General features: G+C 43.4%; 1 protein-coding gene and 1 non-coding gene across 3 annotated transcripts; both read left to right on the forward strand.

Moving 5' to 3' along the window:
- Positions 1-655: 655 nt before the first annotated feature.
- LOC119407308 (zinc finger protein 341) lies at positions 656-59,630 on the forward strand. Of its 2 annotated transcripts, none has more exons than XM_037674230.2 (12): positions 656-811; positions 4,331-4,411; positions 13,242-13,462; positions 20,080-20,295; positions 26,451-26,588; positions 28,238-28,447; positions 35,266-35,430; positions 40,641-40,751; positions 40,874-40,990; positions 43,985-44,226; positions 52,919-53,135; positions 58,770-59,630. In XM_037674230.2, the coding sequence occupies exons 1-12, from the start codon at positions 781-783 to the stop codon at positions 59,541-59,543; spliced, it is 2,523 nt and encodes an 840-aa protein (XP_037530158.1). In that variant the 5' UTR covers positions 656-780; the 3' UTR covers positions 59,544-59,630. The 2 variants fall into 2 exon arrangements, with proteins under 2 accessions (XP_037530158.1, XP_037530150.1); XM_037674222.2 differs by lacking the exon at positions 656-811 and adding an exon at positions 995-1,121.
- On the forward strand, positions 10,299-10,370 carry Trnat-ugu (transfer RNA threonine (anticodon UGU)). The gene has a single exon. It is a non-coding gene; the product is annotated as a tRNA-Thr (tRNA).
- Positions 59,631-72,089: the final 12,459 nt, after the last annotated feature.

Here is a 72,089-nt window from a genome sequence, read left to right on the forward strand (position 1 = left end):
AGCAGTGTCGCTTAATTGCCTGTGTTTCTGTTTTCCTTTCTCCTGCCAAAACCATTTGGAACATGCAGAAATAACGTATAATGCTCGCGGCCCATGCGTACATAACGGGCATTTTTCAGGAGAAGCCATATGTCTCGATGAAAAGTGTGTTTACTTGAATAAGGCGTTCAACCGCGTCCTCCTCAAATAGCTGTCTTTAATCAAGAATTCGGCCTCATCACAAGCTGAAATGAGCTGCTTTGTATTCTCTATTCCTTTCAGCTGCACATTGCCATTAACGCAAAGACTTTGCACTCTCTCGATTTATTTATTTCGTCATCACAGGCATGTTTACAGGCATAAATAAGACTTAGACGCAGCCGTGGGGAGAGAAGTTCAGGTTCAAATCTTCCCCAAAATTTTTGCCCTTGGGTAGAAACACACAGGTATTTTACTTTATTAGGATTAAGTGACCGAAATTACACTGATAAAAACGAAAGCCTACATTGCAATCAACGCGCCTTACGCCTCTACGTTGAAACAGCGCAGAAGTTTAGCGTGCTTTGACAGCCCTTGATGAAAGCACCACCATCCGTACTGCAGCGCCCCATGCGTCAGTCAGCTGTTGACACTCATTGTATGCAATGCCACCTGGGAGCCTTTAGTTGACACACTAACCTGTAGTTCTCTTTACTGAAAGTAAACGAAACGGTATCTGCCCTACGCAAGTTATTTTGTGTGTGGAATGTTATCTGCTAACTCTTTTTCAGGGATTGATTTTCAGGATTGTACCATAAGTCAATGGCACAATTACTGATTGATGCGCTAACAGGTAACACCACTATTTGGCTGGATTTTCTTTTGTGCAACTTGCGCTAAACTGTGGAAGGACGGTAGGCATGGTATTCTATATCGATATGCTCGCACAGTGTTTAGCAGTACTCGATTTGGATTGGAGTTTATTGGATTTAGACCATCGACTAATGACATTGATGGGGTACTGTGCTTCATTATTCACCGAGTGATAATGTGTGTTCTTTCGTACAAGCCCATGGCCCGCACGTTCGTTGTGTGCAGTAACCATCGCTGGTGTCGTTTATGTCCCACCCGCTTTTGTGGTCTCGATTTTCATTACGCTTTTAGTAAGTTACAGCATGCATTGTTGTTTTTATACTGACTGCCCGTATACTTGGGCTCAAGTGTTTGTTCTGTGCGGCATTTTGTTGTCCGGATACACCGACATCCGAAGATTGTGTTTACGTTAAATTCTATCATGAGTTCTTTTCTTCGTAAACATACACTGTAGATGTCATTTGTGCTTATTCATTCAATGCCATTTTGTGATATTTTGTAATATATTTGACATGTATCCTGGTGTGCTTTTTTTTGTCCGGTACCATAGATGGGAAGGCGCACTCGCATGTTTATCGTCAACGCTTCGAAAGTGATATATCGACGCAGTAGGAGATATTTCTCCCAGGCACGCATTACACATCAAGTCAACAGAAACTTAGTATTAGCTCTTCCTCGGACTGGTTGCCCTGTGCTTAATATATAAAACGACATTTACCTTCAGCACGCTTGCAGAGGCATTCGCCTCTTTAACTTATGTGGAAAAAGGTCTTGGACACAGTTTTTTTTCAATGCCCAGCATGTTTAAACATGCCAATCACAGTTGCTTTGTCGAAGTCGATATCAATACGTGTGCAAACTTGTGGATCTCAATTCATAGCTTTCTGTCCCTGCTTTTTGATCCATGCGATATAACAGAAAGAAAAAAAAAATGTTGTAAATCCACTACTTTGTCATCTTAAAAGTAATATCTAATGAGATTTTTAAATTAATGCTGTTAGACAGGGCAATCATTCTGGTCATATATTCATTTGGTCACTTTCTGGTGGGGTACTTGCCGTGTGGTTTACATTCAGTGGATCAAAATTGATAGATTGCTTGGAACACAACTGCTTAGTTCATTCAGAGTGCTCGTAGGCATTGTCACTGGGAGCGTGATCATGATCAGAGAGAGTCTTGATCACACGGCTTCTTCAGTACCTCTGGTAGCAGCCAAACACTCGTGTGGGGCAGGCTTTTTCCAGCTTCACTGTAGAGGGTGTGCCACATCACTGCAGACAGAGTTGCAGTGGGGCAAGAACCTGCCAAATGTACAATAAGTGCCTATCAACCTGTGGCGTTGTCTGTGTACGAAAAATCCCGATGGATGCAAAGATTAAAAGTGGGGGTTTGAGCACGAATTGAACCCAGGCATTCTTCGTAGCAGTCAGGCATTCTACCACAAAGCCACGCCAGTGCATGAAACTGGTTTGGAAAAAGAACCTATACATGCTTCATGGAGGGCGAGGAGCGACATTAACAAATGTAATATCTATTCATGTGGCACCCACGAATTGTGCAACAAGTGGGTGGTTTGAAGCTGCTCACCCATTACAAAAGGCTCAGCCATAATTATCGTCATCAGCCGCATCATCAACAAAGTCTGCAGCTATGTATGCGCACTGCACGTATTGCCTTACAGGTGTGCAGTCGTACTTCACTGCTTTTCAAAAAGTGAAGTATGGTGTAGTGGTTACTTCGCAACTGTACCTGCAGTAGGCACCCTAGGAAAGTTTACAGTGGCCGATCTCATGTGCACCGGTGTTCCTTCCCTCACAACATGATGAGGGGTCCATGAAGAAGCAAAGTAGGTTAAGCAAATGAGAAAGCTATGTGAACAGGGCCCAATAATACTATCGCATTCTACTCTTAGAGGTGAAGCTTAAGTGTCCTCACAGGTTTTATTCTGAAGCTGTTTATGCAGACCCTGTGCCGTTGGCATTGTTTGTGTGGTCACACTTTTTTTAGAAAAGGTCATGTGACCTGGGTGAAGAGGAAGGGTCTGATGAAAGGGGGAGAGAGAAAGGGGGGGTCACGGGATGAAGTTTACATAAGGTGGGCGATTGAAACAGTGATCTGAAAGGGGGGTCACATAATGAAGCTTACGTGAGGCGGGCGATTCAAGCAGTGGATTGAGAGAGGAGCTGTTGATTCTGACATGGCAAAAGGTAGACTGGTGTGGTGACTGGAAATGACTAGCAGAAAGAGAGAAGAGTCCAGGGTAACCCACGCCAACCAGAGCCATACACTGGAACTAAAGACCTGACTTAGCTTAAATAAACAATAAAGAAACTGTTAAGTAAGTGGGCAAAATGGAAGAAGAGATTTGAAGGGACTGAATGAAAGGGGAAATTGCTTTGCTGTCTGATGGCTTTCACAGCGTGAAACTGGCTAGACTTTTTTTACTATGTTTACCTTTATCTGGCAACTAAAACTGGTTCTCTGTGCAGTCTTAACTGTTTTTGTGGGCCAATCCTAAAAATATTGCATTGTAACACAGTGGTAGAAACTGCAAAGTGGTACTGCCTGCACAGTGGCACTATGTGGATATATTTCACTATATATCACTATGTGGAGGTGCCAGTGGTTTCATGCGCTACCAGTGGTACTGTGGTGGCAGTAGTGTGGAACCATGCAGTACTGCATGGTGGCAAAGGTGGTGTTCTTGAATTCTTTTCGTTGGGGCATTTACCATTCTAAGATGGCAGCGTATAGATGCTGCACTGGGTACCAAACTTGTCCTTGAGGAAAGGGCACTTGGAAGTACCGGTTGGCTCATGTGTATGAGTAAGGTATGGTGTAGGGAGCCTACATGCAAGATGGCACTTGCATTTAGGCTCACTGGCACCGTGGTGTGGGGAACACCTCCATGACACATAGTGCACCATAGTGCCACAACTAACAACCCTGAAATTATGCTAAATGCATTCTTAAATAGCAACTGGGGTTGGTTCTCCACATGTCTTTTTTTATGTAGCCCAAACTTACAACAGAACGCATTTTGTTAAATGCCTTTGAAATCGGTTGTGGTCAAAGTGTGAAATTAGAATAACTGTATGCGCTGAATATTGTACACCTGTGAGCAAAAGTATACGGACGAAGGGAGCGCGTTCCGCAGTTGCAGTCTGCGACATGTAGTGGCGAGCCGTCTTCTGTCAAGAGCATTGCTCTGGCAAATTCGCGGTCAGAGTAATGCTCTCGACAGCAGATGGCCCACCATTAGGCGGCGCATGCTGTAATTCTGTCATGCACTCCCGTCGACCGTATACTTTTGCTCACGGGTGTACATAATCTTTATACACGGAGAATATGGTCCTTGATATTGCAACAAAATAAGGCTAGCATTGGTGTTAGGTATTTAGTTGATGACACATGGGAAAAGGAGCTTACATTTTGCAAGCATTTCCCCCTACCCTGTTGAGGGAGTATCATTCTGTAGTTATAATACTGCTCCCTGCAGGAAATGTCCTGGATGCCCAAACAGTGTTAGCTGTACAACAACTTCTTGAGACTAGCCAACCAGGAGCTCAAAATGAAAGGGGTAGGTACAGAAAGCTTTTTCTTCCCTTGCAAGTGCTATTCCTGAAATGTTGTATAAGGTGGATGCAAGTGACTTGGCAAGAATCGTTAGCAGATTGTGAAGTTTGCAAAGGTGTGTCACTTAAAAAGTCTTTCATTTATACGTTGTTTTGTACTGTCACTTGTTGCCGCAAATTGCACTATAGGGATTTGAACTTGACTGTCTTGGTGTCACTGGTTGGAAAGAAGGCATATTGGTCTAGATCACATTTTATAATAGAAGCTTCACCATGTGCTACCAGCACAGTAGTAGAAATTTGTACAAAGGTAATACAAATTTGTACAAGTGCGAATTTGCATCACCTCACGTGTTGTCTGCCGCTACCAACAAAGAAATAAATGTGATGCCACAGTAAATGTTGCCTGCAGTACTCGCTTCGGGAAACAAATTCCAGCTCTTGTGCAGTGGTGATAGTAAGCAGATTCTGCAAAGCAATTAATTCTGCAAGAGGAGGTGGTAGCAAATGGCAGCAGGGAATGTGTGGGTTCTTGCTTACTAAAGTGAAGGATGATGAATAGCGCGAGAGCATAAAAAGAGACCAGGACAGAAAGAGTGTCCTGGTCTCTTATGCTCTTGCACTATTCATGATCCTTCATTATGATGTCCCAGGGTGATCAAAAGAAATGCGAACAGTGTGCGACAACTTTGTGCTCTGCTGTTCGCATTTGTTTTCATCGCACTCTTACCTTGGTGGTAATAAAAACATGCTCGAGTCAGTGCTGGGCAGTATCGAAGATACATGTATCTTAGATACTATCTTAGATACTCTTTGGGTATCTTGTATCTGTATCGCGATACATCTCACAAGACGGGTATCTGTATCTGTATTTCCAATACTTTCAATAATGTATCGTGTATCTTAAGATACGAGATACTGCTATAGAAACACCACCTTGAGAAGTTATAAACGTTGGCTGAACTCAGCTTCTTAAGCTGATAGTGCTGCCACTAAGCCAGCTCAATAAAACTAAAGACATTGACATACTTTTTACCTTACCACCAGTGTCCTTCAGCGAGGGCAGGTGATGAGGTCTGCGCGTTCTTATAGGTGGAGCGTAGTCACGTGGTGCCGCTCGCGCCATCTCGACAAAAACAAGCGTGTGAACGTCTACGCGCAGCCGACCTTCATTTTCCCTAATATCGAAGAACCCAGCCTTCAAAGACACGTACACAAGAAGAGAAGTTTTGATGACCGCACACGCTGGGATAGCAACAGTTTAATGAAATAACAGCTACTCGAAAGGAAAGCCAAGACACACACACCCACACACATGATAATGTAGAGGTGAGAACAGTGGGCATAAGACAAACAAAGCACAACCAAAACGCCCATGCGCCTGAAAAAAACCATGGAGATCAAAACACAGCGCATGGTACCTTTTAATTACGTTTCTCTAAAAACGTCACCTCTTTTCGTGATAACGATAAGGAAGGTACACGTACACACCAACCATGTCCATGCTTTTGCATTTGGTATGCTTCAATTATTTCTCTTTCACACTTCGTGGCTCCCTATACCAATATTCTCAGTATCATTAAAAATAGGTGAACAACCGCACGCTCTGCAATGAGCAGGCAAGTTCGCGCCTCCTCCTGAAGCGTCTTGGTTTTCCTTTCGAGTAGCTGTTATTTCATTAAACTGTTGCTAGTCCCAGTGTGTGTGGTCGTCAAAACTTCTCTTCTTGTGTGCGCGTCTTTCAAGGCTGGGTTCGTCAATTTTCCAAGCTATGTACCAACAAGCCCAACACCAGACTCTTCCTTAATCTTCCTTTTCACTTTTGTCTCTACCATGACACTTGCTCTTAGCCGCTGTACTGTCTGCATACTCCGGTGGGTGCGGCGTCTATCGCGCAAATTATGATGCCGTTATAGTGTCGTTATCAAGGTTTATCTTGCGTGGTGCTTCGTTACGTCTGAAGAATGCAAGAATGGGGTTGTCTTGCGTCTTGCGGCTTTTTGAGGCCATTGAGTTATATGCAAATTAGATTCTAATAATTCTCACACCATCGGTGCCGGTGATAGATGCTACAGAACTAGCATTTACGTAACAGAACATACCTTGGCGTACTGTATCTTCGTTCTTCCTGCTAATTATTCAAGAATATTTTAAGTCATGATTTGATTGTTAGCAAAAGTGCTTTTCTTTGCTGTCCCCTGTTCGCATCCCACACATTACGTAGGCATCTGTATAGTGCTTCCGGTCTGTTTACTGCAATATGTTATTGTAACCTGCTGTTAAAATATGGTCTGGGCTTTATTCGTATTTTTTAACTGTCTGCGTCATCCGTACTCTTTACATATCTACATACCATTTGAGTTTCCTGTTATGTCAAGGCGATGTTAAGGACAAAGGTAAAATGATCTGGTTGTGCCAGGAGTATACAGTAACTAAAATTCTGGTTTCTATTGTCTGGCCTTAACATCTAAGTTTACGATACATAATTCTCAATCGTCACAGCGTTTAGGAGGTGCCTGTATCGTTTATATAGAGTGTTTTAGGTAACTAGAACCAAATATTTACAAAAAGGTGGTTAAACTCAACTGAATGAAACAAAGGACAGGGTTTTCCGTCATGTGCGCTTAATTGATTAATTAACTCAGATCAAGTATACATTTTTAATATTCACTGCAGGGCCAAGTGTGTTTCGTTACATTGTAGTAGGCATTTAAAAACCGCCGATCCAGTTTTTTGAGGCAACGTACACGTGCTGCGTGATCTCTGCCGGCGTTTAAAGAAAGCCCGTGAAATATGACCACATGACTGCTCTCGTGCGCTGCCGTCCTGCAGCGCTCTCAAACGTGCTTCGAGCGAAACAACCGGCACACAGACTGTGACGAAATAAGCGGCCGCAACTCTAGGTATCTGCTACACAGTGCGTCAGTATTTTTGACGGCCGCACTCGGCAAGGAAACGTCATCGTCCTTGAGAAGCGGTAGGTTCTGATCCGCATGCCCGTTATTTCGCTTAAAACGCATCTAGCGAATGCTTCACGCCAGCCGATAAGTAGAATATTACAAGTCATTGAAGCTTTGTGTCCTCAATGTATACAAGATACCTCACAAAAAAGCACCACTACCAGCGTTGTTATTGCTGTAAACCTGTCGGGTGATCCGGTATTACGAAACCGGCAGTATGTTTACGGACATTGTAGAAGTGCACAGCAGTATTTGGGATCGTGCGAAGGCTTCTTATTTACGTTTTTTAAGTGGATGGCAACGCGCTAGCTGGTCGGCAAGCAGAGCAGCGACTCCCATCAGTTATAAAAGTGATAAGCAAAAACCACTAATAGCACAGTGTATAAAGAGCTGTCATGTCAGTCAAAGCAATCCCATTAAGTTGTTTCAGAATTAAACTGATATACTTTGAGTAATGAAAAAATCCGTAAACAGCGGATGGGTGCTCGATCCGACATTTCGACCAGTAGGCTTGTCTTCATCAAGGCTGGAACTCGTCAAACCACCCACCCACTGTTTACAGATTTTTTCACCGCAAGCTTTCATCTTCCCCTTCCTGCCATTTTTTGGATACTTTGAGGAAGAAATACCGAACTTTTCGGATACCAACATATATTTCATTAAAATTAAACAAGGTTTGTCGCAGGTGAGTAAATTTTGGAGCGAACGTTTTTGTAAATAGGTGTTTGCTGCTTCATTATATAGATCTACAATAACAAATTTACAAATGTATCGAAGTATCTTAAGATACAATTGGGAAGTATCATATCGGATACAATAATTTTGGAAGTATCTTGTATCTGTATTTCAAATACTTCTTGCCCGAGTATCTTGTATCGTATCGCGATACAATTTCAAAGTATCTTTGCCCAGCCCTGGCTCGAGTTACCCTTCATTGTATCATGAATGATTCTAGTGGCTTTTTATTACCAGCCAAATTACTAATGAGAACTAACAGACAATAATGCCCAGGAAAGTATATGGGATGTTATTTGTAATAATTGGGATATAAATATGAAGAAAGTAAAATGGACGAAAAGATAATTTGCTGCCGGCAGGGACCGAGCCTGCGACCTTCGAATAACGCGTCCGATGCTCTACCACTGAGCTATGGCGGCGATCATCCCCCTGTCCACTCTATAGGGTATATATGTGTATTTAAACCTAGGAGTGTTAGCCAGCACCGATCACAGCCATGGCAGCAAGTGTGGAACGCTTTTTTTCTGCCTCTTGGCGTCACGTAGCACGTGATTATCTTTTTACGAGCTGGCAGCTGACCAATAATCCCTCGCATACTACCTGAAGGCATCAAGTCTGCCAGAAGGAGACCCTCGCTATGAATGAAGGAAAGAAGATTACTTTTAAGGGCTCGTTTTTCTTTGTTAGACACAATATTAATGAGAACAGACAATAATGCCCAGGAAAGTATCATCATCAGCCTGTCTACGCCCACTGCAGGGCAAAGGCCTCTCCCATGTTCCGCCAATCAACCCGGTCTTGTGCTTTCTGCTGCCACGTAATACCTGCAAACTTCTTAATCTCATCTACCCACCTGATTTTCTGTCTCCCCCTCACGCGTTTGCCATCTCTTGGAATCAAGGGATTCCAAGAGATGAGACATCAGCAGTCATGCAGGCACTGCGGAATCAAGGCATCGACGAAGCCTATATAAACATAATGGAAGAAATCTACAGCTGATCCACAGCCACTATAGTCCGCCATAAAGAAAGCGACAGAATCCCAATAAAGAAGGGCGTACGGCAGGGAGACACGATCTCTCCAATGTTATTCACCGCGTGTTTACAGGAGGTTTTCAGGGCCCTAGATTGGGAAGAGCTAGGGATAAGAGTTAATGGAGAGTATCTCAGTAACCTACGATTCGCTGATGACATTGCATTGATGAGTAACGCGGGAGACGAATTGCAGCTCATGATTACTGAACTGGATACGGAAAGTAGAAGAGTAGGTCTGAAAATTAATATGCATAAAACTAAAGTAATGTGGAACAATCTTGGTAGAGAACAGCGCTTTGCGATAGGTGGCGAGACACTGGAAGTTGTAAAGGAGTACGTCTACTTAGGACAGGTAGTAACCGCGGAGCCGAACCATGAGAGTGAAATAACTAGAAGAATAAGGATGGGTTGGGGCTCATTCGGCAAGCATTATCAAATCATGAATGGTAATCTACCACTATCCCTCAAGAGGAAGGTATATAACAGCTGCATCTTACCAGTACTTACCTACGGAGCAGAAACCTGGAGACTTACAAAGAGGGTTCAACTTAAATTGAGGACGACGCAGCGAGCGATGGAAAGGAAAATGATAGGTGTAACCTTAAGAGACAGGAAGAGAGCAGAGTGGGTCAGGGAACAAACGGGGGTTAATGACATCATAGTTGAAATCAAGAAGAAGAAATGGATATGGGCCGGGCACGTAGCACGTCGGCAGGATAACCGGTGGTCAGGAAAGTATAGGGGATGTTATTTGTAACAATTGGGTTATAAATTTGTAGAAAGTAAAGAGGACGAAAAGATAACTTGCCGCTGCCAGGGACCGAACCTGCAACCTTCGAATAACGCGTCCGATGCTCTACCACTGAGCTACGGTGGCGGTCGTCCCTCCGTGCACTTTATAGGGTACATATGTGTATTTAAACCTAGGAGTGTTAGCCAGCGCCGATCGCAGTCATGGCGGCAAGGGTGGAACACTGTTTTTCTGGCTTTTCGCGTCACAAAGGACGTGATCTTCTTACGAGCTGGCAGCTGACCAATACATGACACCAAAAGGCAAAAAAAGTGTTCCACACTTGCCGCCATGGCTGTGATCGGTGCTGGCTAACACTCCTAGGTTTAAATACACATATATACCCTATAAAGTGGACGGGGGGATGACCGCCGCCGTAGCTCAGTGGTAGAGCATCGGACATGTTATTCGAATGTCGCAGGTTCGGTCCCTGCCGGCGGCAAGTTATCATTTGGTCCACTTTACTTTCTTCACATTTATATCCCAATTATTACAAATACCATCCCCTATACTTTCCTGGGCATTATTGTCCATTAGTTCTCATTAATATTGTGTCTAACAAAGAAAAATGAGCCCTTAAAAGTAATCTTCTTTCCTTCAGCCAAATTACAAGTGCTTGAAAAGAAGTGCGAACTGTCGAGTGCATAGGGGCCATACTGGTTGTATTTCTTTTTTATCACAATAGTACGAGTAGGCCAAATTAGCTGCTATAGTGCCTGCTAAAGCATGCAATGCGTTTACAGCAGCGCCAACAATGCTAAGCTACAGATGCTGCCCACCAGATAGTTGAAGATGCTTGTTATGATATGGCCGTTGACAATAGAATTACGCTCCCTATACGAGTTGCTAATACTATAGGATCCTTAAAAGGGTCCTGATCCGCCCCTCAGGCTTGGTAAAAAAAAACACATTCTGCAAACAGCAAACACTGCTGTGAACAGCTCGGCCGAATTTTCTGATCCTGCATGGCATGTACAGTCTACAAGCGGATCGCAAAGTTGCCACATTCTCGAGCGCCCTCTATACAGAGGCCTGTCCTCACCCTCTTTGAAGCTGCCGGCAGCGGCTCTATTTCATCATTTAACAGATTGCTGCTATTGGCCAGTAGCTGACGTAAATCAAGAGCAACGCCTGTATCAGATGCACTTCTTACCGCAGGGTGCTCTTTAGTGTGCTAAAATTACGCAGTAGCAACACTGGCATGCACTGGGATTAAGCAAACATGTTTCATGACAAGTGCTGACGTCGCTTCATGCCCCCTTTTTTTATCTCCCCTGTGTAGCTTCCAGCACGCTGGGACAAATCCCTATAACTCCGCTCATACTTGACAAATTCGAAAATTTTTTGCGGAAATTGATTCGTGAGGCAATAAACTCATACTGAGGTCATTCTATGATTACCTGGAAAAGTGTTTCAGGACCCCTTTAAAGAGAGCCTATGCAACAGGTAGTCAGTTAAGCAACAGAGTGGATACCAAGGGATGGGAAACACAGCCGAGGTTGGCAGAGAGTTAGATGGGGTGATGAAATTTAGAAGTTCACAGGCATAAAATGGAATTGGCTTGCACAAGATGGGGTAAATTGGAGATCGTTGAGGGAGGCTTTCATCCTGCAGTGGACAGAAAATAGGCTGATGATGATGATGCAGCTACTCTAGTCGATAAGTCATACTGGCGTGTTCATCAGTGGTTGCACTTATGCCTCCATTGCTTAACTGTATACTTACTGTAAAGGCACAAGACCAGAAGTTATTTTGGTAAGATAGTTGGTAAGATTCTAGTCACTTCATGTGAATATTACAAATGTAATATTCAGCTTGTATTTGCACACCTCTACCTATTTGATAACGTTTGCTTTATTCAAGAATTCTTGACTTGGCTGTTCATGCTCGCATAATGTTAGAATGCCCATTGTGCATAGAGTTGCAAGTTATCATTCTTGAAGTTTCCATTACTAAGGTTCTTGTAGAGACATTTATGGTTGTGTTCATATAACGTCATGCACTGTCTGAAGGGCTTTCTCTTATTTTTATTTATTTATTTATTTGTCAAATACTGTCAGCCTTTCCCAAGCCATTACAGGGAGTGGGTCGAAAGGTACACATAGAAGTACAATGCACAATAAATCAAAGAAGACATTAATAACGACAACCAAAACAACAAACAATGCATAAACCTCGTAATCAGGAGAAGAAAAAGAATGTACAAAAAATACCGCTATGCTATAGTGTACAAAAATATTCTTCTACCCTTTCCACAAAGCTGTCTACGCTATTCATGCCAATAATTTTCTGGGGCGACACGTTCCATATTTCAATGGAAGCCGGAAAGAATGAAAATTTGAATATGTCGCAGCGTGTGGCATATTGCCTGATGTGCTTATCATAGCACATTCTGCGGGAGTGACGATGCGGTGTTTTCAAGTGCTCATGTTTATCTATGTTTAGCCGATCATTATAGAGCAAGAAAAGAAATTTCACCGCTGCCACCCGCCGCCGGCAGGCTAGTGTAGGAATTCCTGCGGCATTTCGAAGAGCAGTGACACTATCATAACGGGAATACTTTGAAAAAATAAAGCGTAGTGCCTTGTTTTGGATTCTTTCCAATCTATCTGTGAGGTATACCTGGTGGGGGTTCCAAACTATACTGCCATATTCAAGGATGGGGCACACTAGAGTTTTATAGGCAGCTAGCTTAACGGATGCAGGAGCCGCAGCCAATTGCCTTCGCACAAACCCGAGTGTTTTAAATGCTTTCGTGTATGTGTTTTCAATATGAACGTTCCATTTTAGATTACTTGTGACAGTTACACCCAAATATTTTATAAAGTCTGTTCGTGTTATATCAGAGCCCGCCATTTTATAATTGAATGTAACAGGTGATTTCTTATGGCTAATAGTCATACACTTTGTTTTGCTGACGTTTATTTCCATACCCCAGGTCACGCACCATTGAGCAATTTTATCTAGAGAAGCATCTAGAAGCTTCTGATCGTCAGTACCGCGCACACACGTGTACACAACCAAATCATCGGCAAATAAACGCACTTTCACGCCTTCTTCAACACAACTAACAACGTCATTGATATAAAAAACAATAGCGGTCCTAATACTGACCCTTGAGGTACCCTCCGAGTACACCTCAAGTAAATCAGAGTTAGTATTATTAACAGTGACATACTGTGTGCGATTGCACAGATAGGCAGTAATCCAGTCTATTTTTCCAGTCTTCTTTTTTGTTACGTCTTCATTGCATGAAACTTGAGCATGTGACAAGAAGCAAAAGTAAGAATGTCCCTTGCTTAATTGTCTACAGTGGAAGTGGTTCCGGCTGCTGATGAAAGTGAAGAAGAAGGGGAAGAAGACACATTCCAGTGTGGCAAGTGCAAAAGGAAGTTCACCTTGCTCACCGCCTACTTTGCACACAAGAGGGAGCAATGCACAGGCAAGCTACCAACCAGCCTGTGGCACAGGCCCGCTCATAGCACCTCAACCACCATGGGCTCCGTTGACCGGTTGGCAGCTGCTTCTCAGACGGTGAGCGCTTCCAGCATTCAACTAATGTTGATGCATGCATCTATCTAGTATCTGAACCTTGCAATTTGGATGTTCACAAATTTCAAGCCCAGATGTGTGTGGTATTCTTATATACAGTGGACTCTCAGTAAACAGAAATCCCTTAAGGTAGGTCACCACCTTCAAAAACGCATTTTTTTTTTAATGATTTTTTTGGATTCGACATTTTCAAGCTCCTTGTCTATTCAAGAATATTTAGAAAAGAGAATTATGAAGTTATCTTGAGCTGTTCGAAAGTTATGACCATCTCTTAGACGCCTTCGAAACCGAAACTGAAGGTTTCCGATTTCACAACACTTGCCATGTCATCATAAATGTTCTTCCTTATACATATTACATAATGCTATGTTGTCTAAGTACATTCTTAAGCTTGTGGGGGATGATGTTTTCAGTTTATTTGAAAATTTCCACTACACGGCTGCGGCACTCTGTTGTTTAAGTTGCGCACGTTTTCGCTCGGCTGTCTGTGCTTTTTCCTACACCACTTCGAGCTCTTGGACTTAGTTCTGGCCTTTCAAGGAGAAAGTTAGAGTACTCCATGAAATGTGGCAAAGTATAGGACGAAAAAGAAGCATCAACGCAAGTTATGGAATCAATATACCAAGCGTGGACCCGCTGTGGCGCATGTAGATGAGAGTCAGCTGGAGATGCAAAACGAGCTAGAAAAAAAATCTATGTTCTTCAGCTCGCTCAAAAGGAGAATGCGCCGCTTCAAAGGAGGTCCAAAGCTATGATCCTGGAGAATTTCAGACATATTGAATGTTTCTTTATTATATGGACATCCGATTCAAATCTTTAAAGCCATTTTTCTCGAAACATGATTTTTTGCATCCTACACATACGTGAACAGTGATAACTTTCTTTCTGATAAACACTTTCACATACAACTTTGCGTACTATTTCTTTATAGGTTGAGCTGTGCATTCAAGCAGAATTATTGAAAACGAGCGGTAACTTTTTGTACTAGGGTCAATTGTGTGCAAAACAAACCTGTCAAATATAAACCATTTCAGTCTTTTTGCGATAACGCGCCTTAGCTTAAAGATGGAGTGATCGTAGAGGTTAGGTGCACAGGATAGTGTCCTCACTACGTAGCTGCCAAGTTAAGTTTAAATCGCACCAACCATATTGTAGTTATTACTGTTGGCGCGACATGCACATTTTGGCACATTTTGCTTTTTATAAATTTTGTTTTTTTACATTTTTAGCAGTTTCATCATTCTAAAACTTGAATTTACCTAAGCCCTACAAGCCAAAACCATAACTTTTGGACTGCAACTGTAAAATTTTTTCTCGAAGGTGGTGACCTACCTTAAATGGAATTGCTGCTTAAATGGAACAACTGCTTCTTGATTGTTTTCGTACCTGAATGTTTCAACCCAGCTGATCTCTCAGTAAACGAAACTCCTGTTAAACGGAACATATCTTCCTGGTCCCTTCAGGTTCTGTTTAACGAGAGTCTACTGTAGACTTTTGCGAGCCTTTGTGTTTATGGTATGCTTGAGCATAGCCGCCTTTAAAATTTCTGTGCCATTGCAATCACTCTGGCAGCGCTGTTCAACCTCCTTGCCCGACATCTTTGCATGAGCCCAGAATACCTAAGGTCAGTGGTACCTGTAAAGTGCCACAGCCCTTTTTTCTTTGCTGCCGGTCAGTCAGTCAATCACCATCATATACCAGTGGAACTTCGATTATATGTCCCCCGGTCCTGCGACGACCCGCGTTTTACGACGAATTGGCTTGGTCCCGGCAAAACCCCCATAGAAATAATGTATTAAAAACCTCAATTGTACGACGCAATTTTACGCCGGCCCCGCCTCGTACGACGCTTCGCTGGACTGTCCGAGAAAAAAAAAGACCTATGATGACGCGGGCTGGCACGCAAACACACTGCGGCCGGGCGAAAAAAGTCGGGAAAGCGAGGAACCGAGTTCGTATCCGCGCTGCCACCACAGGGCCTCTTCAATTTTTCGACACGCGGTCGGCCATAGCTAGCCAGAGCCAACGTTGGCCGGAGCCAGCCGGAGCGCATTCGTTTTGTCGCATTGCACTGCGCACTTCCGTTGTCGCCTTTTTTTTTTTCTCTCTCTCTTCTTTTGGGTGGTTTTGTAGTGACCCTTGTGAGCAGATAACATGGCAGATAATTTCGAGCTCGCTTTCTAGTATGCGATAACTTTCACTAGATTTCGTGTCGTTATACCGGACGTGTTGAACGGCGATTGTTGAGCCAATGTTTGCGACAGCCGCGGGAACCGAACTCGCCGCTGTCTAGCTACCAGAGGGCTGGGGCGTTTTAGCCGCTCGCGATTGGTCGAAGCTTGCAAATCGAATAGGCCTACTGCCGTGCTGCCATTCAGCCATTCCTTCACGTGTTTGCCTCATCGGTTGGTTGTGCTGCGCCGCAGCTGCTGTGTCCACGTGCAAAATTTTCTGTGTTCGGACATTGGTGTGCGAGGAAGCTTTCGAATTCTTGGTTGCGAGTGCTGCGTCTCGCAATGTTGCGGAACCGAAAACCGCTGACGCTCGGAGAAAAGCTTCGCATAATCGAGGAGGCGGAGAAGCGGAACGGAGCAACAAAGGCCAGCATTGCCCGCGACCTGAACATTCCCGAGTCGTCGCTGAAAACGATCCTCGCGAAGAAGGACAGCATCCTACTAAATGCGGCAAAGTTCGGCCTGAACAGGAAGGCCGCGAAAGATGGCAAATATGCTGCCATGGAGAAGGCCCTCGTTGAGTGGTTGCGTCAGGCCCGCAGTTCAGTAATTGCTGTGGATGGCGCAATTTTGAAGGAGAAGGCTGAGACAGTTGCATTGCACTGCGGCATTGACGACTCTAAAGCCTCCAATGGCTGGTTGGATCGCTTTAAAAAACGCAGTGGAGTTGTGTACAGCCGCTGCTGTGGAGAGAGCGCGTCAGTCAGCTCCGACACTGTAGAAAAGTGGACTGCATTGCTGCCGGAATTTATACGGGAATACAAGCCGTCCAACGTGTTCAACGCGGACGAAACTGGATTATTTTATAATATGCAGCCAGAACAGACATTGGCATTCAAAGGAGAGAGCTGTCACGGGGGTAAGCGAAGCAAAGAGCGTGTTACCGTATTGCTTTGCGCTAATGAAGACGGCTCTGAAAAGCTTCCTGCCCTCGTGATCGGCAAGTTTGAAAAGCCGCGATGCTTCAAGAATTTGAAAAGGCTGCCATGCCAGTACACGTTCAACCGGAAAGCCTGGATGACGGCTGCTATGTTTTCTACATATCTGCAGCAGCTGGACTCCAAAATGGGGGCTAAGAACAGAAAGATTCTTCTTCTGCTTGACAATGCGCCATGCCATCCATCAGATATGTCGCATTTGAGAAATGTGAAAGTTGTATTTCTGCCCCCCAATTGCACTAGCCAGCTGCAGCCACTTGACGCTGGCGTCATCAAGTGCATGAAACACAAATATCGGAAGTTTCTGGTGCAGCGTCGGCTGGCGGGCATGGAACGCAAGCAGTTGGATAAGAAGCTTTCTGTGCTTGATGCAATGCACTACATTGCTAGTGCATGGGACGCAGTCACGCCAGAAACTATCGCCAACTCCTTCAGGCACTGCGGCTTTAATAGAAGTGGTGCTTGTTCTACCAGTGAAGCTGCACTGCCTGTTGACGATGAACCAGAGTTCGGCAGCCTGGAGCTGCCTGGATCTTTCGCGGACTATGTTGGTGCCGACGACGACGTTGCAGTGTGCAGTGAAGTGTCGCTGGATGACATTATCGAAACTGTGCGTCCCGACACTGCGGGAACTTCCGACGAGGAAGAGATGGACGACGCTGCAGAGGCTAGCGTGTCCGTTCCGACTTACGCGGACGTGTTGTGCTACGTCGACCACATTCGGCGGTTTGCTTGCGCACGCGATGAGATCGGCAACTTGCTGCCAGATGTTGCAGCTATCGAAAGAAAGCTGATGCGTCGTGGCTGGGCAAACTCTCAGAAGAAAATCACAGATTTTTTTAAAAGGTGAGAAATAAAGGTTCGTTCACACCTCCGATAAAATGCGTGGTTGTCATTTTTTCAATTAATTTAATCTACGTTCCTCGGAGCAGCGTAGGTTTGTGCCGCGGACTTTCTTAGGCATTATGTGCCCGCTGTTGTGGGGCAAAAATGACCGTCACTGCCTATATTCTCGGTTTTTCGATTATACGACGCCCGGATTATACGACGATTTTGCGCGGTCCCCTGAAAGTCGTATAATCGAAGTTCCACTGTAATAGCTTTCCACCACAGATGCTCCAAGCTGCGCCTGAGTGGACACACAGATAAAAGCATTGCTTGCACATGGGGCCTCTGTGCGCCATTGATATAGTCTGGTTATCCATTTTTTGTAGTTTAGGGCACGTGTAGCTTTTGTGTACTTAAAGATCAAATTTCTGGGCACACCGCTTTCGAGTATAGCAACTGCCAGCAGTCTGAGACGGTGCTTTTCTTGTGAAAAACTTTGAAAACTCACCACGTCGAGGTGACATGGATGCCGCATTGTCTGTTTCTACTCTGGTCTTGAACTGCTTTGTGGCGGTGAGCGACAAAACTGGCGTGACTGCTGGCTCCCTGCGTTCTCGGCAGGCATGAAAGTACATGGGAGGCTATGGCTTGGGGATGGAGGGGCTGCATGATTTAAAACTACCAAATAGGTCCAACAGATTTTGGAATAAGGGAAAGCATTAAGAAATTTAACTTGAGGTGCTTTAGTTGCAGAGGGACCTTCTAGAAAAACAGAGGAATTTGTGATTGTGTCCTAAGTTGCTATGAACTTGGAGAATATAGAAGAAAATTTTTGCAATTTACTTGCAAGGACCTGCAACGTATGCTTGTTTGCTTGTGGTAAGCTATTTGTTGGCTGTTTAGTGGTTTAGTATATCTGAATGCCAGAATTAAGCTGTCTGGGATGTTCAGAATACTGTGTGGCATGTGAAAAGAAAAATGGGGTAAACCATTACGAGGTGAAACTGTCTTGTCAGCTTGCTTTCGTTGTAATATTCAGCATCAGTGCTACAAAATTTACTTGAACCTAACGAACCCTCCCTCCTTAATAGTAACCACGCGTGGGAAAAAGAAGTGACACAAAATTTTTCTCTTTTTTTATCTGTTATATAGACTGACTCTGTAAGCACCGTATAATGCCTCATTTCCTTGAACACCCAACAAAACACAAATTACAATATCTCTTTTAAAGTGTGACAAATTTCTCGGCATAGGTGTTGCTTACAAGGGCAACTTTTGTATGTTACGAAAATTGGGAAGAATTGGGTACCCCGCTCACGTTGTATAACTAATGCATGGGTCAGTGCAGTGGTCGTAGCTGCATTATTGTCGCCTTGTTAAAAGCATCAGATTGTGAGATAATAGTGGAGATAAAGTGGGATGGACGAAGGACGCTGTGCATTCTAACAGAAGTGACAGCAGGGTACCAAGCTTACTATACCATAGAGAATGGGGAAAAGCATAGAGTGAAAGGAAGAAATATGGGTAAGGCTGTGTCTGTCAATACTCTGTTTCATACATCAGGTGCAGCGCTATGGAAGCTAGTGAGACTTCTTGCGGCAGATGCGTGCGCACCTAGAAATAGTTCAACAATTTTACCTCCTGTAATGCTTTTTTTTTTTCATCTTTAGACTCAATAGTAAATGAAGATGCTTTGTGCCTTAGAAATAAACAAATCCCGTTATTTATAAGGTTGTCAATAGGTTGTTCTGAATCGCTTAGCGTCTCTTTGTTTTCATATCATGGCCTCCACGATCAGTTGCATTAGTGCACAGTTGGAGCCAGTCGCGGAGGCCACGTATACAATGAAAAAATCGAAGTGCTAGGTGCGCGGACTTGCACATTTTGCTGACCGAACTTCTTGCATAACTTCCGCTGCATTGCAGCTGATGTATGAAACGGAGTATAGCTTTTGGCAAAATAGGGTCGCTGCGTGGCTTATGGCCATCAGACCAGGCTGACCCTGACCAATGCTTGTGTTAGCGGTTTCTAACCGCTACCTTCAATCTTCGTAATGTGCAGGGCAGGTATTTCATACATCCTAGTGCCTTTTCACGCTTCGTCAGTTGTCAGAATGACCATCTGCCCACTTTATCAACTGGATCAGCTAACCGTGAATGATGGATGATAGAACTAGCATAGAATTGAGAAGAAAGCATTGCCTGAAAATAGTGGCCCACAAATGCCTTGTAAATTAAGTTTAATACACATTTTAAAACTGTTACATTATAAGCTAATGTAACGGGAGATTCTTTTGCACATTCAAGAAATTGTCTAGAGAGTCTACAGCTATCTGATAAAGGAAAAAAAAATAGGATACAAAACTTTTCTGTTGATACCGATTAAACCATAATTTTCAGATGCCTCAAGCTTAACTGTATTTACTATGTATTGTGAAATTCTCGCAGCAGGGCCTACCTTTTGTGATGTCCCAGAATTGCTGGCTAAAAAGAAATCTTTGAGTACAAGATAATCTGGAGTCCTTGAATTAAGGGCAGTTTACTTTCTTGCTTGTTGGAACATGTGTAAAAATTTGTTACATAAACTTTATGGATTGCAGTTGACAGCACTGAGGCAGTCCCTTCCACGAAATGCACGTGTCATCTTGAGTGAAGCTGACCTTCTGACACTTTCAAGCTCACTGGAAGGAGCCTCCCAGATTGCCCTTGAAGAGCAAACTGGTAACAGTGGCGAGGACCCCATGGGACAAGATGTGCTGCTGTCATCAGACCTGTCAGAAGATGCCACTTGCTCGGCCGTTGTCACTGTGTCACAGGTGTGTTAGCTTAGTTATTCAACTACCATTTGCACTTGTACTTAAGGTTCAGCATTTTGGATTTCTAGTTCTTGCAAAATTATGTATGTTCTTGCATGTGTTTGTTTGTGTGTGCATATATATACACACACAAAACATAAATTTCGGTGGGTTTGAACTTAGAGCTGTGCGAATAGCAAAATTTTGGGTGCGAAGTGAATTTGAATATTGAAGTGGGAGTGCGAATTGAATCGAATATTTTTCGAACATTTCTGGAATATTTTTCAAATACTTCGAAGCAAAATTGCAGAAAAAAGAGTTAGAGAGGATTCCTAAGCATATTCTTATGAGATAGCAACATGAAAGTGTTTCTTTTCGCTAGGTTGATGAAGCACCGGCGGGGTGGTGTTTCATAGTTGTCTTATCAAGAATGAGGCAATGTAGATGCTGAATTGTATTTATGTACATGATTTGGTGCAATCAAAGTGTTGCCGACAATACTTTACACGTGATAGGCAAAGATGCCATTTCCTCAGCCTCTCCTCCTCTTTCAGCTTCTGTGGAAGCCCAACTGATGTGGCGGACAAGGGTGTGCTCCCTTCAAGTCCGGAGTTCCAAATTTGCCTCGTAGACGTCGATATATAAGAACATCTGAAATTTTGGATGCTAAAAAGCTTCGGCTTCCACTTTTTTGGACTTTCTGCCCAAATTTCAAGTCCAAAACAGCATTAATTGAGCCCCCATCTCTGCCACATCTTTTATCTCCATGTTGGAACCAGCTTTTCTTGAGTTAAAGGGGCCCTCCAACACTATTCAACTCCCCATTTTTTACTTGCGGGTTGCGTAGACTGATGGCTGGGGATAACTTTAGCATATGTCTAAGCACCAATATCAAATGATTTAGTATTTTAATCACGCGTTGAAGTCGCTACATCGCTGCTGACCGCATCAGCGCGTAGTGGCGCTTGCCAGAACTATTGCGGGCGGAAATGACGACGATGAGCGCCAGCCTATGATTGGATAAATGTAACGTTAGAAGTGATTGTGGCATAGCATCAAAGTTGACATTAGTATTGTGTTTCGTTTTTCTTTTCTGTGTTTTTTCAATGAACTCCAAATAGCCGCCGTCGCAACAAAAATATCACTACAACCACAAAGTACGACAGAGGCGCTGGCTGCCATTTCGCCTCTGGTTTCTTTTTGCCTGCGCCGGTCGGATGTCCATATGAAACGCTTGTCCCTCTTCCTTCTTTTTGCGTCTGTACGTTTGTGAGCTGCCTCTTTCCGCATGTGTGGTAGGCTCATGATTGTTGTTGAAACGGTGCAAGTAATCCTCTTCATTGAATTGTTGTCGCTGCACAGTCGGGCTGCTCACCGAACAACCCGCGTAGGGGTGACCGTGTTTAACCCCCTCATGCCGCTCCACAAATTCCCTTCTCAGAATGAGGGGAGGGAATGACATGGCATGTCGTTGTAAGGAACAGCAGACAAAGCCATGCCAGCCACGCTTCGAAGCAGTAGCGCCCGCTCAAGTTCTGACAAGTCAGGTGTCAGGAACCACATTTGTTACTATGGCAACGACGTCAACAATACGTCGGAAAGGAAAAGCAACAATGGTGTGCGAGCTTCCCCTACGTAAGAGCTTTCAGCCCATTTCATTGGAGCGCCATCCGACGTCGCAGCAGTGTGTGAAATGTGGTCACGTGACCCCGCGAAAATCGAGTTGAGGGTAGGCATTTTTTTTCTTGTATTTTGAATTTTCTAAATTGAATAACTTTGTACTGCATGCCGCTATCGCTGCCGTTCTTGCTGCACTAATTCGTCCGTACTTCAGTCTACGCAATCCACGAGTAAAGAATGGGGGGTTGAAGAGTGTTAGAGGGCCCCTTTAATACTAGGGGGTGTGCGAATAGTGAAATTTCATCTTGAATCGAATAGTGCCGAATAGTGGCCGGAAATGTCGAATATCGAATTGAATATAGAGTACAAAGGATTTTATTGAAAATTGAAAGAAAGGACAACAGTAAAGTTGTGCTTCATCGTCATGAGTGCTCCGGGCCCAAAAGTTTTCGGGCGCGCGTTCACAGCAGCGTTTCAACTGTGCGCCGGAACGATGGGAGTTTTCGGTGCGGCAGTGGCAACTACACAGCGTGAACAAATCTTCACATGTCAAGCCAATCAAAGAGGGTTTCGCGGGCCAAAGTAGGGACGTTTTACGGCGCTTGCTGCATACGCGACCAAACTACGCAAGAAGTCCATGCCTTCGTTTAGGAATCGCAGTTGAGAAGGGTTTGACAGTTCTCATGGCTGTTCCTTTTGCTTGCGGAAATGGCATAAATCTCCTTTAAAATAAACATGCGCTCGCTTTGAACCAGCATATCGGTGAAAGTTTTAACGAAAGGCCTACTGTAACGACGTTAGCGTTAGTTTTAGCCACCCCACCATAACCAAGTTGCACCGTTGGCCTTTTTTGCGTTTTAGATATTCGTCATGTCGAATTATTCTAAACTTCGAATACAAGGTATTCGAAAGTCGAATCGAGTTATTCGATCAGGTATTATTCGATTTGAATTCGAAACTCGAATATTCGCACACCCCTAGTTAATACATTTGCGACCGTAACGGAGCTTGAAAGACAGCTTTGCCGCAATACCGGGGTGTGATGAGGTGAAGCATATTGAAAATCTAGGGACCACTTTCAATCGGACGTTGACTTTTTTTTTTTTTTTTAAGAAGCGCAAAATGACACGTCATTTTGGGCTTCTCAAAAGATGAACCGTTTCAAACTAGGCCAAGTAGCCGTATTGCCGGACGTTGACTGTGTCTTGGCAAAGTTCGACCGTAACGGAGCTTAAAGGCAGCTTTGCCGCAATACGAGATTGTAATGAGGTGAAGCATATTAAAAATTTGAAGGGGTCACTTTCAATCGGACGTTGACTGTATTTGTTTTGGGAAGTTCGAATAGTAAAATTCCAGGGCAAATCGAATCAAATAGCAAACACTATTCGAAAAATATTCGAAATTTCGAATACTCGCACACCCCTAGTTTGAACCCCTCAAACCAACCTCCTAGCTCCGCCACCGCCACCTTGTAAAAACAAGAGGTTTGTGCTTGAAGTTGTCATTTTGCTTGGCTCCCGCCATGGTGTCTGAACAGCTATGGCACTGCACTGATAAGCATGAGGACACAGTTTCAATTTCCAGTCGCAGCGACTGCATTTATATGGGAGAAAAAATGCAAGAACAATGACGTGCTTGGATTTAGTTGGACATAAAAGAACCTAGACAGTCACTACTGCATGCTTCATAATCATGTCACGTGGCTTTGGTGCCTAACGCTATAGAATTATTCATTTTGCTTGCTGCCAACATTTAGGGAGAACAGCATGTGTTTGTTTAGCACCACATTTGATGAAACTGTATAGGGGAGTGTGAATAGTGAACTTTAGAACCGAATCAAATACGAATCTAATTGTGATGACATTGAGTCAAATATGAATTGAGTACTATTCAAATAGTTTCCAAATAGTAAGGCAACCATTTTCAAACAGCCCAAGAATTCCACAACATTTTATTTCAAGGAAATATTCAGACTTTAACAAAGGAACATTACGATTACTTTTAACTGAAAAAAATAATACCGTAATTAAGAAAACTGAGATAAGCTCGTATACAGCAGTGACTAGAGCCTTCTAGATATTTTGTAACTGCAGGCTGAAATACAGCAGTGACTAGAGTATTCAAGGTGGTACTTTGTCACCAGCTGTTAGATAAAACCGATACATAAAAATTATTCAATATTGAACCAAACGTCACACATGCAGCTAGATCTGTAATGACACAGATAAACCAGTTATCACAGCATGGGCCTTAGCACAGAAAGGAGGTAAACATTGTTGTTGAATATTGTGCCTGCAACAGGGATGCAACAGCTGCACCAATTGCACCAAATTGATACAATTCCGTACTTTTGCACCAAGCTGAGCCAAAACCGTGAAATTTGTTAAAATTGCACCACGCTGCGCTAAAATTTTCTCAGTTGCGCAAATTTCAGCGAGAAATGGAGGCCACGTTGGACATCTGCAGTGTGGGCATTGTCATCTAATACAGATGCGCAGACCCTAACCACCCACGAAAGAAAAGAAAAAAGTTAGTTTCACCGGAAGAATGAAGCAATGAATGCGATAGCAACAAATTGTAATGCTGTACGAAGTGAGGCTGGCAGCAAACTTTTTTGTATCCGATCTCGCGTAACCCTGCAAAACGTTGGTGAAGAGAATACGGCGTTTCCAGGGAAAGATGCTCTTTCTCCACAGTGTCTTCGCATTGAGGGCACAGCACGTAGCAGGAAATACGAGCCGCCCACTGATGGCTGCCAAGATAGCGTGCGCGCCAGTGTGATCGCGACCGCACCCTTAGAATCAAAGTTTTCAAAAGTTGCTGCTCGAGCGACAGCCCCCCCCCCCCCCTGCCCGCCTCTTGCGTTTTCATGCTCGTTCAAGACGGGCAGCTCGTTTTCTCTATGCTTCGATGGCAGGCTTACTGAGCGGAGTGGTGTTATCGCATGTGCCCTCCGAGCAACGGAGGTGGGCTGACTCGTTTGATATCTGTTTCAGCCGCGTTCGTCACACGCACTCGCGCGCTTTTACCCATGGTAGAACATACTATACACAAGGTTATGTTATCAATTTGGTCTTTATACGGGAGCTGCCGTCAAAAACTCGTCGAGAGTGTCCATATAATTGCTATTGCAATAGAAGAGGACAGTAGTTCTCAAATTTCCTGTTTGATTGTTTTATTGCGTGCAGAACGATTTTTAAGCCACTTTTGCTGCAGTACACCGGTGTCCTGCGGAAAAGCATACTGAGATTTAGAAGGGGCTATTAGAGGGGGGGTGGGGTACTAGCTGTCAGGGACACCGCACGTTTTGTTCCTTAATTACTCATTCGTGCACGCACCGTGTAATTACGAGTACTAGTATGATCGCTGACGTTTAAAAAATTATTGGCAATTATTTGGAGCTGCTGTGTAAACAATAGACAAAAGCGTATGCCAGTTTTCTTTTTTCGTCACCCCCACTTGCTCCTGCTTCACGAATCTCCCAAATATACAGGTTTGCAGGTCCACATTAGCATTTCCAGTGCTTGTCGAATATTTTGACAGGTCCTGCAAATGCTAATGTGGACTTAGTCATTGTTCGCACTGGGGAGTGGCTCAACACACTGCTTTTATTGAAATAGCAGTGTTCACGTGCACTGTGCACAAATTAGCTGATGTTGAATGGTTTTTACGTATTTTTCTTTTCTTTTCTAAAAGTAAGCCTTCTCTGTTATACTGCTCCAAATTTGGGATTTCGGGCTAAAAAATTCAGGGTTTTTTTTTTGCAACCTGCTCCAAATTTGGATTTTTGTGATCCAAAAGCAACATTTTGCTGCTCCAAAAATTGCTCCAAATCCTATTTCGGCTGTTGCACCCCTGCTGCGAGAACAATTTATGCAAACACAGATCTTACACCTGTCGTTATTCGTGTAAATGTACATAGTGAGAGCATGTGAAAGAGATTTTCGATCTATCACCAAGGGCCTGGCCAACAAAAACTCCAACCTTGTGATGACACTAGTGGATTGACGACACTCTCGCTTCAGCGACCCTGCAGTTTTAAGCAAAAATGCGTCCATACAGAAATCAGTGTAGCGTCGATAGTCCCATAAAAGCCAGAGCTACATGCATCTTGGTAATTCAATGATTAAAACAAGAACAATTACCCCGTGCTGTTCCGTTTCATTTCTTCGGGGTTTTCCTGTTGGCAGTGATTGCTAGAAAAATATTTGGTTTTTCGAATATGCGCCATTTGATTTGTTATTCGAAATTTTCTAATATTCGCACACCCCTAGAATTGTGTGATCAGTTTATGCATGGAAAATTCTGAATTGTCTTGGTACCTTGTATGGTACCTTGTATGTCTTGCTCACCAGTTTGCGTGAATGTAATGTGAATTCCTTTTGTGAAATTAGCAGCTTAGAAGTAACTCCTGTTGTATTTGAAGCCATGCTTTGTAGTTAGTGTAAATTCTTTGTGTTTGAGGTGCTGTTGAGCACATAAAAACAACATTGTTTCACATATTTTTCACTCTCAGTGTAAGAGTGCGGCATACATTTAAAAATATTTCCTTACAGGCAACTTTAGAAGGGGACCAGGCTGAGGCAAATACCAGTCCAGTTTCTTCTCTCTCAGTTTACACTCGGCCATTGAATTCGATGACCACAACTGGACTGACCCAAGACCTTGTGGCTGTGGAGAAGATGACTGCTGGTGTGAGTTGAAAACAATATTAATCTCATCATAACTACCATCATACGTGAATTTAGTAAACCATATGACAAACAGTACAGCTAACTAAAATAAGCCTTCTGGTTCTGGCTCCTGTCCATGCTGACATTTACTTTTAATTTGACTGAAGACTGCTTAAATGTGAATAAGGATGTGATCTATGTTGTTTCATAATGGTATTGATTATTGGTGACACACATTTTCACTTTGAATATGGCCAAAGGCAGGCCAGCCATCGGGGATTTTGTTGGGAGATAGCATGTTTCCAGTGTTGTTGTCTGTAGAGATGCTGCTTATGTTACGGTCCCAATTGGGGCACCTTGCACACAACATAAGACTGTAATACAAAGAAAAAGGAAAGAGCCCAGACAAAGGCATGCTAGGCAGCACGTTTTCTTCTTCTTCGGATAATAAGTCATTTCGACTGGATGATTAGTGTACCAATGAGTAGCACATTTTGCGATTTGTGGCAGTCTCCAGTTGCTGGGCTTGGCTTGATTAATAGATGTGCGACGCGACCAAGTACTGCCTTCAAATCAGTGAATGTTTAGCCGTAGAATAATGGGGCCAGGAGTCACATTTATTCCTTTACTCATTCATTTATTCCACACAGGTTTCACAGCTTGTGCGCACTGTGTATATGCATAGAGAAAGTGAAGCCACCTATTGTTAGAATGTGAAATGATTTCAGCAGTGAACTATTGGAGCTTAACCAGGTAGATGATATGAAAGAGCTCACCAGAAAGTACAAAGCAATGTAATGCAACAACTAGCATTTGTACATCGCTACAGGTGAGCAGTGCACTCCAAGGAATTCCTATACCAGATTGCTTTGTGGGCTTCCACCATGAAATGACAGTAGAGCAGAGGAGGAGAGTCCTCTGCAGCAGTGATGCCCTTGAAATTGCATAATCTGGATTTGGCTGCTATCCACTGGTCAAGCTGATGCAGGACAAAGCTGTTTCAAACCAAGTACTTGCTTAGCTCAGCCAGACTGGATTGCACAAGCACAAGCTTGTATTGCAGCAAAAGCTCTACACAAATGCACATCGCTGCTTCTGCTACGTAGTGCAGGTACTGTGGTCACCACAGTATGCCGCCGTTGCCAAGCTCTACAGCCCCATATGCTGTAGCCTCAGCATCCTAGAAGTGCCTGTCAAAATCCAATTTCACACTCGTATTATCAGATTTTAGCAAAGGCGCAATCATACTTAAACATATCACAATTCATTACAGTCGACTCTCAGTAAACGGAAATCTCTGAAATGGAACTTCTGCTTAAATGGAAAAAATGCCTCCAATATGACTGGTTTTGTACTTGCATTCTGCATCCCTGTTCATCTCTTAGTTAACAGAACTCCTCCTAAGTGGAACATTTTCCTGTCCCCTTCAGGTTCCGTTTAATGAGTCTACTGTACTTGTATGGGGCAATTGTAGAAAATGGACATAGAAAAACATCACCCCAAAAATGTATTATGCAGAATCCTATTAGCAAAATTCAGCTGTGCTATTATTACTGGATTCAATACTTTGGTTGATTGTGACAGGCCTGTTTAGATTCTTAATTCAGTTTGTATAAAGGGTTTGTTCAGAACTAAGTATTACAAAGTATAAATGTGGTTCCCTCTTGCAGGAGAGCACCGTGATAGAGATGTTGCCTTCTGGTGACCTGATGGCTTCAGAGCTCCAGGTGCAAGTTGATGAAAAAGGAGTTGAGTTCATTGTTGCCAATACTGCTGAGCTCAAGGAAATACCACAGCCCACTGTCCAAGCTGCAGCAACAAGCGTCAGCCGGGGCAAGCGGCGGAACCAAGTGACCTCAGAAACTCCTTCCCAGAAAGGGGTGGGTGACTGCTGCACTTGTGACCATAGTTAACTGAATTGTCTGTTTGAATGCAACTGTGGCCTTTTTGTGTGCATGTGCGTGCGTGTGCTTGTACGTGCGTGCATATGTGTGGTTGTGCTCACTGAAGTGTTTCCAAACATACAGGCTCTTGTTTCTAGAAAGACCCTGTAGTGTCATTTGTGGGTACTGCTAGCAGCGTCAGAGGTCAGACAGATTTTGATGACCTGCACAGGGTGCCCCTATGCCCATCATATGCCCAGGTACACTTGCTGAAGAGTTGCACGGAAAAATGTACATGCCTTGACGTGTTGGGTTTCAGGCTGCATACATGTAATACATAGCACGCTGCACGCCACACTACGAAATTTTTGGCAAAGCTTGGAAGCCATAGTCATCTAAAGCTTAAAGTATGAGAAGCCAGTCATTCATTGGCCCTCACAGATTCCACACAAAGGCTTCAAGGGCTGCAGTTATGAAAAAAAGAAAAGTTTGAAAGCATTTATGTCCAGCATGCATGTGCATGAAGGAGTAACAGTAGAAATCCAGCTGTACATTTTCATTTTATTACCTTAAAAAAAAACCCACGGGGACATTATATAAAGGGTGGGTGTACATTCATTATGCATTCATAAGGAATTGCAAAGTATGATCGTCATAAACGCAACACAAGGGGACATAGATACATAAGTCTTAAAAGCACATACTACGGGAGTAGCAGAGATACTGATCATGAACGACAAATGTTGTAGTTATTTAATCTGAAAGACAGCCTGTTATTTCTTTCATGAATGTAGGTGGACAGGCGGCCACACTCCCTAATTATCAAAGGGGGGCACCGAATCTGACCCATACCTTTACTCAGTCCGACCTGTACAGTCATTGTTTGAAGTGCAGGGTCATGGCCATGCAGGTTCTTGATGGTAATGGCCGCTGAGGAACCCTGATATTGCATTCCGAGAACTTCTTACTTCACACCTTTACCCCCGGGAAGCAGGGTACCAAAGGGAGGCCATTTTGAGAAGCACGTTGTCATTTCCACTTTCAATTGTGCATCTATTGCAGAGCTTGTTTTCTTTCGGGCTAGGCCAATATGGGTGGAAGAGGGGCACTGCGGTGAAACTTGCCCCCCCCCCCCCATTTCCCCCTCCTCTAATGGAGAACCCTGCACACACTGATGCACATTATGAAGTTTTGCTTTTCAGGGCTCCTTAATATGTGAAATTGGCAAATGTCACAAATGTTAAATTTAGTATTCATTTCATATGATTCTCGTGGAAGACTTCAGACAGTAGTTTTTAACAGCGTGTTAAAAAGCTGTCAGTCAAATTCATGGGGTGCTCACATATGCAACACATTTTTTGCTAATATACGCACGCTTCGCCAATCGGGCGAGCTTGTGTGCTGTGATACCATCCTATCACCTGGCGTTTGTCTGAGGCGCACTCGTAGGCGCTTTAACCAAAGAGGTGGTGAATGCATGAGTACCCCATTGTTGGCTATAAAAAAATTTGAACTCTGTTATCATAGTGTGTGGAAGGGCCTCCACTTAGGACTTCACATGTGTTTGATTTAGCAATAAATCCACAGCAAAGAACTAGATTAAAAAGTTTCTGTTACAGTCAAATCCCGCTACAACGAAATTGACGGGACGCGCGAAAAAGTTCGTTGTCGCGAAATTTCGTTGCAGCGAAATTTCATCTATAGACCACAAAAGTTAGGAAGATCTGATGATCATGACTCGTCCTTTGGTCCCGGCAAGCGCATGCATTGTCCTTTGCATTTAACTGTCGCTAACTCGGACGCACTTGGCCGCACACCGTGTGAATATATTTTCTCGCGTATAATTCGCACAAAATATACAGAAAATTTAGCGCTAAACTCGGGGTGCGGGTTATACGCGAATTTCGTTGCGCAAGTTGGCTTCACGGCAACGCAATGAAGGCGGCTTTGCGTCAATAGGCGAGTTATACACGTGGGTTATACACGAGCAAATACTATATGCAGGCTACCTACCCTCGAAGCCTGCCGAGCGCGTAGCGCCGCGAAGGAGCGTGCCAAAGTTCGGTAGAGGCTAAGTGAAAACGAAGTGCCGAAGCTCCGCACTACCACAGTCATAAGCGAGAGAAAGGAAAGTCGGAACGCTTCGTGCCGTTTTACGACTTTGTTGCCTTTAATCTTTCTTCCGGTGTGTTAGCTGCGTACTTCAGCATATTCGCTATCGATAATCGCGACGATAGCGACCGCGGTCTCTGCCGTGGTTTTCTGCGCAGCGCTTCCGGCAAACGGTAGCGACGGTAGTTCCGTTTTCAATCTGTGCGCGCTGGCCGTGCGTGTGCCTTCAGAACTGCGTCGTTGCTATCTGTGATCGCGTCTACCGTGGTTTTGGCCGCAGCATTGCATTGAGTCAGTGCGCGTACGTTCGATGGATGCGCGCGTACTTTTGTGGTTGCCCGTGATCGCGTCGACACGACCGCATTTGTATTCACAGCGGTTGCGGCAGAATGCAGTTACGCTTGGACTAGGCGCGCGCTGGCGGCGCGTGTGCCTTCAAAACGCCATGGATATCATTCACGATCGCAGGGCTTGTGACGACGAGCAGTAGTTTTGTTTTGAGTGCTACGTCAAAACAATGGCGGGAGTTCATCAACGATTCTTCCGCGGCCCGCACGCGCATCAAACCCGCCGGCAGCATCATGGCGGATGGACGATCTGTCGCCGAGCATCTCAGTGGCGAAAAATGTACCGGGATGTGCGTGAGGTGGCAGAAAGCATGTCTCCGATGAAGACGGGTCTTGCGATGCGGCCGCACGGCTCTGGCAACGAGAAATGGTCGAGTTTCTAGCGGAATTTCGCGGCAATCCTAGGCAAGCTCCTTTTCCTTATGTGGTGGCACTTGCGAAAACTTCGTTCAAGCGGAAATACCCAGAAAAAGTATTCGTTGTGACGAGACATTTTTCGCATTGTTTTCTATGGGCGGCTGGCGGGGAATCGAAAATTATTCGTTGTGGCGGAAATTTCGTTGTAGCGGTATTCGTTATAGCGGGATTCGACTGTAACTGCATGAGTGATTTGAAACAGATATACGAAAACTACCATTTTAAAAGGCCATGATTTGATATAACAAATCATATTACAAAGAATTGTAGTGGATTTCTGTAAGAAATCTTCAGGAAAGTTTCAAGATTAAATCTTTATTTAGTGAATATTAGCATTGCTGGCATAACACAAAAAAACAAAACTTTCATTTTAAGAATCAAAGTTGCACTATGCTAGCAAAGCAAAATTCTGCAGGGATAAAATGCTGCAGACTTGTAAGAGCCCTTGAATTTATTCCTTGTCTTGTCATACATCTGTGACTTCTCTGTCCATGTGCTCATGTCATCATTTGCCTTGTGTCTATGGCCTACAAATTTTGGCCACTCTTGCATCCTAAACTGTGCTGTGAGCTTACTGGTAACATGAAAGGGATTTTACTTGTGGAGCTGATACACGTTACATAGTGAGCAAGCAAGGTACTGCTTAACAAGTATTGGTACTAAGCACAATATGTTTAAATCAGCATGTTTTGTTGTTAATAGTGCCTCTTGTGAGAATTGAGAGCTAATTTTTATCTGTGTATTCTTTAAAAATGTAATATATTAGTGTGAGCAGAGAATAACAGTAAATTTACATATCACTAATCTAAACAGGGAAATACTTTTTATTATTTCCATGCTGCATTTATGGCAACTTTTTATGGTTTAACACTTTCGTGTCCGCAGAAAAATTAGTTGTTTTTGTGTAGTCTACTAAATATTTTTTTTCCTGCCACAGAAATTTAGTGCTGCTAAAGTATAGGGTATCAAATGATAGAGGAAGAATTGGTCTTTCCAACAGTTTTGATTTCAAGCAACTGATGTATATAGAATGTTATAAAAAAAATTATAAAAAAGAAAAGAGTAATAAAAAGAAAAAATTATAAGAACATCAATACTACTCTGCACAGGGTAAACATAAAGAAAAAAATCGAAATATATGTTTTGAACACAAAGCCCTTATAGAATAACACTGCAAATCTAATCTCTGTAAGTACAAAAGTTATTTACATACATTAGGGGTGTGCGAATATTCAAAATTTCGAATATTTTTCGAATAGTGTTTGCTATTCGATTCGATTCGCACTGGAATTTTACTGTTTGAACTATTCGAACTTTCCAAAAACAAATACAGTCAACGTCAGATTGAAAGTGACCCCTTCAGATTTTCAATATGCCTCACCTCATTACACTCTCGTATTGCGGCAAAGCTGCCTTTCAAGCTCCGTTACGGTCGAACTTTGCCAAGACACAGTCAATGTCCGATTGGAAGTGGTCCCTAGATTTTCAGTATGCTTCACCTCATTACACCCCGGTATTGCGGCAAAGCTGCTTTTCAAGCTCTGCTACGGTCGCAAATGTATTAAAGGGATGGTCCCATTAAATTTCGAGGCTATAACAAACCTGCTGTGGGTTTCCTCTGTATGCAAGGACATTCCACACGAAGGGTCGGACACAGCAGACGTTTAGAATATATTTTAATTCACTTCCAAAGTGTACCTAAATACCCATTCTCCCGATCGAAACCCATCGCTAGCGCGCCAACACTGACGTAGCTCTGTAGGAATGGCAACAAAAGTTGTAGTGATGTCACACCAGATCTGCTGTAGTGACGTGAGTGACCTCCGGACCTCCGCCACTCCGCAACGTGCGTACCGGCTGTAGTGAACTAGAATATATTCCAGTTCACTATAATACCGGCAAAGCATCGGTTGCTACATCACTCGCCGAGTTTCGATCGCTTCCTGGCTAAGTGCATCACAGCCTTGTGTGGTCACGTGACCAAGCCCCCTACACTTCTACGTCACTGCCCAACCTCGGCGCCCAGAAACCGAAACCGAAATTTGTCCACATCAAAAAGCGATATTAAATTATTTAGCGAGCATACATGAATCTTGGTGCGTGAGACATGCTTCCTGGAGCTATAGGAAACGCTTACAGCAAAGAACGCGCAAGCCACAAATTTGGTGGCACCACCTCTTTAACTCAAAGAAGCACTGGTTCCAACATGGAGATGAAAGACGTGGCAGAGGTGGGGGCTCAATTAATGCTGTTTTGGACCTGAAATTTGGGCAGGAAGTCTGAAAAATCGGAAGCCGAAGCTGTTTAGCATCCAAAATTTCACATTTTCTTGTATATCATAGTCTACGAGGCAGATTTGGAACTCCGGACTTTAAGGGAGCACACCCTTGTCCGCCACATAAGTTGGGCTTCCACAGAAGTTAAATGAGGAGAGGCTGAGGAAATGGCATCTTTGCCTATCACGTGTAAAGTGCTGTCGGCAACACTTTGGTTGCACCAAATCATGTACATAAATACAATTCGGCATCTGCGTTGCCTCATTCTTGATAAGACAACTATGAAACACCACCCCGCCGGTGCTTCATCAACCTAGCGAAAAGAAACACTTTCATGTTGCTATCTCATAAGAATATGCTTAGGAATCCTCTCTAACTTTTTTTTCTTCAATTCCGCTTTGAAGTATTCGAAAAAAAATTTTAGAAATATTCGAATTCGCTTCGCACCCAAAATTTTACTATTCGCACTGCTCTAACATACATACAAAAATATAAGCACTAGTGCTTATCATGCCACCGCGCGAAGCAGTTTCTCGACATGGTGAAACAGTTGGCTGCACATGTTTCGAAGAAAACATTTCTTCTTTTTGCTCAGCTTTCCTTTCTTCATAGCATAGTTTGCAGTTCTGGTATTTTTCAACTTTTTTTAGTTGGTGCTGGGCACACTGAGGTGCCTTCCCGTGTATTTGTTAAAATGAACAGTGTACCCCGTTTCCAAATCTGACAAAACCCATAACTTGTGTCCCAATATGACCACTCTGTCCCTCATGTACTGCTAAATACCAGACTGACCTTTACATTTCACCATTTTCTCATCTACGGAAGGGTTCCAACATGGTTGAAAAAATAGCGCGGATGAATCGTTCATGCGTTGCAGTAGACACACAGTGAACGTTCCCGTGGGATGCGACGGTCATCTTGTCGAGATCAGAGACACTCGAGAAGGCAAGCAATGCCTTGAACCTTTTCCGTGGCATCACTGACGGGGGAAGAAGGCCTGGAAATACGTGTCGTTTACTCCAATAGCAATGCAGGCGGGGGACTTGGACAATTCCCGTGTACACTAGAAGTCTGATGAACATGCGCATCTCCTCCTCAGTGACCTCCCTCCAGGATCCGTCCCTCTCATTGTGCGTTGGCTTTTCGAAAATACGCATCCACGCATACTTATTTGTGTAGTTGCATATCTCTGTGATGACTTCTGTGGTGAAAAGCAACATGGATAAGCCACTGCGTGGCACTCCGGAGCGCTAGGTCAAGCTACACTCCGAAAAGTCTTCGGCGCAGAGTATAGCGTGACTTGACCTAGTGCGACTCTGCTGGCAGAGTCGCACTAGGTCAAGTCACGCTACACTCCACGACTTCATGGTCAAGTCGTGCTACACTCCGTGACTTGCTGGCAAACAGAGCAAAAAATCGGTGAATTGACAATAATCATTATATATAAGCAATAGATATAGATGGTTATCAATTGATAAAATAATCGTTTTTTATAATAATCTAAGGTTTCTCATTTTTTTGTTTGCTATTTATTATTTGATGATAGATTCAGTGGTTCAAATGGACATGTTTCTTCACGTTTTGTTTGCAGAATAATGCAGATTACTGTGTGTCAGTGTAGTAAACAAACATTGAATATTTTTGCCCAATTTGTTTGTTGTAGGTGAAGACTCAGAAGTGCCCATTCTGCAGCAAGGCCTTCTGTAAAAACTTTGACCTTCAGCAGCACATTCGCTCGCACACAGGAGAAAAACCATTTCAATGTGTCATCTGTGGTCGTGGCTTTGCCCAAAAGTCTAATGTGAAAAAGCACATGCAAACGCACAAGGTAAAGAAAATGTTTTGCTCTTGTTGTCAGTGGAACATGCGTTTTTTCACTTTGTTGCACAGTATATGCAAAAAGTCAAAATGCTGTTTGCAACTAGGTTATGAACTTTTTGGCAAATATTCAGGTTGTTTCAAGAAATGTCCGAAAATCCTAAAAAAATAAGGGAAATGCAATATTTGCTAGTTGCCTTCATAATTACTTTTTCTGTGGTGGCAGGCATCTTAGCATGACTAGAGACGTCAATCAGGAATTTGACTTTTTAATTAGTTGAGACAGGCAGTCGGCTGAAATGGGAGGATTGGAGCCCTTCCTCTGAAGAGCCCATTACCACTTTGAGATTTCCGAAAAGCTGATGCTAGTCATTTTAGCATAGTGATGAAATCTAACCAATTTCACCTGTAAAACCAAAACTGAAACACAGAAGAGTGCAACCACCATACTCTTCCAAAACATCCAAAATGTGCTACCATTATCCCGGTTGCGGCGGCTGCATTTTCGATGGAGGCAAAAATGTTTGAGGCCCGTATACTTAGATTTAGGTGCACATTAAAGAACCACAGGTGGTCAAAATTTCCGGAGCCCTCCACTACGGCATCCCTCATAATCATATCATGGTTTTGGGACATTAAACCCCACATATTATTATTATTATTATTATTATTATTATTATTATTATTATTATTATTATTATTATTATTATTATTGAGCTACCATTTTTATATCAACCATCTATAGACGTGCTTTGTGGGTGTGCTGGCTGTGCTTGCAATTATAGCACGCATGTTGCACATACATTAACGAATCCAAAAGAACTAACGCCACTGAAATTGTTGTTTTGAACAGTGATGTCATTCTGGTCATCTGCTAGTTGCACTCATCGGTGCTTTGGTTTCGGTTTTGCCAGTGAATTTGGTCGAATTTCATTACTCCGCAATAGTTACCAGATGCCACTTCTTTTCGAAATGGCAATAATGAAAAAGTTAATTGAACTTCTTTAATTACTGCCATAATTGATGTCTGTAGTCATCTTAAGATGTCTGCTGCTACAGAAAAAGTTATTCCAAAGGCAGCAGACAATTATTTCATTTGGGGTCTTATTTGCTAAAGTTGTTTCTCTCTCCCCCTTATTCTTGGCGATTTTCAAACACATTTCTTGAAACGCCCTGTATGTGGTACAGCTACCAGAATGTGAACTGTGGGAACATTCATTAGTGAAACCAAAGTCATTGAATGCTTCTTATGGTCACGAAACTGCCGCGTCAGTTTCATATGGAGCCATCGGCCGCCGCCAGAAGCGCAGCTGTGCTTGAGAGGCGATGCGAACGCTGCTATCGCTGGGGTTGTGTATGAGACAGCCTCGGTGTTTTAGCTTTCTAAACTTCCGCAACAGTCGCGTTGCTTTCACACTTTTACTTTTAGCACTCGGCATGCATAAATACATTCCTGAATGCGTTTTCTGTTTTAAAATGAGCACCCGGGAGGAAAAAAAAACAGCATCGGACGCGTTATTCGAAGGTCGCAGGTTCGGTCCCTGCCGGCGGCAACCCATTACAGTAGCAGAAGTTCAAGCCGAACTACAGAAACTAAACACTTGTTCAGCCCCTGGTCCAGACGGGGTGCACAACAAAGCACTCCGCAATCTCGATGCCCAATCCATTGCCGTCCTTACTGATTACTTTAATGAGTGCTGGCAAAAGGGCACCCTCCCACCTCAATGGAAAGACGCCAAGGTCATCTTTATACCCAAACCTGGGAAACCTCTGCTTACCTCTAACCTCAGGCCCATATCCCTCACCTCATCTGTCGGCAAACTTATGGAGCATGTACTCCAAACCAGGCTTTGCCAGTACCTAGAAGGCAAGAATCTCATGCCCACTTGCATGTTTGGATTTCGTCCGGGTCTTTCCACACAGGACGTTTTCCTACAACTAAAACATCATATTCTCGACTCTAAAACCTGTGACACCAGAGCTATCTTAGGTGTAGACCTCACTAAGGCATTTGACAACGTTATACACTCAGCTATCCTACAGAACCTTGTAACTCTGGGAGTCGGTGCAAAGACGTACAACTACGTCCGAGACTTCCTCAGCCACCGCACAGCCACACTTACCTTTGGCGACTACAGCCTTCCGGGCATCACGCTTGGCGCACGAGGTACACCCCAGGGAGCAGTTCTTTCCCCTCTTCTTTTTAACATTGCGCTTCTTCATCTGCCGCAACAGCGGGCTCAGATCCCCAACATCCATTTTAGCTTCTACGCCGACGATATCACTGTCTGGGCAAACCATGGCAGTGACACCGAAATCGAAGAAAACCTACAACTGGCACTGACCACCATTGATACATATGTACGGGAGCGTGGCCTTACCTGTTCCCCTTCCAAATCAGAGCTCTTTCTCTACCGCCCGAAGCAATGTAATTCAGTCATTCCCCCCATCTCTCTCACGCTAGGTGACCATCCCATCCCACTAGTCTCTAAAATTCGTGTGCTAGGGCTAGTTCTCTACTCGCATGGCGCACACGGAGAAGTCATAAGGACTCTCCAAACACACGCTCAGCAGACCACTCGACTGATTCGCCGCATCGCGAACCGTCGGGCTGGCCTACGCGAGCGAAACACGCTACGCCTCACCCAGGCTTACATCATAAGCCGCACCACATATGCCCTCCCTTACCTACCCCTCCGACAGAAGGAGAGAGACCGGGTTAACGCGCTAATACGAAGTTGCACGAAAACGGCTCTACGACTTCCACCCAGCACATCCAATGCCCGACTCCTCAAACTAGGTGTACATAACACATTTGAGGAACTCGCGGAAGCCACCTTTACGGCACAAAGATCTCGTCTGTCTAATTCAGTGGCTGGGCGCACTCTGTTGTCCCAATTAAACTTAACCCCAATTACACACTCACCCGAGGGGGTCCCTCTTTCTTCTAACCTCCGCTCTCACCTCCACGTGCCCCCAATCCCGAAGAATATGCACCCTGTGCGAGACGAGAAACGCAGAACGGCAAAGGCTCGGGCCCTCGAGAAACAGTATAGCGAGGACCATGACGTGGTCTACGTGGACGCAGCGGAATACGCGTCAGGATCCCGTATGGCCCTGGCGGTAGCCGACAGTCAGGCAAAGCTTCTAACGTCGTGCTCAATCATCACCAATTCCTCCACAGAGGCAGAAGAGGCAGCCATCGCGCTTGCATTTGTTTCTACATCTGCCTCCACAATCATAAGCGACTCAAAATCAGCTATCCTGAACTATGCCAATGGCTCCATTTCCCGCACCGCTGCTCGCCTACTACGCTTCTGGCAGCCCCAGCGTTCCATAACACTCGTCTGGACGCCAGCACATGCCGGCCTCCCTGGCAACGAGGAGGCTCATTCCCTAGCCCGAGGTCTCACATTCCGGGCAGGAGAAATGGAGCCCCCTCCACCGGCCGAGGAGCGCCTGCTCTCCTTTCGAGATATTCTCTCGTACTATCGGGACCAACGAAGAGTATACACCCCCCCAGCCCCATCCCTAACCATAGCACAGGCCGCACATTGGCGACACCTACAAACTCAAACTGCTCCATACCCCATATTACTAAACGCCCGATACCCAGACCAATTCTTCTCTTCATGCAAACTTTGCGGCAAACCAGGAGATTTCCTACACATCCTCCTCACATGCCCCACCTTCCCTCATCCCCCATCACCGGCTGTGGCGGTGTCTTACTGGGAGTCCATCATGACCAGCACTTCTGCTTTCGATCAGCGCCGGATCATCTCCTGCGCGATGAAGAGGATTGCGCTTCAGGGACTTTCCTTCGCTTTGTAAGGGTGCCCCCTCACATTGAGGGAGCACCCACGTGCCATGTAGGGGGCTTGGCCCCCACGTTCACACACTGGCAATAAATGTTTCTACCACCACCTTATCTTTTCATCCACTTTACTTTCTTCACATTTATATCCCAATTATTACAAATAACATTTTCTATACTTTCGTTGGCATTACTGTCTGTTAGTTCTCATTAATATTGTGTCTAACAAAGACATGCAGCTCGCGGTGGTATCAGCCGAAAAATAAGAACATTCGGGGATTAACAAAAGAATACCAAGTTATAATTACGAACGCCATAGCGGGGGACTCATGAATGTTTTTCGCCACCTAGGATCCTTTTAGATGTACCTAATTCTCAGCGCACTGGTGGTGTTGCGTGTCAACCCCATCAAAATGAGGCCGCTGCGGCCTCGCAAGCTCCTTTCGTCTCAACACTACGACACTACGGTAGGCACTGCTATTTAACATTTCCGTCAAAATAAACACCATGCATTCGCAGCAAAGAGCCAGCGGTGCCAGTTGTAAACATAGGCAAAAAACGAGCTGTTACACGTCCATTCGTGTGGCTACAATGCGGTATAAAGAGGTCGTCGGCGATGCTCGCAGCTCTTCACAGGACTACTCATGTGGTCGTTTGCATGGTGGTAGCATTGTCGATGAGCGAGATCGAGGTTTGTGCTTTCTGAGATACGAAGGAAGTCCTTCAAAAATCTTTGGAGCGGCGTCAGCCTTCAGCGTTGGTTTGTCGCGTTTCAGGGACACGGAGTCGCCGTTGATGTTAAAGTCATACGCAGTGACAATGTCCAAGGCGTCGAAATGGTTCGCACATACACGTGTATACTTCGACTCAAAGTTAAAATCGCTACTTTCCTGCCGCGGTATGGCCCGCTTCCCTTTCTTGCGCTGCTGCTTGTCTAATGGTAAAGAAAACAACAACACCTTTTCTGGTTTCCTTGTAGCCGGAACGGCACCCCGGCGCACGCAACATCTGTTAGGCATCCTAGTCCTGAGACAACGTTTTCGATAACTTAAACGTATCATATCCAGCAGCTTGTTTCGCACTGCGCGAGTATTTCAATACGCGGACGGCGCAGACGATCGATCGCCTTTTTGGCGCAGCGGTGGCGCGTTGCGGCATTTTAGAGCAGCGTATGAAGCTCGCCCATAGCGTGACGGCGCAGTTTCGTGACCATAAAGAGAATTGAATGACTCTGGTGAAACTTTGCACTGTTAAATTAACTGTGGTTCGTTTGAAGACAAAATGTGGCTTTAAGCATTGTGGTACTGAATGTGGATGGCAACTCCTTTTGGTGAATCCGTCTGCCCTTTGTGAACTTTTGTTGAATTTATGTCGTTAATCAACCTGTTTCTGTTCCTTTGGAACAGGTTTGGCCCAATGGCTTGTCGTGTACACTGCCATCACAGCTTCTTTCAGATGGCTCACAGTCATCTGTGGATGACCCTAACGGCAAGGATGACAACGCAGGAATCAAGAAGGTCTGGAAGCCAGGGCACTTTACCGATTTCTTCCGTTTCCTTTTAGTGCAGTTCCCACTATACATGATGCATTCTTCTTCTTGTTCATGCCCATTTTTTTCTTATGTAAACTCCCTTTTCAGGTGGTTACCACTGATGACGTAGCCCTGGTGAACAGCTATAGCTGCCCATTCTGTTCCTTTGTGGGGAAGACTTACTTCGAACTCAAGAGTCATCTGACATTCCATAAGCAAGAAAAGGTATGTATCTTCTATCGTTGCATCCAGAATATGCAGCAATTAGTGCTTTAGGTGTTGTATATCCTAGTGACGTTACGCTAGGTATAGTTTGCATAGGTTGACAAAAGAAGTGGAGCTCACTCAGACTTGCTCACGAAATGTATTTTGCGCTTAGGCTCTCTCAAACTCGGACTCGCCAAAATGTTTCCCAAGCGGACTCACTCGGATTAGACCCGCGAAAATTTTTCTCAGCCGGACTCACTCGGACTCAAGCTAACAAAAATATTACTCACCCGTACTCACTCAGACTTGGAGTCTAAATGAGTCTGAGTGAGTCTACTCATCAGTGCGTTGACGTATAGTTAGCTTTTTCGATCATGGTGCCAATGCTTTTTGAAGCCAGTATCTCACATAATCGGTGCTCTATGTTAGCCTTTGGATCTCGTACCTTCAAATACGAGTTATCAGTGGTTGCAATCCAGTAAGGACATTTTTATTGAAAGACATGACTCACATGAAATATCTTTATCGAGATCTTCCTGTGAAAGAGGTTGCGGAGGCAAGACAAGACACCCTCCCTCCCTTTCTGTAACTCACGCCTCTGGTCAATAAATATTGAGCTGGTGTATGAACACTAGTCTAGTGAAATATATGTGAGTAGACATGGGTATAGACGTGAGCAGACATAAAGCTGATAGTAATGCTCAAGATGAGTAGATGGGGGTATAGGTCGGCAAAAAAAGCGGAGCTCACTTAGACTTGCCAAAACTTTTCTCAACCGGACTCACTCAGACTCAGGCTCACTAAAACTTTTTGCAACTGGACTCACTCGGACTCAAGCTTGCCAATATATACTGCTCGTACAGACTCACTCAGACTCACGGCTCAATCTGAGTCTGAGTGAGTCTACTCATGAGTGAGTTCGCCGACCTATGATAGCTTGAGACACTGTTCGTCATCATTATAATTACCATCATTTATTGGACTCTTAAAAGGCCAACTCCGGTGATTTTTTTAGATCAGTGGTTCTCAGTGAAACTCACTGGCTACATTTCCCTGCATACATTCGTCATTTTTTTGTGCAAAACAGGCTTGAGGAACGCTCATATTTTTTGCAAATAAACTTTTTTTATTACCTTGAACAATACGCAGGTGTAAAAATAAGCAGGTTTAACAACGGATACTATTACCGTTTACCCACTTGCTGTTTTCTATGTCCTGTTGCTCGTACCGGAGCAACTCGGATTAGATTCGGTGGTGCTTATGTGAGCAAAATGTGCTTGTTTTGCTATGTTTTAATAATATTTGATATCACTAAAGCGCAGCTTGAATTCTATATCAAGCGTATGACGAGTGGTTGTGGTACATGCCAGCCTAAACGAGTGCACCGGTTATTGCTTTGGTCTGTCACCAGCACTGTTGTGGGAGAATGAAATCAGCGGTTAGGGCTACCTTCGGTCTTTGCTTTGCAGCGGAATGTGCTGTGCTCACTTACTGGAACAGTTGGCAACTGACTCAAGTGGCAGTGGGTCAAGTGCAAATGGCAATCAATGGCTGTTGAATTTGTCAGTATCACAGCTGTCGCAGTTTTGCAGCTTCAAAGGTGTGGTTATGTGATACGGAGCATCCACAAATCAGCAGCATCTGCTAGCTTTTCGTCTTCGCCATTTTTGTTCTCTGCTCTGGCCAGACTGGCATGCATTGCCTGCTTTCCCGGCTTGTACATCTTAATACATCGCACGAAAGAGTACTGCTCAGTTAGCTTTTGGTTTGTTTTTTGTGTTTTATTGCCTATTAACATTTTAAAATTTGCTGAGCATTTTTACTATCAGACACTGTCTTAAAGGGGCCCTGCAACACTTTTTCCAAGTAATCGTCTCATGGCTTCATTAAAAGAGCTTCTTACCTCACGAAATGACTGCTACAAAACCCTTTTAGAATCCTTCAAGTACGAGCGGAGTTACAGGGATTTGCCTCTCCTTTTGTACCAGCGAGCGCGCTGAAAGCTGCACAGGGAGGGGGATGACAAGGGGGCAAGAAGATGCGTCCCTTCGTCAGCGTGTCATGACCTTGAGCACTTTCTCTTCATTTTTTCTTCGAATGCATGGCTTACTTTCAGTGTGATTGCACGCGGGCACGTGGCGGCATCCCACGGCGGCCACGGTGACTATGCCGCTCAAGATGTTCAAATCAGCCAACGGCCATGGACTTGGGTATATGGCGCAGCAATTTGCGTATATAGCGTCATTTGTTGTTGTAGTTGTAGTAGTTGTATCTTTTATTTTCTTGTTATACAAGAAAAAGGAGAGAGAAGAGCTGACTTTGAGAATTAATTGCAAATTCCAGGCTGCATGCCGTGCTATAATGTTTAGCTCGCCTGGTCTCAGGAGCCTTGACTGCCGATCGGCAGCGTTTTCTGACTGTGCTGATTAAGTGTTGCAGGGCCCTTTTAAGAACATAAAAATTGCTGTTACCTTGACACAGTAGAAAATGGCCAGAGTTGTGGTTTAAATGCCCAAGTGGAGCATTACATAATATAGGGGGAGCAGACTGCAAAATGGAAAGTATGCTAGGAAAATATAAGTAGGTATGAAGTTGCTTTAACTGTATATTTGTTAAGTGGCATGCTAAGCATGACGTTATTAGGCAAACTTCACATTTTATCAAATAACCTTTTTCTTTTGTTCATCATACTGAGCTTATATCAACAGGCATAAGGTGAATTTTGTTTTGTGAGGATGTGTCAACTGTCTGTTTTGTTTAGGCTCATTGATGCTTATAAAGGTACCGGGTCACTACATTGTGGCAGACATTTCTGATGCTCATGGCTTTCTACGCTTTTCCTGCTTTGTTAGGGGTCAGAGTGACAATCTGCCTGCGCTATCAACAGAATCAGTTGGCCATTATCAGTGGAAAAGGCTAGCATAGAATCGAGGAGAAAGCATTGCTGCAAAATAGCAGCCCTGTTCCTGTTATTGTGATTGTGTTTATGATAGTGTCTTCATTCTATTTCAGGTTTTCAAGTGCATAGTGGGAAAGTGTGGAGAGACATTCACAGAGCTAGATTCCTTCTTGAGTCATGCCAAGAGCCATGAGAGCAACATGATGTATCGTTGTGGCCACTGTCCCCGCACTCTGGCCTCCTTGTATGAACTCAATGTCCACCAGCTTACACATTCACTTTGTGTGACCAGTGACAGTCATAGCATCAGTGTCACCATTGGTCCGAGCACAACCACAGCCAAGGCCAACAACAGGCAAGTCAATCTTTGCAGTGATAACATGAAAGTTTTATTGTCTGCACTTCTTTTCATTATTTGCCATTGCCGGTAGAATGTTGGGAAAGGGAATACAATAATATTACCTGCAGAACTACCCTTTGGAGCTTAGAATAACAGAGAGCTGAGCTAGTTGGTAAGTATTCATTCTAAAAAGACAGGGCGTGCAAACATGGACACAAGAAAGAAGTCACGACACCACAAACAGCATTTGTGGTGTCGTGACTTCTTTCTTGTGTCCATGTTTGCACGCCCTGTCTTTTTAGAGAACACCCTTTGGACATACAAACATGTTCTAAACTCAGGATTAGTTGTAGTAGCTGTAGTAGTTGCATGCTTTTGCAGACCTTATGCATTCTGTTATTTAGGGCACACAGTTAACCCTTTAATGCCTGAATTATGAAAGCGCCGAACAAAAAAATTTGTTTTTCATTTTTCAGCTTTAAATAGCAGCCTTAACACAAATCAGCAGTTGTATTATCCAAAATGCAACTTTAACGCATACTTTTAGGTATGTCGCGAATTCGCGACAACCGGCACTTGAGCCAATAGTAGCTCAATATGTTCAATGCAACGCAAGTATGGCATCGCCGCATCAATGAAGCGGGTCTCTTCAGGGCGACGTAACTTGGCGTCGTCATTGTTGTTAAATGCAAGTTTGACTTTATTGCCTCCTACCAATCACGTGACATCGTGTCGGCCACCATGTGTGCCCTAGACTCCCCCGCCCAGTATAGACAACTTCTTAGCCGACAGAATGACACGAAGGTGACGGCATCGAGAAATAGATATAGCTCTCCACGAGACAGAGCCAGTCCTTTGTTCGGATTTTTCTGCGTCGCAAACAGATTGCTCTGCTGAACAATGTGTTCCGTGAAGGTGTCATAAAAAATTTCTTGAAATATTCAATAGGAGCTCGGACAGCGTCACATTGAGGATGAGCGGTTTTCCAGTGTGGCGTTTCCCGCTGTTCTTGACAGTCTTTTTTTTTCCACCGCACTGCATGTTTTAGAAAGGCACTAGCTTGGCTGGTCTACCACATCTTCGTCTTCATCTTCACTGCTCGATGAAGACACTCGTGCTTGTACATGAAGATCGGGATCGACATCGTCGTCTTCGCTGTCATTGAGACAGCTGTCGGCACTTTTATCTTCAGGTGGCAAGCGCATGCGAAGCCTTTTTTCCCATAAAATGAGCTGAAGTCCATCTTGAACTTGTCATACTGGCAGTCATCACTGACTGACTCAAGTGCCGGATGTCGCGAATTCGCGACATACCACAGAAGTGAGGATCGCGCAGGAAATAATGTACTTCAAAACAACGTGATCTATCGTGTGCAGCCTGTTGTATGCGTGCACATCGAAAAAATTTTATAAGAGATGCAACTTACGTCCCTCGGGCAGAAAACAACGAAGTAGTGAGAGCTGTTGCACGTGCTTCGCGCTCTCCGGCAACTGATACACAACACTGGGTTCCAGCTTGCAATACCTTACATGCGATGGCGCTAGATGTCTCGTGCTGAAAGCTACGTTCGCCGCAAATATGTGACAGCCGCCGGTGAAGGCATCAACGCGTTTCGTGTGCTACTTAATCGGCGTCTTTCGGTATGTCCTGAATTCGCGACAACCGGCAGTAAAGGGTTAAACCTCGCTAAACCAAGCTGCACTTTGGTGTTGTAAAACTGTAGTTTCATTCTTGAAGTTATTACAGCAGATTCTTTCAATGCTCCTTTGTGCTGTAGTCTTCTTCAGTGTTACAGTGTGCTGTTTGCTGGTTTAATTCAGCGGTATGTTCAAGCTCTGGAGTGTTCGCTAGTTTGCTTGTTTGTTTTTGTGAATCTCTGTGGCCACTGTGCAGGTTTATGTAGCTTAATATTCAAGTGTAACATGCAAGGGCTTGCTGAATATACAATGTGACTTGATACTGGCATTCAAGATAATTCTAGATTGCAGGCAACATGTAAATGTCTCTAAAATTTGTATATGGCAGCATTTCATTAAAGGGACACTAAAGGCAAATAACAATTTCTGTCAGAGTGAAAGGTGAATGTTTGAGTACGCCTAAAACGTCAGTATTATCAACAGCGGTGCTCTGCTAATCAAGAAATTAAGGTGAATGTAGAACACGATATGCACCACCAGCGGGACATTGTGCAATGAGCCCTATAATGTCAAGAGTCCAGAGTACAATTAATCACTAGTACTCAAACTACTTGTAACAAAAAAATAACATTCCGTACATTACAAGACGTAATACAATGTTGCTTGTGCGTTTCTGTTTCATTCATGGAAAAAAGAACTTGGTGTTACCAAGAGGAACGGCACGGATGGTATAAAAGTTCATTTTTGCCGGGCTCCTATCCGCTCGCGCGGTGGCGTCTCAGTGGTAGTTTCGTTATTGCATACTGTTGCGTGTGCTTTGCACGCTCATGAAAGTCGTTCCAACAGAAAGTTCGACTAAATGCCGCGTCCCTGTTATGTTGCCGGGTGCCTGAATGGTGTGCGCCACTTGAGCAACAGCAGCTGCAGCAAAGAAACCGACGTGACTTTCCAATGGGTGCCGCAAACAAACCCCTACACCGAAGTGAACGAGTGCCGTGCCTCTGCGACATTGTGCTAAACAACACAAGAAATCTGCATGTGTGCTCGCTGCACTTTCGTGCGGAGGATCATGCCATCATCCGCAACTTTGATAACCGGAACTTGTAATGTGCCCTTCAGAGCAGAAACCGCAGTGTTGGCTGCCGGCCAGTAAAGGCGGTCAATGTTGGGCAAGGCAAACTGTACGTCAGGAGGCCCTTTCCATGCGGGCAATTCGAAGTGCGCTAAGGCTGTGCAGACCACTAAAATGTCATTTTCTTTCAAAATAAGCATTTCCTCGGCACGAAACAAGCACTACGACGTTTCTGGAACGCTATTTCAGCAATCAATGACGACTTAACATTTGCCTTTAATGTCCCTTTAAGTAGAGAAGCACCGTGCCTTTTGTCATGTTTGTTCAATAAAGCAGATCTGTCGAATATGTCAAAATGTGAGTGATGCCTGCCCAGTCTTTGGAATGACAGCCTATTTGGAAAGAGGTTGTATCTCTGTGCAGAAGTGAAGAACCTTGTGTCACCTATTGCAAACAAAATTTAATTTTGTATATCTTCTGCAGAATCTGTAGTACAAATTTTAAGTTTGGAGATACAAAGCATGTGCCCATTTTCTGTCCACTGTGCCTTTTCATGTACACCTTTCACCCAAATCTTGCCTGGCACCAACTAATGAGTTTCAGCTGTCTTGAAAAAAAAATAAATATTATGAAGGCTTCTATGCCTAATAAATAACTTTGCATTTTCTTGGCTGTGTCTTCATCCTAATATTAAGTAACAGTATGTAATTTCTAATGTCGTTATAAATGGTAGAGATATGCGATTCACATGTCTATTAGATATTGCAGTGAGTTACAATAACACCCAATTATCTAATACCCTCTTAACCTCTAGTGCTATTTTGTATGTAGTCTAGGAAAATTGACAATGTGACTGCATTGGAATGTAGTATATTTACCACTTGCACGAACCATATCCACTGACTACATACTAAATGAATAAGGCACACCACTGGTTCAGTTTTGTTATTCAGTGTGTACTAGGCTCGGGTGTGCTCACAGCACTAATATGGCCGCTGGCCCAAATCTTCACTCTTGTGTCCTTTGCTCAAGAGATTTCAGTGATGATCACACTAACGCCTTGTGACAAGCATGTGACAACACACTTTGCTTCCATTGTAGTAGAAAAATAGAAAAGCAGGAAGGGCACATGACGGAATCGAGGTGGCGTTTACATATGATGTTCCAGTGATGTTGCTTCCAAAAAGAGTTTACGAATGCTGCTTCCTTACCTTTGGCATTTTGCACACATAAGGCCGAAATGGTGGCGTACTGCTGTAGGAAGATGTCATGGGTGATTCCACATAAAATCGAACAAACGATGGCTGGTCGACCTCTTCAATTTATTTCAAAATTTTATATACTATTGCCTGATGAGTGCACAGAAAAGATCCACAATTTGTTTTGCCTCCAAAAATTTTTTCGAAGCACAGGGAATCAATAATGACGAAGGGGTGGAGTGGAGCGCTCATCTGCTTTGCTGTTTTAGCCAAGTTTCATTATGAATTGCATAGAATATATTAAAGTTAGGTAGCTGAAATTTATTTTACTAAATATATGCATGTTTTTGCTTCTGCTCAGGTATTTTTAGTTTTTATGTGTAGTGTAGATCTTTTTGTAAAAAAACCTCAAAATTTGCCCAGCAAACATTTTCTTTATCTTGAAGGTCTTTATCTCAAAAAAGCCTTGTGGCAGAGCGAAAAAAATTTCGTATTATGTTCTTCCCATACTTATCTACCAAACTGCCGAATTTTATATTTATATAACTTTTCAATAAAGAGATACGATCGGGCTATGTTCAAGAAAACACCGAACAATAGAAATTTCTGACAACAATTAAAAAAAAAAACATTTTTGATATTTCTTAAACTTTGTCCACTTATTCTCCTCCACATCAGCTTTCACAGTCATTAAAAACATATTGCATAATTTTGTTGCACTTATAGTTACAGTCTCTGCAATGAGGCCCTCATGCAAGGCTCAGAGGACCAGTCCATGCAGGTCTCAAGATCTGATGCTTCCATGCTTAGAGACACCAAAGAGAAACAATGAATCGGTTTAGATTGATAAATTGTGCTCTGAGAACTCTCATTTCATTAATTTCGCCATCATAGGTTCATAGGTTTATGAATAGAGAAAATCAAGTTAAAAGTTTCATTTTTAAATTTCACACCGAAATTTCCCCGCGTGACGTCACGGATTTCAAAGTGTATTTATGGTATTGGCACCATTGGCTCAGCAAAATTACCCCAAAGTTGGTATGTTAAGTCTATGGCCCCCTCGGAGGACAATGTACTTCATTTTTACCGATTAGGAACTACATAGTCCCGAGTAGGCCCCGTCATAACATGTGACATCACGGCGAATGGTGCGGAAACTTCAAGGTGGCGTCGCCACCCACATTTTGTTTTTGCATGTTTTCTCGCTTACTAAGCGTCTTCTCGCAGCAAGCGTGGTGTTTTTGGTATCGTGAAAGAGTACTTTACTAATATGAGAAAAATCGTTTTGCTCTTTAGAGTCCCTTTAAGAAATAAGCTTCTTAATCTAATTTTTCGCCAGTGTGAATGGCTGGAGAGTGAAGAGTTGACAGTGTTCCCGGGGTGCCGTCGTTGCTGCATGAACTTGCCGAAAGCTTTCAGTCCAATGCGCGCAGAACCAGCACTTTCCTTCGGCTGAATTTCCTGATGCATCACCTTAACTTTACGCCCGCCATATCTTGCAGCGAACATTTTCAGCTACCACCTTCTGCCACCTTCTGCACCTCGGTTTGTTTTCTCTTGATGTAGGCAGGCCTGTACCAACTTCTAACAGTGCCACAAGGTTTCAAAGAGTACACGTCGGTGGTCACAGCGATCTGGTCAATGACGTCGATATCTTCTTCAGGGGGCATAAGAATGTCGTCGCTGAACTGCGCATTCCGTGGAGATCTTTCATTGCAGTGGCAGCAAAAGCACGCGTAGCACAAGTAGTTCGTCTCACTGAGAGTCACTGATCTTTCGGGCGTTAAACGTTCCTTCAAAGCATTGATGTCTATGTCGGTAAGTCTGCGAAATTTCGGCTTCCTTGCAATAAGCCTCTTGTGCTTCGAAAGGTAGTCTCCACAATACACTCATTCAGAGCTATACTTTCTCGCCATGAGACGCACAGGAGGAGTAGAGTAAGAGCAAAGCGGAAGCCCTATCGGTGTCGAATGAATTGTGAACAGCAGACCGAACGCGCGGCCAGTTCAGGCGGTCTGCTGCCATCATCTAAGATAGGCAAGTGCATCCGGTTACCAATAGTTTTGCTTTTCTTTCCTTGGACATTCCATATCCCTTTCCGACTCCGCGACCAGTGTACTGGACATAACAAAAAAACGGAGCAGAAAAGCAAGCAAAGCCACAATCGAAGCCAAAACCACTCTGACAGCTTGTGTAAGAGGCGAGAAATACCTTTTTGAATGTAGTTCCTCCTTCAGCCCCATTTTCTTATGGGGGCGCATCAGAGTAATGGCGTCAATCAAGAGGAAACACGCACGCATGGTGTGCTCAAGCATACAAAATTATTTGAGGAGTTATCTTCACGCAATTCAAATAACTTAAATCATGCGAGCTGATTTACACCCTCTTGAAACAATGTTGCAAAAAGGTAGCTTTTGTAATCGGAAGTTTGCTCGCAATGCGAGATTGTATTCATGTCCAGTGCACTGGACACCAGGATGCAATTGGCTCGCATTGTGCTAAACATGGAGGAGAGAAAAGAAACTAGGAAGGACGTCACGTGACAATCTTGAAACCTAGCCATAAAGATTGAACGAGGAGCATGCTGCGAATTCTACCAAGAGCCTGGAGCACAAGGAGGCAGCGGCGTTGGAGGATGTTGGCTTGTGGACGCTCAGCGCGTTCCCTCCTAGCTTTTTACCCCTTCGTGGTGCTGAACGGTATGCGTGACAGTTAACAGTAGAATTTTTTCTTCTTTTTCTCAAGTCAAAGCAAACCATTTTTGTGTTTTAAAAGACGATTAACTTTCTGACAGGAACAACAACAACATTTTTTCAAGGAAGAAGGCAGAATGTGTGTACGCATATGTGGAACAAATGAATCCTAGTGTCCAGCATACTGGACATGATTCTCCCGTGAAAACCATTGTACCTACAGTCTCCTTTATTTTTTTGCATGCTTTTCAATAGCCTCTTAGCTAGAAAAGACCACTGAAAAATTTTCTTCTACCCTACGAAAAAATTCAGGACGGAAATGGATATTTTGCTTTGCTGCTGGAACACCACGTTCATGCTTTCCACTGATCGCATCTGGCGTAGCGCAGTTTCTCTGGCAGCAGCGTGTGTGAAGCGAGCGCTCATAGCTGCCTTACAGAGTTTTCATCTTGCTTCCATCTCCGCCGTGTTATCAATGCCTAGCTGCAATGCGAACAGAGGGCTGATAGAATAGCAAAGCTCCAGTACACGTGCGTTCAAGTCACCCGAGAGGTGTTGCTGTTTCGAACTCAATCGGTCTTAGGACGCGAAAATGAGCTCTCACTGTGCCGTCTCTTACAACGAGCATCTCGAATGCGCGCGCGCCTGCTCGGTAGCCTCGCGCTCGTGTCCGCTGCAGTGACCAAATAATTTCAAAGTTAATGTCGTCAGTGCTGCCGACACCTTTTTCGGTACTGCTGGCCTTTTAAAAAGAAGAAATCCAGTTCCGCCTGCATTTTAGACACTTGCTGGGCAAGAAGTCGGATCTACAACAATTGCCAATCCTTGCCTAAGGGTCTCATTGGAGGGGCCATAACTATTAGTGCAACGAAATTATGCAATATGTTTTCAATGATTGTGAAAGCTGATGTGGAGGAGAATAAGTGGACAAAGTTTAAGAAATATCAAAAATGTTGTTTTTTTTAATTGTCATCAGAAATTTCTGCTGTTTGGTGTTTTCTTGAACTTAGCTCGATCGTATCTCTTTACTGAAAAGTTATATGAATATAAGATTTGGTAGTTTGGTAGATAAGTATGCGAAGAAGGTAATACGAAATTTTTGTCGCTCTGCCACGAGGCTTTTTTGAGACAAAGACCTTCGAAATAAAGAAAAGAACGTTTGCTGGGCAAATTTTGAGGTTTTTTTACAAAAAGATCTACACTACACATAAAAACTAAAAATACCTGAGCAGAAGCAAAAACATGCATATATTTAGTAAAATAAATTTCAGCTACCTAACTTTAATATATTCTATGCAATTCATAATGAAACTTGGCTAAAACAGCAAAGCAGATGAGCGCTCCACTCCACCCCTTCGTCATTATTGATTCCCTGTGCTTCGAAAAAATTTTGGGCGACAAAACAAATTGCGGATCCCTTCTTTGCACTCATCAAACAATAATATATAAAATTTTGAAATAAATTTAAGATTTAAGTATTGCTTCACTTTAAATTTAAGAGGTCGACCAGCCATCGTTTGTTCGATCTTACGTGGAATCCCCCTCATGATTCTTCTGAAAAAATAGCACTTAATGTGGGACCACAGAAGAGTGAACAACAGAGGTGCTGTTGCACCTTTGTCTTCCACCGTTTTCTGGATCTGTATGCAGCACTGTTTTTACAGAACACTGATGCTTGACGCTTTTGAACATAATTTTCTTTATCACCACATTCATCTGGAATGATGCAGGCAGTGGCAGCAGCAAAAAGGTTGCTAAAGAGGCATTTTCACTCAAGCGCTGGACTGTTTCTGAAATTCTTTCCTGCAAGGCTGCCATGGTGACAGGCAGTAATGACTGAATCCTGTCGCTCCATATACAGTAATGGCATGTGTTGGCAGGCTTTAAAACATCCTGTAATGCTTTAAGTAGTCAAATAAATGTAGTATGTTGTAGTATTCGTTGGTGCCACTGGCTCGTGTCTCTTTTTTTTTTTTTTTTTTCATTCTTCTGCCTTAAACATGTTCACTAGTTTTCCCTTAGAGCTATATTTATTTTATTGTGCAAAGTAATTTGAGCACTGTGAAATTGAGGCATTTTCAAAGCAACTTGACATTGGACTTGCAGGCCTCACCAGTGCCCTCACTGTCTCAATCGATATGCTACGCCAGAGGCATTAGCTCATCATCAAGCCACCTGCAGTCACAACTACCCGTGCCCAATATGCCGAAAAGTGTTCCCTTGTGAGCGCTATCTTCGGCGTCATTTAATTGTTCATCGGGCATCAACACCCCATGTCTGCTCAGTGTGCCACAAAGGTTTCAAGACTGACCATTACCTTAAGGTAAGCAGCTTGTGTTATCTAACCGAGAGAACTCACCATGGTTGCTCGGCGCATATGGCTTTGTGTTGATGAGTTCATTCTGGGATTAGCTCCCAGGCAGCAGCATCTTATTCCAATGGATGTGACAAAGTGCCCATGCATTGAAAGTGCAGTGATGCCCATGCATTGAAACTGCAGTGCATGTGAAAAGCCCCGTATGCTTTAAATGAAAAGTTCTCTATGCAGCATCTAAACTGCATCTTCAAGCTGGCCAGCAGCTGTGCAAAGCATGTGTTTGCTGAACCTGTCATCCCGATTTGTGGCACTTCGCGTTACAGGCTGATGAGTGCATTGTGGAGTTGTGTAAAGGGGACAGCACTCTGTTAGTAGTGACCATGTTGCAAAATGTTTATCAAAGAGTCACAAAAGTGAAGCCTTTATGCAGTCTTGAGTAGCACCCACGTCCGGTGCATAAGGTATGTTTACAATGTCATTGTCTACATTGTTTACTGTCCATTGTGTAAAAGCTCTTTACAAAGGTAATAGCTAATAAAATTAGGGCCACCTTAGAATTAAATCTACCAAAGGACAAAGCAGGATTTCGTAGAGGCTACTCAACTGTGTAACATATTCACACTGTTAATCGGGTGACAGAGAAATGCGCAGAATATAACCAACCCCTATATACAGGGTGTTTCAAGAAATGTGTCCAACTTTCTCAAAAAATCAGGAAAATGCGATATTTGATTGCTGCCTTCAGAATTGGTTTTTCTGTAGTGGCAGGGATTCTAAGATGATTAAAAAAATTATTTGGGATTGTAATTAAAAAAGTTAAATTAATTAACTTTTTAATTAGTGGAGTTACGTGGTTGTGTCAAATGGGAGAATTAAAGTTCTTCATGCCAGAAACCCAATCCAGCTGTGAGATTTCGAAAAAGTTGCATCTAGTAATAATTACGAAGTAATGAAGTTCAACCAAATTCAATGGCGAAACCTAAACAGAAAGATGGAAGAACGCAACTGCCATATTCTTCTGAGATGTCCAAAATGAGTGAATGACTTTTTCTGCAGCGCTAGGCATCTTAAGATGGTTAGAGACGTCAATTGAGACAGTAATTAAGAAAGTTGAATTAACTTTTTAATTAGTGGAGTTAGGTGACTGTGTCAAATTGTGGAATTCAAGTTCTTCGTGCCAGAAACCCATCCGAACATTGAGATTTCGAAAAAGCGGCCTCTAGTAATAATTACGAAGTAATGAAATTCAACCGAATTCGAGGGCTTTCGCTGTTGAAAGCCGTTGCATTTGGTTGAATTTCATTACGCCGCAACAATTACTAGAGGACGATTTTTCGAAATCTCAAAACTCGGATGGGTTCCTCGCATGAAGAACTTCAATTCTCCCATTCGACACAATCGCCTAACTCCACTAATTAAAAAGTTAATTAATGTAACTTTCTTAATTACTGTCTTAAATGATGTACTTAACTACCTTAAGGTTTCTGCCGCTACAGAAAAAGCAATTCTGAAAGCCCCGAGCAAATATCGCATTTTCCTGATTTTTTGAGAAGGTTGGAGACATTTCTTGAAACGCCCTGTATAGCCTTCATAGGTTATGACAAACCATTTGATTCGGTCGAAATCTCAGCAGTCGTGCAGGCACTGCAGAATCAGGGCGTTGATGAACCATATATAAATATACTGAAATAAATCTACAGCGGCTCCACAGCCACCGTGGTCCTCCATTAAGAAAGTGATAAAAGTCCTATAAAGAAGGTTTCAAGGCAGAGAGACACAATCTCCCCCAATGCTATTCACAGCATGCTTACAGGAGGTTTTCAGGGCTCTAGATTGAGAGCAGTTAGGGATAAAGGTTATTAGTTAATGGAGAGTGCCTTAGTAGCCTGCAATTCACTAATGACATTGCCTTGATGAGTAACTCAGAGGACAAATAGCCAATCATGCTTACTGAATCGGACAAGGAAATCAGAACAGTAGGTCTGAAAATTAATATGCAGAAAACTATAAAGAGAACAGCGCTTTGCGACAGGTAGCGAGGCACTGGAAAGGAATACGTCTACTTAGGACAGGTGCCGGACAGGGACCACAGAGCCAAACCACAAGACTGAAGTAACTAGAAGAATAAGAATGGAGTGGAGCGCATTTGGCAGGCATTCTCAAATTGTGAATAGTAGTTTACCACTAGCCCTCAAGAAAAAGGCATATAACAGCAGCATCTTACCGGTACTTAACTACAGGGCTGAAACCTGGAGGCTTACGAAGAGGTTTCAACTTAAATTGGGCACGACACAGTGAGCCATGGAAAGGAAAATGATAGCAGCAACCTTAAGGGACTAGAAGAGAGCAGAGCGGGTCAGGGAACAAATGTGTGTTAAGAACATGTTAGTCGAAACCAAGAAGAAATGGGCATGGGCCGAGCATGTAGCACGAAGGCTGGATAACCGCTGGTAATTAAGAGTAACAGGCTGGATTCCATGAAAAGGCTAGCATGTAAGGATGAGGCAGAAAGTTGGGTGGGCAAATGGGATTAAGAAGTTTGCGGAGATAACGTGAGCGCAGCAAGCACAGGACCATATTGATTGGCGAAACATAGGAGAGGCCTTTGCCCTGCAGTGGGCGTAGTCAGGCTGATGATGATGATGATGACATTGTTTTTGCTTTGGCCCTTCATCGTGCATTAGGAGCAAGGTGAAACAGATATCAAACAAGCTGCAAGATGAAACATTTTTTATTGGCCTGGGCAAGTTACACTCACCTGGACCAACTTGAGACACTGATTTGTTTCTTTTTTTCTTCTAGAAGGAGGTCTGGCTTAACGGCTAACTGCAACAAAATTTCATAAGGCATGAAAAGCGCATTTTCGGTAGTGTACGTATAGAGAAGAGCCACAGAATACTTACAGAACTAGCTATTTTTCATACTAAAACTGAAGAAGAAAAAAAAAGTGCCACCATTAATTTGATATTGACAGCAACCTTCCTTCCTATCCTGTACAATCAGAAGAGCAGGTCTGTGTCTGTAACTTAACAGCTTTCACAAGACCCCAACACAGATACGCACGAGACTTATACATCAGAAGTAAACAAACCTCTGGATGTTTTCACTGTAACTTTAATTCAGTTGTACATGTCCTATAGGAACAGGTGTGCATCCAGTTTTTTTTTTTTTTTTTCCAAGAAGAGGGGCTGACTTTGAGATGGTGATTGATGATTATTCTAGAAGAATGTTAATAAAAATTAATTAATTTGTGTTCTAGTGAGCACTCTGATGCAGTAAAGTTGGGAGGAAGGACTTCATGAGTTTGTCAAGTGCCTTACGCAGGCTCTCTGCGCTTTAACTTCGAGCGGGTGGTCAGGACATCCAGATATGCCCCCTGGTTCCCCGCATGTACGGGACATACTCATACATTAATTGTTCTCCTTTACTCCTTCTTTCACTGGAGGCTCCCTGGATGTGCAAGCATCGGCTACAAATTGAAATTGTAAAGGCAGTTATACGCCACAATATGCACACAGGAAAATATACATTACATTAAATGTTGTAAAAAAATTGCGTTGCTTTTTTACCCTGAATGTTATTTTGACATGCACAAAGCTGGCTCTGCTGTACTAGTTGAGTGTTACAGTTCATGGCGAGACAATATGATGTATAAATACTCACCATAGTAGCTTAGTGGTTAAGGTATTATGCTGTTAAGTTTGAGGATTTGGGCTCGATTACTGGCCACAGTGGCCATGTTTTGATAGGGACGAAATGCTAAACCAACCATGCACTTATATTTAGGTGTGCGTTAAGGAAACGGTAGTCAAAATTAATCCAGTCCCCCCAATACAATGTGCCTCATAATCATATCATGGTTTTGGTACATAAAACCCGAGAATTAATTTTTTTATATATAAATGTGTGTGACATTGCCAAAAGTGCGTATTGCTCCAAATCAGTTCTTTGCCTGTGCAAGACTTGTGCCAGCAGGTCAAACGGTGCATATATATATATATATATCAGTTCTAGAGCAGTCAATTCCATTATTGCCATTAAACAGCTGAAGCAGGTCAGGAAAGGTGCATTACTTTGTCTGAAGATAGGCTTCACAATAAATCTCATTTCAGTGCTCACCAACATTTGGTACAAGGACACAGCTCTATCTCTTTCAATGCTGTTGCAGCTAACAAAGCACAGAACAACACAAACACAAAGAACATGTGTCTACCAACACCTCTTCCACCAGTTTCAATTACCATTTTCCTAGTCCCAAAAATTTTCTCTGACAGAACACGCATGCCCTTTCCGCCCTCCTTCCTCCTCCCACAATCTCATAATCATGGACAAAGTTTTCCTGGGGACAATATGGGCTGGGATAACATTCAAGCCAGAGTTCCTTAATCATACCAGCTGCAGAACTTTGTTCCGAAATCTGGACGTGCCCATAGACAAATCTGCTGAGGTTATTGAACCGATGCACCACCTGGAAGCAATGGCAGAAAACACACCGCATCAATGCAGTCTTCGCTGTGATTGTGCAAGTTACTGTTGTGAGAAGCAGGAATAGTTTCAAGAAAGGTTGAACAGTTACCTGGTCGTAGTATCATCTGCAAAAAAAGTAAGCCAGAAACATCACACACAGCTCGCTTCATCAAGTTTGCGGTCCTGTACAAGGTAAAGACACCTAAATATGCAATTTATTACTTTGTTTCCCTGCCAACAGGTGGCACCACAACTGGCAGACTGCGATTTTGACCATTGCTGATTTCAGATTCCGATACATGATGCCTGTTGGGAGTTCCGTAACTCATATGATTAGAGAACTCTCCCTTTAGCCTTGCTGCCTACATGTAATAGAAGTGCTGCATCGAGGGTGACCACAGATGTGTCTACCTGTGGTGGACTTGCCCTGGCATATGACATATTTTGACGCCCTTGCTCTAATGGTCTTTCTTCTGCAGTGATTTTCAAATGAATTGTAAATGAGGCATGTTTTATAAATGGAGAAATCCATGAACCTCACCTCCACCTCACCTCACCATAGGTTTATTATTAGCGGAGGAAACCAAGCTCCAAGTTTCATTTTTAAATTTCGCGCCGAACTTTGTAATTCGTGACGTAAAAGATTTGAAAGAGCATTTAACGTATTTTGGTGCCACTGGCTCGACGAAATTTCCACAAACTCGTTATGTCAAGTCTCTGGCCCCCTCAGAGGACAATGTACTTCGATTTAACCAATTAGGAACTGCGTAGGCCCAAGCAGGCGCCATCAAAAATATGTGACGTCTCGGCAAATGGTGCGGAAATTCCAAGGTGGCATCGCCACCTGTATTTTCTTTTTGCGCATTTTCCCGCTTATTAAGCGTCTTCGCGCAGAAAGCGTGGTGTTTTTGGTATTGTGGAAGACTACTTTACTAATGCGAGAAAAATCGTTTTGCTCTTTAATGACCCTTTAAAGAGATTGTTAAAGTAATATAAACATTAATCCACAGCATAGCTTTATAATGAGTACAATTGATTTCTGTTGCTGTTTCCTTGGTTTCAATATTTTTGCTTTATATTGTTATCAGTTTCTTAAAAACTGGGCATGTGTCTATGCACTCAATGGTAGTTTTCACCACCTTTGTTTTATTTATTTTTCTCCATCCTGAACAGGTCCATGCAGTTGTGCACTCCACAGAAAAGCCTTTCCTCTGTTCCCAGTGTGGAGCTACCTTCAACCGACAGGACAAGCTGAAACGGCACTACCTTGTTCATGAATCAGTCAAACGATTCAAATGCCCGTTTGCTGCGCACCTAGGCTGCCGCAAAGAGTTCAACCGTGCTGACAAGCTGAAATCACACCTGCTGACTCACAGTGGCGTGAGACCCTACGAGTGCCGCACATGTGGTCGTGGTTTCACCCAGAAGCAAAGGCTGCATGAGCATGAGAAGCTACACTCTGACGTTCGCTCATATCAATGCACCAGTTGCCAGCAGAGCTTCTTGAACCGCAAAGCACTGGAAGACCACACATGCGCTGGCGTAGCCCACCACAGCAGGCAGGCATGGTCTGTGGCACTTCGGGGGCGGCGACGGCGCTTCAATAGCTCAAGGGCAGTCAAAGCAAGAGCACGACTGGCAAAAGGGCGATCCACTGCAGCTGAGGATGGTGTGGATGAACTTGCTGGCGAGCCTGTTGAGTTAAGTAAAAGAGTGGGCGAGAAGCAGCTGGACTCTACTGGGCCTAATTTGGAAGAGATGGAATGTGCAGAAGATATTCCAACAGCGCACATTGAGATTATTTCAGCAACAGGAGATTTGGACACTGCAGTTGCTGCTGTGACACAGGTGTACCAGCCTGTAGAAGAAACTGTAGTGGTCAACGGTGTTGAGGGAACCACTATTTTGTATGAAGCTGTGGAGGAACCTTATAGTGAGGTTGTTTGAAAAGCATTGCATATTATGAAACATCCTTCTGGCTGCTCGTAACTTGCCAAGAATGCTTTTCATCACCAGACACTTGGTGCTAAATATCTGAAGGCTTTTGTCCGTGCTGACGGTACATCTGTGTCTTTACAGTCTCGTGAGTACAGCTGTCGAGTGCTAAATGTGTGTACAAAGGTCAGGAAAGATCTCTCTTTGTGTCCAAGTGTTCAAAGAGGCTTTACAAAAATATACAGACTTCTCGTAGCCTAAGACTGGTTGTGAACGCATTGTGAGGCACGACTTTGAAGTAACTTCATTTTACATGCAGTGTGGACAGTGCGAGACATGCTGTGCATGTCTTTCAGTCATCATCCCTCCCTCTTGAGGACAGAACTTCTGTGACAACTATACTGTTTGTTTGTAGATTCACTCATTCATTCTAAAGGGGTGTACAGAATTATGTGTATGCTGAATTGTGTATATAGTTCATTCTTTCTAGTGCTTAAGATAATAAGACTGTAGTCCTTAGGAGAGCTTGCAGCTATGGCAACATAGTAGCCTCCTTAAAAGGCAGGGTTAACTTTTCTTTTTTTTTTCATTGTGCACAAAATAGCAGGCACAAGTAACATTAGCTACCTCCTGAAATTTAAATCTACTAAATACTATCTGTTATATTGCAAATTTATTTTACCAAGCACAGTGCTATGGACAATGGATCTTGTATTGGAATTTCTTTATACGTATACAAAAGAGACATGTTAAGCTGATTTGATAAATTGGACCCCAGCAACATCCGAAATGTCAGCCTTACGAAAAGTGCGATTTTCAGCCTAATAACTTGTAAAAACCAGACAGACATATGCTAGTCCTCACGCTAGGTCTTTGTGATGTATTGAGAAAAATAGCATCTGCTCAGGACTAGATTATAGTTTGTCAATAAACAAAGATTAACAAAGATTTCATTTCATTATAAAACCAAAAATTGAACATGGCTGATGATATTTTCCAAACAAAGACTGCTCAAACAATTAAAAAATCTTCTAATTATTTGATGTCATGCTAGCATACAGTGCTGTGGTTCGGGCAAAAAATTCAAGAAGGGGAACTACTCCATTTTCTTCCTCTTGTCAATATCTTTTGGCTGGTTAAATGTGTGCCAGGTTCTAAAATGTTTCACTTGACAAAACACAAGTGTTGCTCTTATTGCCCCTTTAATTTCCACATGTGCAGCATTATTAAGTACCAAATGGTGAAATTTGTGAGACCTAATAGTGTCCCTTTGGTTATTACACATGGAATTTAATTGATCCAGAGCACTGCTGTTCTATGCTACTTCTAAAAGTTCAAGCTTTTAGAGATACAGTCATGATGAATATGAAAGGGAACACTGAAATTACCTTCGAAAGGCCATAGAGGCTAAATGCAGGAAGCAAGCACAAAAATGTTCACGACGCTGAACGTTCAAGCAGAAAGGAACCTCTTGCATACCAATATGGAAAATTCCTGTCCACACATCCCGAGTAATTGTTGCCTAGGCGCAAACTTCGTGCCCCCTTTCACAATGCTCACGACTGTACATACCAGACAAATATGAATGTTTCTTCAAGTGTCTTTTCCCAGTTTTCGTATGATCAAAGAAATTTTATAGGTAGTATTTTATTTCCATAACATTATTTTTTGCTGCTGCTGATGTAAATACAAAGGGAGATATGACAGCAAGTAAAACAAATTGTAATGCCTATTTTGGCATATAATTAGCTCCTTAGAGCACCTTATACCAGGCATTTCTTTTTTCTGAACACTTTAATAAAAAAAATTGTCTAGGCCCCTCCATTGTTGCTGAGATGGACATTATTTATTGATTTATTTTATGTATTTATTTTTACCCTTGGGGCCATTTGGCATTACAATGAAGAATGGGTTGTTACACAAAGTAATTGAACAAAAAGTAGTCAGTACAGCTAATTCACTCAAATAAATCTCCTAATTATACAATGTTAGTAAAACATTACGGAGCCAGTCGTTATCAACAATAGTAACAACATCAACAGGAAGTTGATTCCATTCCAATGATGTGCAAAGCAAAAGCGAGTTAAAAAAGGACACTGTGTTGCATAATGGATTACCTACTTTGTTATGATGATCAATTCGGTGGGATATGGGCTGTAGATGTAGGAGCAGTTTGTCATGTTGAAAACAATGATGACAGAAGCAGTGTTAAACAAGAAACTTTTCTGCGAGATGCTAAAGAAAGTGTGAGGGAAGTTTGCATGGCCAAGGTGCTTGCAGTTCTGTAATAATTGGACAATATAGAACAAGCTGCGTTACTCAGGACAAGTTCAAGTGGTCACACACAGCTCTAGCATACTCTCGTTTAGAGTGTGTCAGTGTTTTATTAAGTTGTCTAGTGTATTATAAAGTTGTCTACAACCATTTCACTAATTAGAATAAGCAAACTAACTTTTTAGCAGACTTAAAATTGCAAAGTTGAGGAAAAGTATTTGTGAAGTAGTGTGCCGAGTAGAAATCTGAAGAATAGCACCTCATTAAGATATAGGTCCCCAAAATATGCTTGAAAAAATGCTGTGGTCCCGAACTGTTAAAGGTGCCCTTTTCGGAAGCTGTTGAGTGGGACACTTAAGATATCTTGAAGCGCATAATTTAAGATTTTCTCGAAAGTGGTGCTTAGCTTTATGATTTGATAATACTCGGGGACAACTTTTCTTGGCAGTGCTGTGGAAGCTACAGAACTGAAACGGATGCCTGCCAGCGGGCCTTGAAATAGTACCCAATTTTATTAATAGTTTTCTCATTTGCCTAGCGCAAATAAATACTGCTTTATTTATTATGAAACTAAAACAGTTATGGCAAGTCATAATTAAATAAGAGTGTAAACTTTACAAGAACTTGTAAACTTACAAGACATTCCAATTGCTTAGTGTACAATGCACACTGAACAATTGGAATGTCTCTTTCTGATTCACATTCTTCATGTATATTTTCATCTAAATGTGTTAAGGCTGCAAGCAAATGAAACTACAAATTGACGCAAGTGGAACTGAAATTAGCTGCAAGATGCCGTACTACTAGTAGTGTAACATGAATGGGTGGAAGCCCCGCCTCCGCAGCCTTCGCTCCACTGCCAAGATGAGCTGTCCCAGAGTATAAGCAGACATGTCTTTACTACTCCTCCGCTTCACTTTTGCAAATACATGTGTCCTAAAGTCAACAAAAAACAAAAAAGGTGAGGCTTAGCATATTCTTATTAGCAAAACTACTGTTTAAAATTTTCTTGCGACGTAATGCCTGCCTAAGTGTGAGTTTTTGAAAGCGTTTCAACAAGATGACCTGTCATCGTTGCCCTGTCAGAGTCCCCTTGTCAGAACGTTAACCGCCACCTGTGGCTTCTTTTGTTCACCTGCTGCTTGTCACTTAGCCTCCATCTTGCACACACCCATAGTGGCACATGCACTTAGTGTGGAAAGTATTGCTGCGTAAAGCGCCTGAGCAACCCTATAATATCTATTGGCATCCCCTATGAAAATGTGCAATGACAAATAGTCACCTAGCTTGACCCAACGGAATTTCAACCTAGCATTTTGCCTATTCCTTCTTGGTCTTTTCTTTCATGATTAAAACCTCTGTACCTCAACCTATGCCTGTATTGACCTCGGCTTCATCAATCTCTTGGCTATCTTGACCATTAACCATGCTTCCTTCCTCTTTAAATCCCAACACTGGTAGAAGATGGTCGTTGGCTGCAATTCTTGCTGGGTGAATATGTTGCCATTTCATTACTATGTGCTGAGTCATTGCCAGAACTTATCCCATTGTGAATGTTTGCTCCAGTATGCTTTCTTGTCCTCAACCAGCCAGCCCAACTTGTCCTTAACTAATGCACTGCCCTTTCTGTCATTTGTTTCCTTTATTTGCATCCAATTTGCTGTTCCTGTTTCTTCTTTTTTGTTGATGAGTTTTCATTGCATACCTACTCTTTCATTTATGCCGTACCTGGTTGTCAGCTTTCATGACCTCTTTCTCTTTGCTGTGCTCATATTTTTATGGTACAGATATTCGTGCAGTTTAGCTGCCCATTTTCGTCTCTGTTTGTGAATCTTTAACCCTTTCAGTCCCAGTGATTCCAATTGGAATCATAAATTTTGTAAGTCAGTCAGCAAGCACCTGGTAAAGATAACGCATTGTTCTTCTTCAAGAGTTCATATTTAGCATTTGCTCTACATATGGTGCCAACCTGGTACACTCAACAAAGCGAGGTCACGAGTGAACGAAGAAATTACAGGAGTGGTCGCGCTGCTCGCGCATTTCGCTGAGGCAGCTTCTTTCACCGTGCAGAAGTAGGGCATTTATCTGAGTTCTGTGTCGAAAAATCGAATTTTCGCCGTTGGGTATTTTGCTGTCCCATCGAAATAATTTTTAAGTAAGAAATTAAGAAACAAATGATCGATATATTATGAAATAATAATTAATTCACAAATTAATTGGGTCGCTAATTACTCTTGATTGAAAAGAGCCAGCACAGTTGTTTTTTTTTTCATATTTTTGAACTACCATGATCATGCGCATCTCAAATTGTAAAAACCAGTTGCTTACACCGAAAAAAAATAAATCGGGACTGAAAGGGTTAAAGCTAATTTTGCTCTGCACTTCTCCGACTTCAGAAGAACTCGTGCCAGCCTTCATTGCCTCATTTGCGGTTTTTTTTGTGGACCCCCAATGCCACTTGGCTTGCAGACCTTTGGTTAAGCTCCAACCCTTATAATATCCCTGTACTTAAGCTCATAATTGTACTTGTGAACATTGGCATTGACACCATTGCTCATCTCCAGATTCTTCACACCATCTCATATTTATTCTTGCCCTAAAGAGCTATCTCCATTCCTCTTCCCCTTCATTCTTATATTATCCTGGTGGATGTTTCAGTTAGTCTTTCCTTTGTTTATATACATACCCAGGTACATGATGGAAGTTCTGCGCCAGTTGTGCCATCATACGCTAAGCCTTCGAGCTGCGCCAAAGCACTGATATTTAAGTCGCTCAATTCTAAAGTTTTGGTTTCGTGAAACCGTAGTCGTCAAATGTCGGTTTTAAAATGGCAGCGAAAATTAGAAAAATGGCTTTGCAGCAACAAAGTTCAGGACATGAGATGCGGCATCGGCAGAATGGAATAATCCATAGTTTGGTGCCCGAAATATCGATCGCCTTTTGTAGTGACGGTGGCGCGCGCACTGACGAAGATATCGCCACTGCAAAGGCAATGAAAAGTGTGCATATATTCGGTCGGAAGCAGTATGGACGCAGGGTGGATATGCTTAGAATATTTCGTTGTCTTCAAAAATACCCTCGAGTGGTGCACTGGCAAACGTGATGATGAAAGTAACTTCATATGCAGTGGGCTAATAATACTGTACGTTTCAACTGAATGTCGCCGAAGATAAATGCGCATCTTATTCACATGTAGCGCGTGTTATTTGTATTTTTATCCATAAAACAAAAATTGGGCATTAAAATATGCCTAAGTTCAGATTTGCACATGAGAGAAAACGACTTAAAGGGGCCCTGCAACATTTTTTTTAGCATGGTCAGGAAACACTGTTGATCAGTAGTTGAGGCTCCTGAGAACATGTGAACCAAACATTATAGCGCGCGGCTGGAATTTACAATTAATTCTCAAAGTCGGCTAAAAATCGCTCCCGCGTCTTTCGACAAATGACCCCATAAACCCAAATGTCCACGGCCATTGGCCGATTTGAGCGGCGTGGGCTGCATGGTTACCGCTGCCGCAGGGGCGTAGCCAAGGAGGGGGGGGGGGGGGCAAGGAGGGGGGGGAGCCAGAGCCGTGGCATCCTTGTCATGCCCCCCTCCCCCCATCCCGCGTAGCTTTCAGCGCGCTTGCAGACTTTTTTTTTTGGGGGGGGGGGGGGGGCACCTTCTTGATATCTGAAGTGGGGCCGGGCAGGCAGATGTGGTCGAGTGTTATTTGGGGCTCTGTATGTACGCAGGTACTAAAGGACAGAGAAAGAGCTTAAAGCGTGCGGCAAATCCTTGTAACTCCGCTAATATTCAAATTTTCTAAAAGCTTTTGCGACAGTCGATTCGTGAGGCAACAAACTTCATTAATTAAGGTAGGTCACCATTTTGGAGAAAACATTTTACGGTTGTAGTCAAAACGTTATCCTTATGGTTTTGGCTTGTAGGGCTTAGATTACTTGGGTAAATATTTCTCAAACGGGTGGTTGTCTATTTTCCTTTTCTTAGGGCTTAGATTAGTTTAAACTTTAAAATGATGAAGTTGTTAAAAATATAAAAAAAGAAATAATAAAAATCGAAATGTGCCATAAAATGCATGTTGTGCCGACAGTCGTAACCCGCAAATGGTTGGTGCGATTCAAACGCGACTTGGCAGGTGCATATAGTGAGGACAATAATCTGTGCGTCTAACCTCCACGATCACCACATCTCTAATCTAATTTGCGTAATCATAAAGACTGATAAAGTTGATATTTCGCAGGTTTGTTTTACGACATTGCCCATAGTGCAAAAAGTTACGGCTCGTTTTCAATCATTCTGCTTGAGTATACAGTTCCACATATTAAGAAATAGCGCGCAAAATTTTACGTGAAAATATTTCTTATGAGGAAAGTTATCGCTGTTCGCGTAGCTGTAGGATGCAAGAAATTTAAAGATTTGAACCGAATGTCCATGTAATAAAGAAACATTCAATATGCTTGAAATTCACCAGGCTCATAGCTTGGGACCTCTTTTGAAGCGGCGCAATCTCCTTTTGAGCCAGCTAAAGCACTTTTTTTTTTCTAGCTCGTTTTGCCTCTCCAGTAGTGATGCAGAACTATCGATGGTACTATCGATACTATCGATAGCTGAGTCACTATCGATCTATCGATGGTAAAAATACTATCGATATCTGGGTCACTATCGAACTATCGATGGTAAAAATACTATCGATAGCGCTATCGATAGTAAGTACTATCGATAGCATAAAATCAACAGCGCGGACTCACTTCACAATAAACTTGGTTCCGCTCGCGCGTGGTACATAGTGGAGCCGGATGAGCAGGCTGAAGGGCAAGAAAATTGAGGTGCTTGTGTTCTTCAGGAGAGTGCTTCGCTGACATGATCATAAAGTCAAACTATTCAGCTGTAGCGGAAAGGAAAGCCGTTACATGAGGTCGAACTGCGCGGCTTCAAACTTACATAGCATTGTATGATTTAAAAATAACAAAAATATCAAGAACTAAGTTTGTTAATTGTAAGTTTTAACTGGTTGCTTTTAAATATGAATTTATTGATCGATATGTGTCGCCATTTCACAGCGGAAATAATTTCTCTCGCCAAAAATTTGCTCATAAGTTAAGCGAAGCTAATAGTAGGCTATCGCGAATATTTTGGGCAATTTGGCGAGCCCGTAACAGCATTGTTATTCGCGCCACTATGGACAGTTTGTCACGTGGTTGTGACGGTGAAGAATGCTACAGCAAGACTGTGAAATACGAAGCTCATTATTTGGTCGCACTTAACTTAAAATACATGTGATACACGCTGCGCACTGATTGCGGCGAGAACAGTCGCCGGCCGTCGAGTAATCTGATAATCGGTGAAACGCTTCGTCTTTTATACGTAAGCTCTCCAATAAACTTGAATATTCGCGTCTGGGGCGTAATCTTAACAAAATGACCTGAAACAATCACGCAGTCTGCGTTAAACGCTAACAGTCTGTGGGTGAAACCCGAATACATAAAAAAAAGCATTAAACCCGACTGGTAGTAATATCGCTAGTAATATTACCGTTGCTACTACCAATTGGACTATCGATAGTTTGTCGATAGTAGTACTATCGATAGTTTGTTTACACCATCGATAGTTTAAAATAAACTATCGATACTATCGATAGTCAATTTACCGATAGTTCTGCATCACTACTCTCCAGTCGATTCTCATCCACGTTCGTCCTATACTTCGCCATATTTCATGGAGTACTATAACTTTCTGCTTGAGAGGCCGGAACTAAGTCCAATGGCTCGAAATGGCGTACGAAAAGGCACAGACAGGACAGCTGAGCGAAAACACGCACAACACACACAGCAGTGTGCCGCAGCCGTGTAGTGGAGATTTTAAAATAAATCGAAAAAATCAGTACCCACAAGCTTTAAAACATACTTAGAGAACTTAGCATTATGTAATACGCATACGAAGAGACATTTATGACGTGATGGCAGGTGTTGTGGAATCAGAAACATTCATTTTCGGTTTTTAATGCGTCTAGGAGGGGTTGGAAAAATGGTTATAACTTTCGAACGGCTCGAAATAACTCCATAATTCTTTTCGCTAAATATTTTTGAATAGAGAGGGAGCTTGAATATGTTCAGAATCAACTCAGAATCTTCCGCCGCACTCAAGGGCTTGCACCTATACCGGAGATGCCTGCTATATGCATGGAAACTTGCATCTTTTTCAACTATCGGCTCGCTTGAAAGGCTCCTTATCTTTCAGAAAAAAAATCTGATGCGGCTCGCCGATCAGGCTGGACGTTTGCGCGCACAGCGCACTTATTTCCGCTCTTTCATCGCTGAAATCGCCCAGACCGATCAATATATGGTGATCGGCAGCAAGCACCCTTTTACTAGAGTAGTACTTTTACTTTCGACGAAACACCGCGATGCAACGCCGCATTCCACAAACTTCAGCACAGCGCTGAGCGAACGTATGTACAGTTGAAACTCGATTTAACGAAGTGACGGCCACACTTGATTGATTTTGTTAAATCGGAAAGTTCGTAAAATTGAGAAATAGATTTTTCCGGTTCACCATAACCTAAAATCGCAACGTAGCGACGCCCGAAAGCTACCGCGGCATTTTATTGCGCCACGAACACACCACACGCCTGCACGTCTGAAAAGTCGTCCGCGAGGGCAGCCCGATCATGGAGCGGAGCCTCCCATGTCCGGACGATACAGGCGAGCTAGACTGTCACGTGAAGCTATGACAAGCTTCAGATATGCAAAGACGGGGAGAAGGAATGCATTTCTTGTGCGAGCAGGCACAGCAAGAAAGTTGCGAGGAGACGATCGATGTCATCTGCTGCATAAACCATTCAATGACATGTGTGGTTTGAAAAGCGACTACTTGACGATGAAACCAGTGGCGTAGGCAATTTTTTTTTCGGGAGGGGGGGGGGGGGGCACCTCCTTGATCCGACATTGGGTCTGGGCAAATAAGTGGGGTGTCATTTTGTGCTCTGTATCGCATGGGAAAAACATTTCCGGGGGGGGGGGGCACAGGCCCGGTATGCCCCCCCCCCCCCCTCCCGGCTACGCCACTGGATGAAACTACATCGAAGAAAGGGAGTACAGACGTACGGAAAAAGACGCTCACGACGAAAGGGAGTACGCTGTCTGTACTCCCTTTCGTCGATGTAGTTTCGTCAAGTTTTCGCGATATCTTAAACACCGGCGGCGCGAGCAACGAAAAACACCAAAAAATTTGGGCCCCAGGGCATGAGGGTATTGCCGGGAATGAACAGGCAGATCTTGTATCTCGAGGATACGCTAGCCGAGACAGATCAGTGGCCGGGAGCATCGAGGCGGTGGCCTGCACTTACAGGGACATTCTGGAGCATTTCAGAGAAACAAGGAGGCGATATCCCCCGCCCCACAAGAAACTGGACAAGGAGCAGTCAGTATCCTGGCGGCAGCTGCAAACAAATTCGTATCCATGCTTGCACATTTACAATAAAATACACCCAACACAATACAGAGACACGTGTCCTTGGTGTGGAGAGAAACCCACCGTTTACCACACAACATGGGGATGCCAGAATATAACGGCAGTACCCATCATACACAACACCACGCCGGAGCAGTGGGAGGCTGCGCTGTCCAGCCGGGAAGCGGACGACCAGATCTGGCTGATTGAACGCGCCAGACGGGCAGCAAAGGCCGCGGGAGTCCTGGACTGAGGACCCATCCACAGGCGTTCTGCAGAACAGCGCTCTGCAGAACAGCTACAGAGCCAAATAAAGTTTATTCTCTCTCTCTCTCTCTCGCTCTTCAAACCACACATGTCACACCAACCTAGCCCAAAAGTTCACTCTTCTGCATTCATTAACAAAGGAACCATTTTTATTAACGTTAAAAGCGCACTGGAGACGATCACACAACGAAGAAACACACGCACAGCGCTACTTTCAACAGTTTATTCGGTGGAAAAGCGCTTTGGTGAAAACCACCTTGGAGGATAAGCAACCACCGTATTCCTGTGGGAGCATTCACAGGGATAACTAGAGTTACTGTATATAACTCATTTAGGAGACACATATATGCCATATATGGCTCCTAAAGGAGTCATGTACACAGTAACTCTAGCATAGGCGTATCTACCCGGGGGGGGGGGGGGGGGCAAGGGGGGCCTCCGCTAGCCCCCCACTGAGAAATGTTGGGTGGGCGGAGCCCCCCCCCCCCCCTCTTTCGACAGTGGTTACTGTCGGCTGCAGACTGGGAAACTAACAAGTCAGGCAAGGCTTTACTTGAACGCAGCAATAACGTAATTTTGTAATAAAATTTGTCCTACGATTCTGCTGTGACGGCTGTCCTCCGTGTGTCATGACCACGCACTGTAGGCTACCGGCGGTGCGGGCTGCCTATTCCAAGGCTTGCGCGCCCGGCGCTCGAGCATCGCAGAGGAGGCTATCGCTCAGCAGGGGCTCTATAACATTACAGCAATCTGTCATGATTTTATTTTGTCCTGCCTGGCCTGAACTTTAAGTGATCCACGACACAAATATGAGCGGGAACCAGTAAACTTTTTATAGCTCGATGAAACGTTCTCCTTTTTCAGGAAATTCAGTTTCTTTCTTTGAAAACGAATAGCATCGCCACTGCTCCATATTCAAGCTGCTGTGAGCTGATGAGTGTGCAGAAGTGTCCAGTATTTTAGCTGCCAGGACAGCTAAAATAGATTCCCACTTTAGTCTCCGATTAGCCTGCTTCACTTGGCTTATCATATGGTAGCCTGCAGTGATCGTGGAGGCTTGTAACAAGGCAGTGGACTCGAGCACATTGAGAAGACCAGCTTTCAAGTTTGCCCCGTTACTTGATCTACCTCACCAGGGAGATGATCAGTGTCCACAGTTTTCTGGACTAAGAAGGCTGCCTACTTGCAAAAGATTGTGTCTGTTCCTAATAATGTTTATTTCCCTCTCCACCTCTTTGTCAGCAACGATGAGTTCACAGAGAGTTGTAAACGCGCAAAAACAGCTCAACATCGATCGTTATACTATAAATGAAAGTATCTATTATACACATATGGATCCATCTCACCCGCTGCTATAAGCATGCCGCTGTAGATGTGATTGGCGGGCAGCCTTCTTAAATTACGTTCAGAAGGGGACACTGTTTGGCTATTCCGAAAAGAAAAATGACTTATTGTTTTGTACAGTAATGTGCTGTTCATTGTGCACACTTCATTTACGCCGCGAGCTTTTGCGGACTTGTGACGTCGAGTAACAAGGAGGCGATATATTATGGCACATTGAAAATTTTTGACGAATAGCGAAGAACTAATGACAAACAATACGCCGTATTGAAAATAGTTCATTATTATTATCTTTTTACGATGTCATGCTTACGTGGTAGTTACGCGGTGGATCACTTACTCGTCATTTGTTGCGTCGTTTTACGAGCAGGTGCTATGAGCATGACCCAGAAAATTTTGACCAATCATTAACAGCTAACGATCTATACGGAAGGAAACAATGCGGGGTAGCTTAACGTTATAATCGCCCACATTGTAGGAGGGCAAGGAACGACACCTAGTATATAAATGCGTAGTCATTTATAATTTATAACTATACAAAACCAGCTCAATGTGGTTTGCTTAAGTATTAATCGACTGAAATTGGTCTTCTTCTTGAGAAAGACTTTATATTAGAGGACTCTAACAGTAAAGAAATCGGCATTCGTCTTATCCTGAAGAGTTCTGCGAAGTACCTTGCTTTGTCAGCCACGTGGTTTGTTTAATAAGTGAGAAATTAAGGTACTAGTCATACCAGGTTCTTCATACTCATCGTATTTACAACGCCAAACTAAGACTGGGAATTTTGCTGATGCAATGCTCAGATGATCAGGTTAAATTTGGGTGTACTTTTGAAACTTCGCGGTAATATTTCTGAAATGTTATTAAACGCTGCTGTGTTGTCGCGGTACAGCGCGGCCCTGCCTGCACAATCTGTTTGTGCAGATTCTTTCTTGATTTAAAACAAACAGTTTTGAAAAACAAGTCATCTGATCAGCTCTATGAATGTAAAAGTCACCTGAAATCAAATTATAAATATATATATATATATATATATATATATATATATATATATATATATATATATATATATATATATATATATATATTGTAACGGTCACTCAACACACACAAGAAATATACACTAAACGCTCCTTTAATCTAAAGGACATGGCCTCCAGCCTCGCCGTTCTACCCACTTCGTCTTCCTCGTTCACCCGCTCAGCAGCTGTCCCACTGGCA

The sequence above is a fragment of the Rhipicephalus sanguineus genome, chromosome 1 (genome assembly GCF_013339695.2).
Source record: "Rhipicephalus sanguineus isolate Rsan-2018 chromosome 1, BIME_Rsan_1.4, whole genome shotgun sequence".
In the NCBI taxonomy this organism is placed as follows: Eukaryota; Metazoa; Arthropoda; class Arachnida; order Ixodida; family Ixodidae; genus Rhipicephalus; species Rhipicephalus sanguineus.

What these genes read in the sequence shown, in the direction of transcription:
- LOC119407308 (XM_037674222.2), top strand. Translation starts at nt 1,007, where the DNA reads ATGTGTGTTCTTTCGTACAAGCCCATGGCCCGCACGTTCGTTGTGTGC. An exon ending in CCGTTGTCACTGTGTCACAG is followed by an intron (nt 20,296 to 26,450) that starts GTGTGTTAGCTT and finishes ATTTCCTTACAG; the next exon opens with GCAACTTTAGAAGGGGACCA. An exon ending in AGACTGACCATTACCTTAAG is followed by an intron (nt 53,136 to 58,769) that starts GTAAGCAGCTTG and finishes CATCCTGAACAG; the next exon opens with GTCCATGCAGTTGTGCACTC.